Below are 72,089 nucleotides of genomic sequence, written 5' to 3' on the forward strand. Positions count from 1 at the left end.
TTTAGGATCATATAGACCCCAGATCTCTCCATAAGGAGTACCTGTCACTGCCTATTGCTTTCGCAATGGATTTTTACATTCCTTGTGACAGCAATAAAAGTGTTTAAACGTTTTTTTTATTAAATTTTTTAAGTGCCTCCACCCACCTGTGCTTGTGTGCAAAGGGGGTTGCACGTTAACAGTGATTGTACCACACATGTGAGGTATCGCCACAAGCCTCAGATCATAGCCGCTAATTCTAGCACCTGACCACCTGTGTAAAGCTAAAGTGGTAACCTGTAAGGGCCCTTTCACACTCACGTGTCCATGTACGAGCTCCGCTCTTCTCAGCGGGGGATCACTGCGTCAATCCCTACCGAGCAGGCAGATGACAGGTCTGTCTCTGCACACTGTGCAGGGACCGACCTATCAGAGCGCCACTCTCCTCTATGGGGGATCGGATGAAGACAGACAGTAGAGTCTGTTTTCATCCGATCCGCAGACGGATGGAAAAGTAGGGTTTTCCTCTGTCATCAGAAACGGAGCATAGCGAAGACTGATGTCAGCGGATGTACATCCGCTATCCCATAGGGATACATGTATGTCTGTTTTTCATCCGAAAACGGATGGATGAAAAACGGACATACGGTCCGCCCGGGTGAAAGGGGCCTAAAGGCTTTTAAAGCTTCACCTATGAATAGTAAATTTAACTTTGTCGCCGTTGCACGAGTGTGCGCAATTTTAAATATGTTTGGTATCTACTCGGCATAACATAACCCAATTTTTTGGTAAAATATATAAAAGATTATGCATGGTGGTGTGTTTTTTTTTTGCATTACAATTCAAAAAAGTGTATTTTTCCCCAAACATTGCATTTGAAAAACCACTGCGCAAATACCGTGTGGCATAAAAATATTGCAAAGCCCACCATTTTATTCTCTAGGGCCTATGCTTTAAATAAAAGAATATAATGTTTTGGGTTCTAGCTAATTTTTACATGTAGACAAGTGTCAGAGAAAGGCCTGGAGCTCAAATTGTTTAAAATTAAAAGCTTCCTCTGAATTTATTTTTTGACAGCAAGTCCCCATACCACTGACGGAACCCGGCACGGTTTACTGTATGGAGCTGATGCTGCACACAGTTTATACAGTGTTCCCACCGGGTGCATTTGTTAGTAAAGAAAATAGTTCTTTTGGGCCAAACAAACTAAAGTGGGGGTAGGAGTGGAATGGTAGGATGAAGGTCCACTTTTAGTACCTTGATTTACTGACCTGGAACAAGTATAGTGACCATCCAAGTCATATGTCCTTATCTGCATACCTTATTCAGGTCAGCAACTCTTAAGTATTGAAAAGTGTCAATGTGGCAGCCAAGGAACTAGTATTGAAAAGTGTCAATGTGGCAGCCAAGGAACTAGTGTTTTCAGGAGAATTTTTCTTTTAAACATACTGGTACTTGTATGATTGGTTTGTACTGAGTGGATCAGGTTTCTTAAAAAAAAAAGGAGCAGTTGTAAAGGACAAAGGGATTTGGGTCCAAAGAGTGGCAGCTGTGGTCAAGACATTGAGAAATAACTGTTTGATAAAGACCTTTATTTTATAAGTTTAATAAATATACTTTACAAATATCAAAGCTTGCATTCTTACTTGTTTAGTAATACAGTTGAGAGTTTACTGAGTAGAGGAGAGCGACAACCATGATTTAGACTTTAGATACCTACACGCACAACTGTACATCTACATGAATGCTGGTGAGGGAAGGGGCTTTATTCTTTTTACAAGAGCAATTGAGCATTTAATAGTAAAAGCCGACCTTCGTACTTTGTGATCAGCTTGCGTATATTTGCAGGAAGGCATAAACTAGGATCTGTGACACTTGTTCAAAAATGAGGGTGGTGGTTGTCAAAGTTCAAGAATGCTCAGATAGCAATATATTAGTTGTCTACAGTTCCAAACCTTCCTCCTTGTATTTAAATATGAATTCCAAGTATGGATATTTTTACATAATTAATTTGTATGTATGCGCTATACCTGGCCAATCAATAAACCTGGATGTATGTGCCATAACTGGCACATGGAGAAAGCTGGAAATCACTTTAGGTAGGCACCACTAAAGCGTTCTCCACTAGAGTATGGATCCTGCACTGAGCAGCTGTCCTGCTGCTTACTAAACACAGGTTTGTAGCTCAGCACAGGCACCATTCAAAGAATGTTTGTTTTTGCATTTTCTCAATAAATTCAAAGCATTCCCTGGAAGAGGTGGAGATTGTGATGTCATTGTCCCACTTCACCTTGTCCAATCAGAGAATGCTTTGCATTCATTGAGCCGATACAAAGTGATCTTGGAATGGTGCCCAATGCCCAGCAGGCAACCTCCTATGTTCACAATGCAGCAAGCAACTGTTTAGCACGGTACACGTTACCCGGAAGCAAGTGAAGATCATTGGGGTAGATGTGCCTACTACAGTGATTTCTAGCTTCTGTAGAGGGGATCTTCAAACTACGGCCCTCCAGCTGTTGAAAAACGACATATCCCATGAGGCACTGTAAAACTGTGACATTCACAGACATCACTGGACATGATGGAAATTGTAGTACCTGAACAACTGGAGGGCCATAGTTTGGTAACCCCTGTTCTACAGGGACATACCCCCCTAATCCATGTGTCCGGCCCCCTAATCTACATGTAAAGTGCCGGACGCATGAGTTTCAATGGGATTTTTTTTTTTTTTTAAGAAGCACATGATTAGAGCCCGAGTCATGCCTGGAGTCATCTTTACAATGTCCTCACTGGTGAAATTTCCCATGTCCTAACAAGAAGTAAGGGGAAACTTCCCAATGGGCAAACCAAGAGCAATAAAGTACTATCCAAAACAAAATTAACTGTTTTGGCTGGAGCTTTAAAGGAGTAATTTGAGCTATTGAAGTTTACCATAGATACATTAGAATACATTTTCATATTTAATAATGTTATTTATGTTATATTTCAGATATAGCGTTAGTAACATCATTTTATTTATTATATTTACAAAAGTAATGCATGTGAAGAGTATATTCTTTTCTAGGAAAGTGGCAGTGTTTGCCAGTGACTGCCACTTTCCAAGAAAGCCTATTGACAGAGCTGTCTGTAGTCTTACACCAAGCTCAAGCCACAACCCTTCATTTGAGAACATACTTCTAGCTGTATAGTCTCGCAGCTACCTGCCAGTCATTCACAGTTGTTTCACCTACAAGAACCAATGTGGTAAACTTAGATTCTTATAACCTTCAGAGGCGTTTGAGAGCTAATTTTCCACTAGTATCATCCCAGTCCTCAATTCATGTCATCTTCTGTTCTCTGATGTCTGGGTAGACACATGTACAGCCGACTGTCACAGTTATCTCCTTCAAAACATAGATATTTTTTTCTTTCTTGAGATAATGAATTCTCCTTTTAATGGGGACGACATTCATGTCCATCTCTTGGCCTCGACATGTTTTGGAACATTTAACTTCCTGGATCTGGTTGGGAATTCCACCAGGGTTGGAGATGTTGCTGCAGAAACAGTGGAGAATGCAAAGAAGTTATAAAATTGATGGTGAGACTTGGAGATGGTGGAAGTCCAACTATAGAAGACATACAGTACATGCCCCAGGACAGTAAAGTATTGAAAAATAGTAGTCATAGTTGGCAATACTTTAGATGGATAACTGAATATAGTTTGTTGTGCAAACTTTTCTTCAGCAGGCATGATGGCATGCAAATAAATCACTAAGTTACTACAGGGGACATCAAATTTAATTAAAGCAGAGGTCTGTTTATTCAATAGGGGACCTTCCACCCATGTAACATCCCTGTATTTGACCTGTAAAAAAAACCTGCATGAGATCCTGGCAATGTGAGTATTCCAAATCTAGTGAGAAGTAGCTCCAGCTTGGTGCAGGAATCTTCCCCACAAGATTTGGGAACCTCAGAGCTCCCAGGATCTCAGTGGAAGTATTGGGAAGTCACCCTCGTTTAGGTAATGTTTATGGAAGCCAAGTGAAAAGTTTGAATATTTTTTAACTTTTCTCCACAGGTTTTTTTTTTTCTCTACAGGGGAAATGCTGAATGTTTATATTGGAAGGATGACCCACTATTTAAGCAATTGACCCTGGGTTGTTTAACCACTATAATACCAGGCACTTATACACCTTCCTGTCCAGACCAATTTTCAGCTTTCAGCGCTGTTGCACTTTGAATGACAGTTGTGCGGTCATGCTACACTGTACCCAAACTACATTTTTATCATTTTGTTCCCACAAATAGAGCTTTCTTTTGGTGGTATTTGATCAGCTCTGTGATTTTTATTTTCTGCTAAACAGAAACTTTGTAATTAAGTAAGTTTTCTCCTTCACTGATGGGGCTGCACTGACGGGCACTGATAAGGTGGCACTTATGGGCACCGATGAGGTGGCACCAATGAGGTTGCACTGATGAGGTGGCACTGATGGGCAGTAATATGCAGCACTGATAGGCGGCACTAATGGGCACTGATAGGTGGCACTGATATGCAGCACTGATGGGCACTGAAAGGCGGCATGGATGGGCACTGATAGACGGCAGGGATGGGCACTGATAGGTGGCATGGATGGGCACTGATAGGTGGCATGGATGGGCACTGATGTACAGTAATTGATGGTACGGATAGATGCCAATCAGTGCCAAACAATAATGCCTGCCAATCAGTGATGCCCATTGCGGGCACTAATTGGCATCCATTGCGGGCACTGATTGGCATCCCTGCTGGTCTAGGGTGGCATACCTGGTGATGTGTCCCTGGTGGTCCAGTGTGGGCATCCTCGGGGGGCTGCGCTGATAATCAGCACAGATCCCCCCTGTGAGAGAAGCAGGCGATCGGCTTTCCTCTACTCGCATCTGACAGACGTGAGTGAGGAAAAGCCAATCAACGGCTCTTCCTATTTATACTGTGATCAGCTGTGATTGGACACAGTTGATCATGTGGTAAAGAGTCTCCGTCAGAGACTCTTTACCTAGATCGGTGTTGCGGTGTGTCAGACTGACACACCACACCACCGATCGCTGCGATGCGCGCCCCCTACGGGCGTGCGGCGGCTGTTATCCTGCTGGACGTCATATGACACCCAGTCAGGATATTGAAACCACTTTGCCGCCATCATTCTGCTATATGGCGGGCGGCAAGTGGTTAAATACCTTGGTTGTACCACTCTGTGTCTGTGAAGCACAGACAGTGGCCCGTTGTGAATGAAGCCTTCAAACCTCAAGATGTTCCCTCCTGAACTCCAGTCTTCTATACCATTTGCAATGTCCACAATACTATACATAATAGAGAATGCAGGAAAGAAGACATTGGGGGTTATTTACGAAAGGCAAATCCACTTTGCACTACAAGTGCAAAGTGCACTTGAAATTGCACTGAAAGTGCACTTGGAAGTGCAGTCGCTGTAGATCCGAGGGGGACATGCAAGGAAAATAGAAAACAGCATTTTAGCTTGCACGTGATTGGATGATAAAATCAGCAGAGCTTCCCCTCATTTCAGATCTACCCCTCAGTTTTACAGCGACTACACTTCCAAGTGCAATTTCAAGTGCACTTTGCACTTGTAGTTTCCACTTGTAGTGCAAAGTGGATTTGCCTTTCGTAAATAACCTCCACTGTGTCACTGGGTATAATTTCTTACCTTGTTAAAAGCTAGCTAAAGGCTCCTATACAGTAATATAAACGTATCAAATTCAGTAACTATGTCAGGGGCGGCTTGTCCATTAAGGGCACATCACGCCACCCCCCTATATGACTGACTTTGCATGAATCTATCCATGGCCACCGCTGCCACCCCCTATTCAGGCATCCGGCCCCTTTTTGGATGCTGGTCGCTTGAATTACAGCACCTGATTAGAGCCATAGGCTCTAAGAGGCTTCAAAAAAGGTGAACTTGGAGCGCAGAGCATTGCGAAGTCCACCCAGATGTGTTAGAAAAGCAAATTAATATTCGCTTTTCTAACACTGAACCGCCTCTCCACCAATCAGGAAGCGTGGGTCTAATACTTGATTGGCTGAAGGCAGAGGCCTCCCCTATTGGATACCTAGCAGAATGGAAGAAGAGAGAAGGGGAAAGCATGGAGGACACAGGAGCCGTCCCAAAGCTCGCTGCCGTCACCCGCTGCCTGACCTGCCACCAAGATGGGGCAAGTGATGGGCAGATGGCAGGCGGAGGTCTCAGTGGCTGCATTTGATGGGCACAAGTGGCTGCATTTGATGGGGCATAAGTGACTGCATTTGATGGGGCACAAGTGGCTGCATTTGATGGGGCACAAGTGGCTTCATATGATGGGCACACATGGCTGCATTTGATGGGGCACAAGTGGCTGCATATAATGGGCACAAGTGGCTGCATTTAATGGGCACCAAGTGGCTGCATTTGATGGGGCACAAGTGGCTGCATATGATGGGGCATAAGTGACTGCATATGATGGGGCATGTGTGGCTGCATTTGATGGGGCCCAAGTGGCTGCATTTGATGGGGCACAAGTGGCTGCATATGATGGGGCACAAGTGGCTGCATATGATGGGGCACAAGTGGCTGCATATGATGGGGCACAAGTGGCTGCATATGATGGGGGCACAAGTGGCTGCATATGATGGGGGCACAAGTGGCTGCATATAATGGGGGCACAAGTGGCTGCATATGATGGGGCACAAGTGGCTGCATATGATGGGGCACAAGTGGCTGCATATGATGGGGGCACAAGTGGCTGCATATGATGGGGGCACAAGTGGCTGCATATGATGGGGGCACAGTGGCCGCATTTGATGGGCACAGTGAGGCTGCAATTAGTGGGGTTTTTTTTTCAGTACTTTTCAGTTTGTTTTGCGTCCCCCCCAAATAATTTTGAGCACCAGCCACCATGGAACTATGTGATGTAGGACTCTCATAAAATAAACAAAATTCTTCCTTTTCCCTAACTAATGCAAATCATCCTTCATTTGTATCCCACACGATCCCCCTCCCAGACACGGCAGCTCTCATAGCGGGAGGGTATCCGCAACAGAAAGCAGTGGCCAGGTGCTGAATGACAAGTTACAGGCTGCAACATTAACTCAGTCTTCTGTGGTACAAGCATGCACATGAGAGTGATAACTCCAAAATTGGGATCAGTGCAATATTTTTGCTACCATTTCGAAGTACGCTGCATTAGGTGGACTTCACTGGCATGCTCAACATGTATTTGTGGGACTTGGCAGGGGGAATTAGAAGACTAAGCACATTATTTTTAATGAGAGGCCATAGATCTGCTTTAAATTATTCTGTTGTTAGAAAGTTAGCACATTTTGATACCCTGCTCATTGTGCTGGGCCTGGGCCCATTGGTACACAAAGTATTGTGAGAATAAATGTGTATATGGCTATAATGGGGCTCTGTATATCCCAGACCAAAACTCAGTGGACAGAGATGTGAAGACTGAGCAAATTCGTATTTGACATTATTTTCTAAGCAATGCAAGAGCAGGACTTATAACCTGGCATGCATTAAGAAAAAAAACAAAAACGTCATCTATGTATCTTAGGCATTTGCTATATGCTCTGCTCTGGTCTTTTCCCTCTACCGCATTTGCCACTAAAATCAGCATCAGAATTATAGCCAATCAAATTTTACATTGATAAAGGCTGACCTCTACAAAAGTTTGACTGCTCCATATGGATCCTTCTTTTGCTCCTTGCTCTGTATTATTTTTAATAATAAGCCTTTAAAACCATAATTAACCATCTCTCTTAGGGGGATAAACATTCAATACTTACTGGTAGTCAAAGGTGACGATGCCTCTTTCCTTTAAACCTCTAGTGCTGAATACAGATGTGTTGGGATGTAGTGGATTATCTACCCGGACACTGATGCAGTCTTTACATCTCTTCCCCCCTGATTTCTTCTGCTTTTGGTTGGAGGATGTAGCATTTTTCTTCTGATAGGTGAGCAGTACAAGAGTCATAATGAGCATCATCTGAAAAAAAAGCCTTCAGTTAGAAAATTACATAAATCTGTCCCTCTAAGGGCCCATGTATACTAGGAGTGTTGAAATTAGTCATAGCATTGATGCATCGCGATTCAACCACCCACGATGTGGCATCGATGCTACGACTTGCATAATTGATTTTCTGATGAGGTCACCCACGCGCCCCTATATGCCCTTTAGTCTGAACTGAACCGAAAGCAGCCGAAGGAGCCGTGGGCGTTAGCTGTGCCTCTTTCCCACCCCCCGCTGACGTCATCCCCAGCCGCCTGGCGGCTGCTGTAAGACACGTGGAGCGAGTGTCCCCCAACTCCCGATGAGTCATGACCCGGTCCCCAGAGCCTTTCTCCTTGGCTCACCTCACACTGTGCACAGGCTGCCTCCGTCCTCTTTACAACAGGCTGTTGTGGGAGACCCGAGAGGCCAGACGGCCGCATTTGTCCTCTGTCCTCCAGTCCTCCTGTCCTCTTCATAGGCTGCTGCTGCGGGCAGCAGGACACTGACAGTAGTCAGAGAGCAACAGTGAGTGCACTCGAGAGTCGTCATCATCATCATCAGGTACTTACTTTGGGAACCAACCACCATCTTATTGTAGTATAAAGAATGGGCTGTCTCTTGTGGACAGCACAGCGCCATCTTATCTCGTGTGGCTTAAAGAGTGGACTGGGCACGTAAAGGAAAGCACCAAAGTCTTATCATTTGTGACCATGAAAAGTGGAATCATCATAGTGGTGAATCCAATCCTGTCCTTCTTTTTGTGGGATAAAGGGTTGGCTGTGTGGTGCTGGGAACCTACCTACCCCTGTATAGTATACTCCATACATAGTCAGATGAACAGTAGTCTTTGTGCAAGGATCCAAATGCTGTGAGCTGTTATAGATCTCCTACACCACTTTAAGTAAACAGCTGCCAGCAGTGGTAGTCTTTGTGCAAGGATTTGTGAGAGGAACCCATAGGAGGGTAGGTGCAGTGTCTTGTGTAGCTACAAAAGTTGCATATACCTAAGCCTTCTTATATAGATGTGTACTACTTAGACAGTGACACTGACAACAGTACTATTAGTAATAATACAACATATTATATATAATATATCTGATGCACCATTATGTGGACTGCAAATTTGCCAAATTATGAAAACATTAAAGTGATCAATGAGCATGACCATGCCATTTCAACATTATTTATGGTTTATGTATGCCATTCTCTATTGTCTTATTGTCTTAGTGATTGATTAACATCACAACTTAATTGATTTGAAATTGATACCCTTTTTTTGTATGATTTATGGTTTTGCTCATCACTGCCCCACACATGCAGCCATGCATTGCATGTTGTGGGGCAGTAATGAGCAAAACCATAAATCAAAAAAAAAAAGGTTTCAATGAAGTTGTGATGTGAATCAATCACTAAGACAATAAGACATACATAAACCATAATTAATGAAATGGCATACATTGCCGTTTGGGGGGATGTTATGGGGACATTGTCCGGAGTCACTGTCCATCTCTTGTATCATGTCCGCAGTCTCTGACCATCTCTTGTACCATGTCCGCAGTCTCTGACCCTCTCTTGTATCATGTCTGCAGTCTCTGACCCTCTCTTGTATCATGTCCGCAGTCTCTGACCCTCTCTTGTATCATGTCTGCAGTCTCTGACCCTCTCTAGTATCATGTCTGCAGTCTCTGACCCTCTCTTGTATCATGTCTGCAGTCTCTGACCCTCTTGTATCATGTCTGCAGTCTCTAACAGCCTCCTGTAGTAGGTCTGCCGTCCCTGACCATCTCTTGTAACATGTCTGCAGTCTCTAACAATCTCCTGTAGTAGGTCTGCCGTCCCTGACCATCTCTTGTATCATGTCTGCAGTCTCTGACTCTCTCTTGTATTTTGGGGTCAGTCTGGAGCTCCTCTTTAAGTTGTCTGCTGTGTTTATACTTTGCTACATGCAGGGAGTGTTGTCTTTTTTTTTTATAACCACTTCAATACTGGGCACTTTCTCTCCCTTCCTTCCCAGGCCAATTTTCAGCTTTCAGCGCTCTTGCACTTTCAATAAGAATTGCGTGGTCATGCAACACTGTACCCAAATGAAATTTTTATCATTTTGTTCACACAAATAGAGCTTTCTTTCAGTGGTCTTTATTCACAAATCAATTTGTATTTTTTAGCAAAAAAAAAGGAGCGGAAATTTTGAAAAAAAATAATTTTTCTACTTTGTTTTAAAAGAAATCCAATAAAATCGAATTTTATCAAATTTAAGCCAAAATGTATTCTGCTACATGTCTTTGGTAAAAAAAAATCCTGTTAAGTGTATAATAATTGGTTTGTGCGATCACAGACATATATACGCAGATGATCATGTACAGATGTGCACAGATTATCACTGGCATATGTGTGCAGATGATCACTGGGACATATGATTTTAGTGTTACATATGTGGGGGGACAGGTGTTTTTACTGTGTGGGGTCAGTGTTTTGGGGACACTATTTAGGGGACACCGTGTGTTTACATGTGTGAGGACACTGTGCCGGTGATCAGTGTGCAAAAAGCTGTAAAAAACAGCTCATACTCGCTGATCACAGGCTGGCTGCAGCGATCTACTCTCCTCTCCTCACTGACAACTTCCGTGTGAGGAGAGGAGAGCCGATCGCCTAGCAACAAGCTCTCTGTTTACATCACATGATGGCTCTGATTGGACACAGCCATCATGTGATCAGAAGGGCCAATCACAGAGCCCACCTGCTGATCGGAGATGCACCGTGTCCGGGTTACACGAGCGCATCAGCATCGCGCCGCTGCGAGGGCACGCAAGGGTGCGATCCCCCTCCTTCTGAGGGACGTTCCTAAATGTTCACTCAGAAGGAGGAAGTGCCCAGCCGGCCGTATATGTGCAGTGGCCGGGTGGGAAGTGGTTAAGAACAGATAAAATTAAAAAAAGTTCTACTGACTGCTTGAATTTTTATTATTTTTTTGTCACAAGAAAAGACTGCTTGAATTTTTGGGATGAAAACCGTGCGCAGTAATCGTGAAATCGAATCGTGGACAGGATAATCGTAATCAAGTCGAATCGTGAGGCCAGTGAAGATGCGCACCCCTAATGTATACACAATTGATCTAAAGCAGTACCTGCTGCATTTCTTGTGATGTAATGCAGCACACCAGCACACATAACATACTGTATACCCACCTGCCTGCTCAGTCTTCTGCGACATATGAATTTATTGTGCATGCACAGCTTAGCTTACTCCAGGAACAAGAAGAAAATGCTGGCGCCGGCGAGAGACCTAGACTGTTAGGCCCCCCTTCAGAAGTAGTGGATCCGTCTCTCTGCTGATCCCCACTGAGCAGGCGGATGACAGGTCCGTGTCTGCTCTGCTATGCAGAGCGGACACAGACACATACCGCTCTCCTCTATACGGCGGTTGGTTGGAAGTGGACTGCATGTCCGTTTTCATCCGATTGTTATCTGATCCACCGAACAGATGGCAAACGTATTGCCATATTGCCAAGTCTGTTCTTAGCAGATTTCATCGGATTGGATGCCCGGTGGGTGTCAGCACACATGTCCGCCCACATCCACCGCCACATAGAGAACAACTGGTGGTCCGATCGGGTCGGCCTGAAAAACTGACAGGTAGACCTGATCAGTCCGCTGGTATGAAAGGGGCCTTATGGAGGAGCCTTCAGGCCCGATTCACACCTATGCATTTTTAGTGCTTTTTGCATTTTGCAGATTTGCACTACAGTCCATTTAACATGGTTTCCTATGGAACATGTTCTGTAGTGCAAATCTGCAAAATGCAATAAGCACTAAAAATGCATAGGTGTGAATCAGACCTTAGTTACACTTTAAGAAAAGGTTGTATGTTCCACTATGTCCTTGGAATACTAATCCCTGATGGGGAGTGTCTGTGTTCACTCTGCTCAGCTGAAGCTCTTTCAGCATTCTAATGAGAAAAGCTGCAGGTGCAGGGTTTGCAACCCTTTGTGAGCATCTTACAAAATATATAATACGTTTTGCAGTGGGTTCCTAAAATCTGACTTGCTTCCTAGGGCAGACTAGTGGGAAAATCAGAGAGCCAATGACACAAGCAAGAAATTACATTTCAGAGGGGCAACTGTGTACAGAACGCTGCTTGGTTGCCATTTTGCATTGAATTTTACAGAAAATTGCAGTGCTGCAGAAAAGGAAAGGTACTTTTTAATAACATTAAAGCAGTTGTAAAGCATCAAGGTTGTTACCTTAATGCGTTCTATGCATTAAGGTAAAAAATCTTCTGTGCTGCACATGTCCTCCCTTACCCCCCCTTATACTTACCTGAGCCTGATCCCGATCCAGCAATGTGCATGAGAGCAGCGGCTCCCTCGGCTCTGTCCCTCCTCACTGCACAGATAAATAGCAGTGGGAGTCATTGGCAGTGCGAGTCAAATTCTGTGGCGGGGTCGGGCCAACCCACCCTGTTTGTGTCAATGGATGTAGACAAGGCAGCTCGGGAGTGAGCTCGCACGAGTGCCCTCATAGAAAGCTGCTTCATATGGGGGGCACTGATCAAAGAGTAAGAGCCAGGAGTGCCAGCGGTGGAGCCCAGAAGAAGAGGATTGGGGCTGCTCTGTGCAAAACCATTGCACAGAGCAGGTAAGTATAACATGTTTGTTATTTTAAAGGGGAAAAAAAGGAACCTTAAGCCTAAGTTCACATTGCAGTGATTTGGCATGCAATTTGACACTTGAAATCGCATGCCAAATCGGCGGCTATTGCCGGCAATGGCACTGTCCGAATCGGCGCCCCCTGAAGTCGCACTGACATGCGGGTATGAAATAGTGCAAGTATTTCAATCCTGCTGTCAGTGTGAACCTAGGCTTAATGTCATTTAAATTACAATAAAGTTTGTGTAGCAATTAGTTAGTATCCTTTTTAATAGCTTTACTGCCCCCCATTAGAATAAACAAACAATTGGGGTGTCACAGTATATGACCTTGAGGGAAAGTTAATGATACAGTGGGGTTGATTTACTAAAAGTACAGTGCCTTGAAAAAGTTTTCACACCCCTTGAAATTTTCCACATTTTGTCATGTTACAACCAAAAACGTAAATGGATTTTATTGGGATTTTATGTCATAGATCAACACAAAGTGGCACATAATTGTGAATTGGAAGGAAAATGATAAATGATTTTACAAATTTTTTACAAATAAATATGTGAAACTTGTGGCATGCATTTGTATTTATCTCCCTTTACTCTGATACCCCTAACTAAAACTCAGTGGAACCAATTGCCTTCAGAAGTCACCTAATCAGTAAATAGAGTCCACCTGTGTGTAATTTAATCTTAGTATAAATACAGCTGTTCTGTGAAGCTCTTAGAGGTTTGTTAGAGAACCTTAGTAAGCAAACAGCATTATAAAGGCTAAGGAACAAAGCAGACAAGCCAGAGATAAAGTTGTGGAGAAGTTTAACGCAGGGTTAGGTTATAAAAAAAATATCCCAAGCTTTGAACATCTCACGAAGCACTGTTCAATCCATCATCCGAAAATGGAAAGAGGCACAGCTGCAATCCTACCAATACATGGCCATCCACCTAAACTGACAGGCCGGGCAAGGAGAGCATTAATCAGAGAAGCAGCCAAGAGGTCCATGGTAACTCTGGAGGAGCTGCAGAGATCCACAGCTTAGAATCTGTCCACAGGACAACTATTAGTCGTGTACTCCACAAATCTGGCCTTTATGGAAGAGTGGCAAAAAGAAAGCCATTTTTGAAAGAAAGCCATAACAAGTCCCTTTGTAGTTTGCAAGAAGCCATGTGGGGGACACAGCAAGCATGTGGAAGAAGGTGCTCGGATCAGATGAGATCAAAATTGAACTTTTTGGCCTAAAAGCAAAACGCTACGTGTGGCGGAAAACTAACACTGCACATCACCCTGAACACACCATCTCCACCGTGAAACATGGTGGTGGCAGCATCATCTTGTGGGGATGCTTTTCTTCAGCAGTGACAGGGAAGCTGGTCAGAGTTGGTGGGAAGATGGATGGAGCCAAATACAGGGAAATCTTAGAAGAAAACCTGTTGGAGCATGCAAAAGACTTGAGACTGGGGTGGAGGTTCACCTGCCAGCAGGACAACGACCCTAAACATACAGCCAGAGCTACAATGGAATGGTTTAGATCAAAGCATATTCATGTGTTAGCATGGCCCAGTCCAGACCTAAATCCAATTGAGAATCTGTGACAAGACTTGAAAATTGCTATTCACAGACGTTCTCCATCCAATCTGACAGAGCTTGAGCTATTTTGCAAAGAAGAATGGGCAACAATGTCACTCTCTAGATGTGAAAAGCTGGTGGAGACATCCCCAAAAAGACTTGCAGCTGTAATTGCAGTGAAAGGTGGTTCTACAAAGTATTGACTCAGGGGGGGCTCAATACAAATACATTCAACACTTTTCACATATTTTTTTTTTTTTTTAAATTGGAAAACCATTTATAATTTTCCTTTCAATTCACAATTATGTGCCACTTTGTGTTGGTCTACCACATAAAATTCCAAAAAAAAACATTTACGTTTTTGGCATTGTAACATGACAAAATGTGGAAAATTTCAAGGGGTATTAATACTTTTTCAAGGCACTGTGGAGGTTATTTACGAAGGGCAAATCCACTTTGCACTGAAAGTGCACTTGGAAGTGTAGTCGCTCTAAATCTGAGGGGTAGATCTGAAATGAGTGGAAGCTCTGCTGATTTTATTATCCAATCATGTGCAAGCTAAAATGCTGTTTTTTTATTTTCCTTGCATGTCCTCCTCGGATCTACAGCGACTTTACTTCCAAGTGCACTTGCAGTGCAAAGTGGATTTTCCTTTCGTAAATAACCCCCAGTATATAGACTGTACGCTTTGCAAGAACAGTTGCTCCAGAGCTTAGTAAATGAGCAGAAGCGCTGCTGACTTCCATCATCCGATCATGTGCAAGCAAAAATGCGTTTTTTTTTTATTTCCTCGCACGTAATTGGGTATTCTTTGCAAAGTAAGCCGTTACCTCATTTACTAAGCTCTGGAGCAAAACGCTCTTGCAGAGTGCAACTGCACAGGTTATTTGCCTTTAGTAAATCAATCCCATGGCACTGCTGAAAAAGCTCAGCATTGCACACTCTGAGAGGTGTGACAACCTGGAACACAAGAAAACACATAGGGGATTATTTACTTAGGGCAAATCCACTTTGCACTACAAGTGCACTGCAAGTACACTTGGAAGTGAAGTCTCTGTAGAACTGAGGGGGACATGCAAGGAAAATAAAAAACAGCATTTTAGCTTGCACATGATTTGATGATAAAATCAGCAGAGCTTCCCCTCATTTCAGATCTACCCCTCAGATTTATAGCGACTGCACTTCCAAGTGCACTTGTAGTGCAAAGTGGAATTGCCTTTCGTAAATAACCCCCATGGCGTCTTTGGGTAGGTTATCCTCCTTTTGAACTAAAGCTAACGTCCCATGGGTAATTTTATGATTCTATTTTTTTAGGAGATTTCTGGCTGAAGAAAGCATAGCTATTTTCTGTAGAATTACTTACACACAGGAATTTGTAGCTCAGTCAATAAGCAATTATGTTTAAGGAGTGGTTTATGTTGGCGATGAGCTGGCCAATGACAATCGCTCTTCATTCAACTTTGTTTCTGAAGGAGAATGATTTGAAGCAGCAAACACCAATGTAATGATGTAGCTCGGATTTGACATGTACAGTAGCTGTCAAAAAGCTTAGAGCAAGGGACCCTATGGCCTATGGCCTATAGAAAAGCTCGCAATGAGTTAAAAAAAGGCATCAAGAAGGCTAAGCGTAGATATAAACAGCGCATTGAATCTTATTTTGAAATTCAAAATTCTTGTAGCATGTGGAAGGGGATTAAAACAATGGTAGATTTTAAATTTAGGAATACACAGGTTTGTAAAGTGCTCCCTGACACCTTAAACCAATTTTTTGCTCACTTTGAGGGTCAAAATATGAGATGTGAAACCCATAGTAAAGAACTAGCGGAGGACGACCATTTATTGGTATTAAAAATACATGAGGTCAGGTCAAATTTAACCCTTTCATGACTAAGCCTATTTTTGACATTTGGTGTTTACAAGTTAAAATCCGTATTTTTTAAATTTTTTTCCGTATTACTTAGAGCCCCCAAACATTATATATATATATATATATATATATATATATATATATATATATATATATATATTTTTTTTAGCAGAGAATCTAGAGAATAAACTGGCGATTGTTGCAATATTTTATGTCACACGGTATTTGTGCAGCGGTGTTTTAAACGCAACTTTTTGGGAAAAGGGACACTTTCATGATTTAAAAAAAACATAAAACAGTAAAGTTAGCACAATTTTTTCTGTTTAATGTGAAAGATGATGTTACGCCGAGTAAATAGATACCAAACATGTCACGCTTTAGAATTGCACGCACTCGTGGAATGGCGACAAACTACGGTACCTAAAAATCTCCATAGGCGACGCTTTAAATTTTTTTTTTTTACGGTTACCAGGTTAGAGTTACAGAGGAGGTCTAGTGCTAGAATTATTGCTCTCGCTCTGACAATTGCGGCGATACCTCACATGTGTGATTTGAATACCGTTTACATATGCGGGTGCGACTTCCGTATGCGTTTTCTTTGCTGCGCAAGCATATGGCGACGGGGGGTGCTTTAAAAAAATGTTTTTCTTATTTATTTTATTTATTTTTATATTAATAAATTGTGTGTAAGAAAAAAAAAAATTTGATCATTTTTATTGCTGTCACAAGGAATGTAAAAATCCCTTGTGACAGTAATAGGTGGTGACAGATACTCTTTATGGAGGGATCGGGGGTCTAAAAGCCCCCCGATCCCTCCTTTGCACCTCAAAGTATTCAGATCGCCATTTTTGGCGATTCTGAATACTGTATATTTTTTTTAAAACTGGCGCCATTGGCAGCCTAGTAAACGGGAAGTGACGTCATGACCTCGCATCCGTGTTTACAAGCAGGATACTGGAACGAAGCCGCTTACAGCTTCGTTCCAGACTATCACTAGCCGCCGGAGGAGGCGGATTGTTGATCGGGCCTCCCGGTAAGAGCGGCAGGAGGCAGCGGGAGGGGAGGACGTCCCCTCCTGCTCCTCCCTAATAACAGCCGAGCGGCTTTTAGCCGCATCGGTTGTTATCCCTGGAAAGCTGATCGCCGGCTCTAAAAAACAGTACTGGGATGATGCCTACATCTGCGGGCATCATCCCGGTATAACCCCCGAAAGCCGAGTATGCACATTTGCGTACGCTCGGTGGGAAGGAGTTTTAACCACTTGCTTACTGGGCACTTAAACCCCCCTCCTGTCCAGACCAATTTTCAGCTTTTAGAGCTGTCGCACTTTAAATGACAATTGCGCAGTCATACAACACTGTACCCATATGAAATTTTTATCATTTTTTTTCCCCACAAATAGAGCTTTCTTTTGATGGTATTTGATCACCTCTGCGGTTTTTAGTTTTTGTTAAAAAAATTAAAAAAGACAGAATTTAAAAAATATATATATATATATTTTTTATATTTTGTTATAAAATTTTGCAAACAGGTAATTTTTCTCCTTCGTTGATGTACGCTGATGAGGCGGCAGTGATGGGCACTGATGGGTGGCAGTGATAGGCACTGATTGGGCACTGACTGATGGCAGCACTGCTAGGTGGCACTGATTGGCACCACTAGTGGGCATTGATAGGTAGCACTTGTGGGCATTGATAGGTGGCACTTGTGGGCATTGATAGGTGGCACTTGTGGGCATTGATAGGTGGCACTTGTGGGCATTGATAGGTGGCACTGCTGGGCACTGTGGGCACTGGCAGGTGGCAATGACAGATGGCACTTTCAGGCACAGATGAGGCATATGTGCCTCCTTCCTTTTCGGGACCAATGTCCCTTTGACATAAGCCGGTGATCAGCTTTTTTTTCCTCCTCACGCTGTCAGCGTGAGGAGAAAACGAAACCGATCACCGAGCTTTTGTTTACATCATGTGATCAGCTGTCATTGGCTGACAGCTGATCACATGGTAAGGGGCCGGGACTGGCCCCTTACTCGGATCTGTGATCATCCGAGTCTCCGTGACTCGGTGATCACAGCGCGCACACCACACGCCCTGCAGGGTGCGCGCGGTGCGTGTGCACAGGGGAGGACGTCCCATGACGGCCTCCCGGAAATTGAGGTCCGTGCTGTAGCCGTCATTTGGCTATGGCCCGGACCTCAAGTGGTTAAAGGAAGATTGACATCAGAAAGGCAGCAGGACCAGACGGGGTGTCAGGCTGTATACTGAGGGGATGTGCAGACCAGTTAGCAGGTGTTTTAAATCTACTACTATTGTCCCAATACATAAAAAATCAGCGGTATCATGCTTAAATGATTATCGCCCAGTTGCCCTAACTCCTATCATCATGAAATGTTTTGAGAGGCTCGTATTATCACATCTTAAGGCAAGCATTCCTGTTGATCCGCATAAGTATCAGTTTGCCTATCATGCAAATAGATGCACAGATGATGCAATTGCTATTGCATTGCATGCTGCCTTGACACATCTTGAGCACTCAAACACATATGTTAGGATGTTATTCATTGATTTTAGCTCTGCATTTAACACAGTAGTCCCTGACAAATTAGTGAAAAAGTTAAAAGCTTTGGGCCTATGTCCATTGCTGCGCTCATGGATTATGGATTTTCTAACAAACAGGCCACAAATGGTGAGAATAGGAGATCAGATGTCCAACACTATTATTTTGAATACAGGGGTACCACAGGGATGTGTGTTAAGTCCGGCCTTGTTTACATTGTTCACGCACGACTGTACTCCCATACATGCGTCTAACACTATAGTGAAGTTTGCTGATGACACCACTTTAGTGGGACTCATACAAGATAATGATGAGACAGCTTATAGGCAGGAAATTCAACATTTGATTGAGTGGTGTAGAGAAAATGATTTAATACTCAATACGGCAAAAACGAAAGAAATAATTGTGGATTATAGGAGATCAAGAAAGATCAATCATTGCCCGGTTTATATAGGTGGTGAGGAGGTGAAAAGGGTGGACACTATTAAATTTTTGGGAGTGCATATTACAAGGGAGTTGTCATGGTCTCAAAATACTTTTTTTTTAGTGAAAAAAGCACAGCAGAGACTGTTTTTCCTTCGGAGACTGAAGCAGGCTTAAGGCTTCTGGTCAATTTCTATCATTGTACCATTGAGGGTATTCTTCTCCACTGCGCTGTAGTGTGGTATGCCAGCTGCAGGGCGGAGAATAAGAAGTGCCCGTTTCGTGTGGTGAAAACAGCACAGTGGATCACAGGAACAGAGCTACCGAATTTGGACACAGCATATGCCAGCCGATTAAAAAAAGCGGGCAAAAGCTATTAGTATTGATCCAACCCACCCAGGTTACAATGTGTTTGTCCCATTGCCATCAGGGAAAAGATAGAGGACACCAGGGGCGTTGCTAGGTCTACAAAAGATCTGGGGCTAGAGCCCATAGCAATGTAGTAAAGAAAGTCATACGCTTGGGCGGGCATACACACGTATATAATATAAGTGTGTGTGTATATATCCCCAGAGAGCCTCCCCCTTGCATCAGGGTTCCCAGAGAGCCTCCCCCATAAATCAGGGTCCTCAGAGAGCCTCCCCCATGCATCAGGGTCCCCAGAGTGCCTCCCCTCCCCTTGGGGACCCCTGCAGAGACTCGGGGCTATGGGCCTGAGATTTGGGGCTTTAGCCCCAAAAGCCACCCCCTAGCGACGCCCCTGGAGGACACTTAAAACGCACACTAATCGCTTAAAGTGTAGTTTTTTCCCTAGGACCCTTTTGTCCATAATCCCATCAGGTACAGTGTTTTAGGAATTTTATGCGGAATTCTAATATTCTTTTATTTGTTTTACTTTTAAATAGCATTTTATATTTTGATATATTTAAATAGATATGTGGGCATGTGCTAGGAGTATGTATGTGTGGTTTTGTTGAGAAGTGTTTTATTGCTGCTGTACCTGTTGTATGTATACAATGACAATAGAGTATATCTATCTATCTATCTAAAAATCATGGCAACAATTTGACAGCAACTTTAGCAATTGCTTTGCTAGCTAGATGCTGGCTAGTAGCGAAGAATATCTGCTACAAAAAAAAAACCTCCCGCGTAAAATAAGCCTAAGGCTGCATTCACAATTGAGCGTTTTTAATCGTTTTTACTTTTATTTAGCATTTTTGCAGGTGCTTTTGCTTAAGGTGTTTCTTATTTTAATTATTTGGGTAAGAGGGAAGGAGCACTTGGTGTCCCAAAAAAATGCATCTCTTGGTGTAGGGTTCATAAAAACGTTTATTGAAATGGTACAACATGTACATCAGGGCAACGCGTTTCTGGAGAATGGACTACCCCTTCTAGAGAGCTGACATATAAACTTAAAAATGATATACAATTAGTGGCCTCGGTAAGTGTGCCTAGTGGCTTAACCACTTGTCGACCGCTGCGCGCCAATATACGTTGGCACAATGGCAGCGGTGGGCAAATGGGAGTACCTGTACGTCCCCTTTAATTACAGCATGACCGTGCCAGCGGGACTGGCAGACTCGATGTCCGCCGGTCTCCCGGCGATTGTGTCATGGAGCCACAGAACGGGGAAGTGCATTTTCCCGCTCTGCCTTGTGACATGACAGAGATCACTTCTCCCGGCTCATCAGGAGCAGTGATCGCTGTCATGTGAGTGGAAGCCCATCCCCCCCACAGTTAGAATCACTCCCTAGGACACACTTAACCCCTTGATCGCCCCCTAGTGTTTAACACCTTCCCTGCCAGTGTCATTTACACAGTAATCAGTGCATTTTTTATAGCACTGATCAACGTATAAATGACAATGGTCCCAAAATAGTGTCAAAAGTGTCTGATGTGTCCGCCATAATGTTGCAGTCATGATAAAAATTGCAGATCGCCGCCATTACTAATAAAAAAATAATAATAAAAATGCCATAAAACTATCCCCTATTTTGTAGATGCTAGAACTTTTACGCAAACCAATCAAAATACGCTTATTGCGATTTTTTTTTTTACCAAAAATATGTAGAAGAATACATATCAGTCTAAACTGAGGAAAAAAATGAGTTTTTTTATATATTTTTGGGGGATATTTATTATAGCAAAAAGTAAAAAATATTGCTTGCTTTTTTTTCAAAATTGTCGCTCTTTTTTTGTTTATAGCGCAATAAAAAAAACGCAGAGGTGATCAAATACCACCAAAAGAAAGCTCTATTTGTGGGAAAAAAAGGACGTCAATTTTGTTTGGGTGCAACATCGCACGACCGCGCAATTGTCAGTTGAAGCGACGCAGTGCCGAATTGCAAAAAGTGCTCTGGTCAGGAAGGGGGTAAAATCTTCTGGGGCTGAAGCGGTTAAATATATTGAATTATTTTTATCCAGAGGAAAGCTAGTTAATAGAAATGTTTGGTTTGAATGGAGGAGAAGATTTGGATGCCGCACACCGGATGTAGTCAAAAAACTTCACTTTATTGAAAAAATGGGATTATCAAAATAACAAGACTGTCATGCAGAAAGTACAGGTAAGCTGACGCGTTTCGCACTCAGGACTGAGTGCTTACTCATAGCTAACAGATATTAAAAAGACAAACTCTTATATAGCTCAATGGAGTATCACATGATTGCCCAATTAGATGGTCATTGAGTCTCAGCTGGAAGCCAATTTAATGAGGTCTCGGCATCTGCTGGCTATTTGGTGTGTTAACTGATTGAGAAATGTTTTCAAAACCGTGACATGTAAATAGATGACAAAGAATGTGAAAAAAGATGTGTATATGTACATGTGTAGGCAAAAAATATATATGTGTGTATATATATATATAGTGAATCCTATCAATAAACGTGTATATAATAATGAATGTACTTCTATAACGTGTATATATGAAAGGTGATAAGTATCAAAAAAAGAAATAACTATTAGGTGAAAGGAAAAAATGTGTAAAAAATATTTCTCATTAAAAAAAGAGAAAATATATTGATAAAAATATTCAGACAACGTGCAAAGTAAATGTGAAGAGTGAATGTAATAAAACTATATGTGAACAAAATATATAAATATGATGAAACTCTCTATAATATGCCGGTGAAGTGGATGAAGCTCTCTATAATAAGCCGGAATAATACAGGTGAAATATAGAGCAATGTGACCTGAAATAATGCGTGATATGCCCGTGGTTGATAACAAGGTACATATAGGGCCCTATAATAATAAAAATAAACTGTGGGATTCAAAGACATAAAATCACGCTGATAAGGGTTGCCCTGATCTGGTCAAATGGCAGTGATATGATCTAATAGAAATGTTTGTTTGCATTTTTGGTCATTTTTTTGAGTGTTCTCATTGAAGTCTGTTGGGTCCAAAACCACTTCAAGCTCAAAAGTAGCTAATGTACTTTTTCGAGGTTCAAGCACCTTATGCTCAATTGAAAACCATGGGATTTCTGATGTTGAATGTTTTTGTAACTTCCAGCATAGGCTACTTTCACACTGATCCACTGCAAATGCTGCAATTTTACAGTGTTTGCGGTTCGGTTTTTAAAGGACATGTGACTCAAAACCTGCACTAAAGAAGCATTGCCAGTGCTTTTTTGCAAAATTTTCCATTGCTTTCAATGGGAAGATGCGTTTTTGGTTCGGATTGTTTAACTCCCCATACATGCTCCAAAAATGCTGGAAGCAGGATTTTTTTTACTGCAACGGAAGCGCACCTCCCCAGTGTGCACACATTCATTGATGGTGAGCTGTTTTAGATTTCTGCCACACATATTCTTGGTGTTGAGGCCAAATAATTAAATTTTAGTCTCATCTAACCCTCTTAAACGCACCTTGAAGATTCTGAAGCCACATGGAAAATGGTGTGTTATGGGATGAGACTAAAATTTTATTATTTGGCCTCAACACCAAACAATATGTCTGGTGGAAATCCAATAGAGCTCACCATTATGGTTCCCACCTCATCCCTTTAAACCCGAACACATATTAATTACACAGGTTCTGTGGCTGATTAAGGTGGTAATTAAACTCACTTGGTGCCTTATCTGCATTTAATTAGCCTCAGAACCTGTGTAATTCAAAGGTGTTCAGGTTTAAAGGGGTAAGGTGGCAACTCTACTCACCATCCAAATAACAGCATTCCTACAGTAAAGCATGGAGGGGGTAATATCCTGTTATGGGGGGTTTCTCTGCAGCAGGGACTGGGGTACTTGTCAGGATAGAAGGAAAAATGTATGGGGCAAAATTCCACCAAATTCTTGAGGAAAATCTGCTGCCCTCTGCCAGAAAGTTGTCAATGGGAAGAAGGATTACCTTCCAACATGACAATGACCTAAAACACAGCAAAAATGAACACACAGTGATTGAAGTAAAAAAGGTGAATGTCCTTGCATGGCCTAGTCAGAGCCCAGACTTAAACCCCATTGCAAATCTGTGGAATGACTTGAAGACTGCAGTCCACAAACGATCACCAACAAATTTAATTGAACTTGAGCAGTTCTGATAAGAAGAGTGGGCAAATATTGAAAAGCCTGGATGTGCAAAGTTAGTAGAGACAATTTCCTACAGACTAAAGGCTGTAATTAAAGCAAAAGGTGGTCCAACAAAATACTGACATAAGGGGGTGATCCTTTTTCCAACTCAGTGATTCTGTTTTTGAATTTTTATTTATTTTTTTCTGACATGTTGGTGTTATATCTTTCACTTGGTTGTTATAAGTTGCACTAGTAAATACAGCTGGATAAAACAAAATGTGTGTCATCATTTCAGGCTGCAAAGCAACAAAATGTGATTATTTTAAAGGGGGTGATTCTTTTCTATGCCCACTGTATTTGTGAAAAATGTGTACATTTTTATATGGAACTTTTTAATATTTTGCACAAATGAAGTTTACATGATTGTTTTTGTTAAGCATTATATGCTAGCGATTGTATAATTGTATAATTTATAGCACTTTATAGCACTTTATAGCATTTTGCACTCTGTATACAAATTTCATGAATAAAAAAGATCCACTGGAATTACAAGGTATACGTAAACTTTTGAATGGATGCATTTGCATCCAGTATGGAATGAAAATGTTTTATGATTTCTTGTATAACATAGTGTTAGATAGGTGGCTACTGTTACTGTACTGTAATTTATTGAGCATTGTATTTCTGTTTTGTGTATGCTCATTGGACTCTCTCTCTCTGGGTCTTAGTAAATGCTGCTGTATTTATCAAAAGGCCAATTCACTGGTCCTGGCTTCCTTTATAAATTCACTGGCGAATCATTCATTTTATTCACAATAATCCAATAATTCCCTGCAGAACCTGGTACATTTAAGGCTTCATGTACACTTGGCCGTCACTTACTGTCACTCTCGTTTTGCATTTTCTCAGGGCCGGCGGTCAAAACATTCCTATGCTGAACGCAACTCTTCCGTGTTCAGGAGAGGGATGTTGAACCTCACCTAACCGCAGCAGCTCCTAAACTCTGATAAAAGCTTATGTGTACATGGTTATTTACTAAAGGCAAATCCACTTTGCACTGCAAGTGCACTTGAAAGTCTCTTTTGACCATAACACCTTCCAAGTGCACTTGGAAGTAAAGTCGCTGTAGATCCGAGGGGGACATGCAAGGAACATAAAAACAGCATTTTAGCTTGCACATGATTGGATGATAAAATCAGCAGAGCTTCCACTCATTTCAGATCTACCCCTTAGATTTAGAACGACTGCACTTCCAAGTGCACTTTCAGGTGCACGTGGCAGTGCACTTGTAGTGCAAAGTGGATTTGCCCCTCATAAATAACCCCCATAGGCTTTTATGGAGTTGAGTTTAGGAGCTATGGCCAAAAAATGCCAAAAGCTCCTAAACTCAAGTTTGGGAGCTGTCTAGTGTACATGAAGCCTAATAGTGCTCCATCTAAGTCCATATTTGTTGCAAATTCTGTAAATTGCAAAGTAGCCCAGAATCCTGTTTTACGTTTGCCATCATTACGCCGCCTCCACCATCCACAGATTCACATTATAACATGCGTGGCTCATGTCGTAAAAACAATAATGAATGCAAAATGACAGATGTCAAATTCAGCAAACCAATGTGTTTAATTGTGAGCATTTTTCATTAACATGCCCTATCATAATGATGCATCTTTACGTTTCTTGTTTACTGGCACTTTAAGCAAACAGCTTTGTTTTTCGAAAACGAAAAACAGACGTTGGTGTTTGTGGCTTTGACATGACAAGATAGACTACTGAAAAACTGACTCATTGTAAATTTTAATGTAAACCTGAGTAAAAACTATTTGAGGTTCTGGAGTTCTGAAATTACCTTTGAAATGCAGTAGAAAACATCAAAAAGCCAATACACGGGAACTATGAGTAGCAGGTACATGGTGGAGCTGGTGGGTGACTCAGCTCTCCTGAACTGGAAGAGTGACATTGAGTGTGCTATCTCTTTAAATTTACAGTAGAAGGGTCTTTTTTTTAAGTGGCAGCCGAGAAGGGAGAATCTGTTCCAGGGGAACAAAATGGATTTAGGACTGAGTGCTAAGCAGGCATTATGTGGCACATGTTCTAATCAGTCTACTATCATCTGTATGAAAAATAACAGACAGCAATGACATTGGAAACACGGCATATTTAAAAAGAACTTCTCAGGACAGACATATGGCATCTCTAATTGCTGACTTGTTTTTCAAGGTGCTTGGTCCAGGGCTGCCATCCCTACCCTAGCTGAACCAGAATACATACTGTAAATTTATATCAGCCATCCCAATACTTGGCGGCTTGTATGCAGTGACTCTAAGCAGTGACGTATTGATTAGGATGGCAACCCAGACTTTCAAGATACCCATGGCAGATATCAGATTTGTGTCAATATAGACTCCCTCTAAATATTTTTTTTCTCCAAAGTCTCAGGTATAGTGAAAAGCATCTTTTTGTCTTACCTGCAGTAATGGTGCCTTTCGCAGCTGCTTCATTTTCATGTATTGCAGGGACGATGTTAGAGACGGTGTCTTCTAGACGTGTGGCTTTATTAGTAATCCAGCTAAGCCACACCTTTCATGTGGCTTAGTAAGACACCTCATACATGTCATTGGCCACATTCGAGGTCGGGTGCAGTTACACAGCAGCAACATGCATTCTGCAAGTTTGTCATTTTGACCTCAAAAGCTACCACATGAACAGAGTAATCAAGAGACTTGTGAACTTTCATTTCCACTACAACAGAAGGAAAAAAAAATCCAGGTGGTTAACATTTTCCGGTTGATGTACTTGCCCTATATTATGTGAGAATTTCATGAGAAGTAGGTACCTGTCATGCAGTGAGCCAGGCTGAGTACCTGGCATCCTACCTTTGTAATGTCAACTTACGCGTACTCTGGGCATGACTAGGGTATTATACATGGCGCACCATGTCTGCCCAAACCACATTGTAAATCCCAGCCTTCCACAGAAAAAACAGACAACATATTACTTGCAATTTAAAGGGTTAGTTCACTGAAGTGCTACCCCGTGCCTCCGATTAGGATAGGTCCTCTGTTCTTTACCTCGACCTCTTTAAGAACTTCAACACCTTTTGACACACTAGGTTGAGTGTACAAAGCATGCGATATTACAGAAAACAACTAAAAGTAATACTTAGTACCCAGTACAGTAGTAGTACTATATCAAAGAAAACATGCACAGAACCAGTTAATAAAGGCAAACCTGTCACCTAATATGGTTGGTAATGAAGTAAGCATAGAAACAGATTAACAATGGTAATAATGACACAATTTAGCATACAGGGTGATTAGTAATAAGTACTAGGCATACTGTTAGATGATACTTGGCGTTCAGATCAGCATAAACAGTTTTAAGGCCACCTATAGTGTAGTGGTGAACAGTAGTAAAGCTTGATTTACCAAACCCAGGAACTATACTGCAAAGTGCAATAATGGTGACAATGCTAGGCTAGACTGACTGTCCAAAGAAAAAAGGATAGGAGAGAAGGGGAAAAAAGGGGTGTTTTACAGGAGGGGCAGTTCTTTATGCTGTTCTTCTGCCGGCTACCATAGGGGCTCTTTAAGAAGCGTTAGTGCACTTAACAACAGTTTCAATAAACTGGTATGCAATATAGGTGCAGTAAAAATGCAGCAAAAACCAAATGCCTTGTAGCGCTGATGACCTAATTTTGCTGATATGATGGTACGCCTAGGTACGTTTCTCCCAGCCTAAGCACCCCTCCCTGAAGTGGTCACCTATAGTACATGACCCATTATCCTTCCCAATATCCCTTCAAATTGATAGCAGGAGCAGTTTAAGTTGTAGCTGTTACATTAGTTATATTAGAAGCTATAGGACTGTTATATTGTGTATTGTTTAAGCTGGAGTATGCCCAAAGGCTTTTTATTCTGTAATTTCCTATTTTTTTTTCCTCTTCTCTTTTTCTTTTCTTTCCACAAAAACTCACTAAAAAGTATTTTTAAAAAAAATGCATCAAAGATGCGGTATAGATGCAATATAGGTGCACTGTAGGAGTAGTATACCTAATGTCTCACCTCCAGTAACTCATACCCTGTTAGCAGTGTGAACAATGGGCAGTGTCTTCTCACCAGTCCCTGTGGTGCAGTTGTGAACTCTTGCTGTAGAAAAAGGGGCCCCTCAGTCCCTCCATGGTATGCCTCTCGAGATTCAACAGTGGGAAGTAGAGGGTGAGAAGATGCTCAGTTCTCCTTGTGGCAACAGAAGCGATCAATGTGGTCTGTGCTGCGCTGCCTCGTGTATCTCCACTGGTCTGGCCTCTCAGCAGTCTGGTCAGTATGCAGCAGATATGGTTTCTTTAGTTCCCTCAATGGCAAGAGAAAGAACCTAGCTGAGCAGTCTCAGAACTGCTCCTCCTTGCCCCAGTGTATCTTAGGAATTATAGTGCAAAAGGTCCAGAGCTCTGCAATATGGCTTAATTCAAGGACTTCAAATCCCACGATCCTGAGTGTTCTGTATAGGAATCCATTTTCTTTCTATAATTCTTTCTCTCCTTACTAGAAGGGAAAACTGTAGCACAACATCCAGCATAATGGCAGGAAGTAAAAGTAAGCTAATCGTAGAGAGGGAAATGTGTTCTTCTCCATGTTTTCGTAGTCCAGCACCTGGCTACATTACCTTTACCAAAAAACTGTAGATAAAAAAAAAAACAGTGCAGGTTTGACTAAAGTTTAATAATGCCCTTGCCATTTACGTATATCTCGAAGCCTAGCCATAAAACTTCCAGAGGTGGGGTTTCCCCGTCCCGTCTTTTTGCTCATAGCAATGTTTTTCAGCCAGACTTCAGGAGGTATGTAAATGTCCCACACTTACATTATCCAACTGTTTGTTTTTATCTAAAGACGACCCTTACCTGCATAGGCAGCTTTTGGTAAAGGCGAATTAATCCTTTAAATCCCAAATAATATGTTCTGGGGAAGGCTGGGATTTAAAATGTGGTTTGGGAAGACATGTTATTTCCCCTTTTTGGTCCAGGTGAGATAACCCTTTAACGGTTAAAGCAGCTATTTATTACAAACCAGAAAACAAGTCCCTATTTCAGAAGTCTTTGAAGGCACTTTTTACCGGACACAGACTTATATCCATTGGAAAAAATCTTTATGACAGGCTCTCTCCCCCACTGCACCACCATGGAGACAATTAAAAAATGACCTTCAGATACAGATGATAGCACTAATAACAGGAACTGCAACTAGAGCACATTGCAGAAGGGACATCATACCTGAAACAAGTCCCTACCAATTTTACACATCCACTATCACTGCCTTCAAACACCCTATATCATACAAAATCATTGATATCATGTCTTCTTAAAGAAAACAGGGCAGATGTGTGAAAAGATAATGCAATGCTAGTTAAACTTCAAGTGGAAGCAGATTTACTTTCTGTCTTTATGCTCTGTCAGGTTGGACCCTCTGTCATGGTCCCCCATGAGTGAACTGCAGTTGTGAAATGTTGCCCCAGATTTTCAATAAGACTAAACTCTGAGCTTTGGTAAGCCATTTAGGTTGTACTTTTTAAACCATTCCAGTGTAGCTTTGGCTGTGTCTTTAGGGTCATTGCTGAAATAGAAACCTTCATCCAAGGACAGTGCCAGCATAAGGCAGCTTAGGGCACCAGGATAGGGGGGCAGTAAAATCCAAATCCCAGCCACTTGCTGGGGATTTGGATTTTAAATATAACTGTCTGTGAGGGGGTGGCACCCCTGAATACCAGAGCTCCAGAAGGCCAATCCACAGCTGTGTCAATGGAATCAATTCTTGCCAAAGGCAGATGTGAGTAGAGACTAGCGGTTGCTAAGACCTCTAGCAACCGATGATGTACTTTGCAGCTGCGCACAGCAGAAAACCTCTTCTGAGCAGAGCTGCTCCATCAGCTCCACCTCCCAGCTCTGCCCCCCAACTCTGCCCCCCAACTCTGGCTCCCGCTTCTTTCCCCCAGACTGCTCCTGCCGGTCTGCCGGGTAAGGTACGAGAGTCTTCCTATCCCGAGACCACTCAGTAGCATACAAATAACCACAGCATATTCCTGGCTCTTACAGAATACACAGTGCCCAGTGCCTGAGAACTTTAGTGTGTTCTCCTGTCACAGTGCACCCCTCCTGTCACACTGCCCCCCACCTGCCACACTGCCCACCTTCTGTCACACTGTTCCCCACCTGTCACACTGCCCCCTCCTATCACACTGCCCCCCACCTGCCACACTGCCCCCCTCCTGTCACACTGTCCCCCACCTGTCACACTGCCCCCCTCCTATCACACTGCCCCCCACCTGCCACACTGCCCTCCTTCTGTCACACTGTTCCCCACCTGTCACACTGCCCCCTCCTATCACACTGCCCCCCACCTACCACACTGCCCCCCTCCTGTCACACTGTCCCCCACCTGTCACACTGCCCCCTCCTATCACACTGTCCCCCACCAGCCACACTGCCCTCCTCCTATCACACTGCCCCCCCTCCTGTCACACTGTCCGCCACCTGTCACACTGCCCCCTCCTATCACACTGCCCCCCACCTATCACACTGCCCCCTTCCTGTCACACTGCCCCTTCCTGTCACAGTGTACCCTTCATGTCACAATGCACCCCACCTGTCACACTGCCCCCTCCTATCACACTGCCCCCCACCTATCACACTGCCCCCTTCCTGTCACAGTGCACCCTTCATGTCACAGTGCACCCCACCTGTCACACTACCCCATCCTGTCACATTGCCCCCCCACCTGTCACACTGCCCCTCCTGTCACTCTGCCCCCCTCCTGTCACACTGCCCCCCTCCTATCACATCGCCCCCCTCCTGTGACACTGCCCCCCTCCTGTCACACTGCCCCCCTCCTATCACACTGCCTCCTCCTGTCACACTGCCCCCACATGTCACACTGTCCCCCTCCTAACACACTGCCCCCCACCTGTTACACTGCCCCCTCCTGTCACACTGCCCCCTCCTGTCACACTGCCCCCACCTGTCACAGTGCACTCCACCTGTCACACTCCTGCCTCAATGCCCAGATACTACTCTCCTTTCACAATGCCCTCCCAATGTTGACAATTGTATTGTCCCCTTACACTAGGTGTCAGTGGAAAAATACTCCCACACATTGGTGGTTATTGGAGAAAAGTCTCTTTACATTGACCATCAGTGTAGAAGTGACCCCTTACATTAGATGTCAGCGGGAAATTTCCCCCTTTACATTGGTGGTCATTATAGTTGGGAGATCAATCTGCCACTGTTTACTGCTGAAGATCCCCTAGAAGCCTCTGGAGGAACCCTGGTTGAGAAAGCCTGCTCCAGGTGTTTCCCATGAATCACTCCATTGACAACCAGAGTCCATATCAAACAGATGTGTTTGATATGGACTCTGGTTGTTAATGGAGTGATTCATGGGAGACATCTGGATACAGGGCCTGACCACTTTGAGAGCATTAGCATTACTGACTATATATGCAGATTAATACCTATATCTGCTACCTCCTATATGTTCAAGATTTCTGGTCCCATATTCTGAACCCATATATATTATACACGTTACCGCACATCTGGCTGTGGTGGGTTATTCCCATGGGCCAGTAGGCGCTATCCTCATCTGGAGAGTCATGTCAACCTTTTCTTTTATTCTTGTGATGCCTGTAGGAGCTACATATTTTTACTAAAGTTAAGAGTTACATATTATACATACTTGAATGGTCCTGAGGAAGCGGGAGTTAAGCAAAATGCGTCGACCAGACAAAGTTCTCATTGAATATATACTTCTGTGCTCTCACAATATGTACTCTATAATGTATGGTATCAATTCATTGTTGAATGCTATTAGGCATATTTTATCTGTATAAACTTAATAAAAAACCTTTTTAATCTATATGCATTGTGTGATGTGTTCTCAAAGGCATATGTAAAGTTCCATTCCTTTTTACCTGTGCCCTTTCTCTTTTAGTGTCAGATTGCCCACCGCACTCCCACTATAAGTCGCTAATTGCCGCCATTAGTAGTATAAAAAAAAATTCCAGTATATATCCCATAGTTTGTAGATGCTATAACTTTCATGCAAACCAATTAATATACACTTATTGGGATTTTTGTTTACCAAAGACATATAGCAAAATACATTTTGACCTAAATTTATAAACAAGTTAGATTTTTTTAAAAGTTTTTATTGGATATGTTTTGTAGCAGAAAGTAAAAAACATTGTTTTTTTTCAAAATTTTTGGTCACTTTTCGTTTATATTAGTGGTCTCCAAACTACGGCACGGGGGGCAGATGTGGCCCTTTGCTTGCTTTTTTACAGCCTTGGGGTATTATTCCATCCACTGACAGCAATAATTGGGCATGTGTCGCCCCCCTCTGACACCAACAACGGGGCATAATTCCTCCCATTGACACCAATGATGGGCTACTACTCTCACTGACACCAGGCCTTTTTCCTCTTCCACGGGCCTCAGTCTGCCCCCCCCCCCCCCCACACACACACACACGCACACTCACACAGTCTGAAGGAAACTATACTAGCCATTTGGAGACCCCTAGTTTATATATTAATATAAAGAAAAAAAAAGAAAAAAACTTGTGGTGATTAAATACCAGAAAAAGAAAGCTCTATTTGTGTGAAAAAAAATATTTAAAAAGTTTGTTTGCCTACAGTGTTGCATGACCTCTCAATTGTCAGTTAAAGTAATTGTAAATGCTTAGTTTTTTTCCTATAAAAATAATAAACATATTATACTTACCTGCTCTGTTGCAGTGGATTTGCACAGAGCAGCCCCGATCCTCTTCTTCTCAGGTCCCTCTTCTGTGATCCTGGCCCCTCCCTCCTGTTCAGTGCCCCCCACAGCAAGCATCTTGCTATGGGGGCACCCAAGCTGAGCCACAGCTCCCTGTGTCCATTCAGACACGGAGCCCGACGCGGCCCTGCCCCCTCTCTCCCCTGATTGGCTAGCTGACTTTGATTGACAGCAGTGGGAGCCAATGGCACCGCTGCTGTGTCTCAGCCAAACAGGAAGGAGATTCTCAGATGGCTGAGACACTCCTGGACATCGCTGAACAGAGAAGGACCTCAGGTAAGTGTTAGGGGGGCTGCTGCACATGGAATGCGTTAAGATAAAAAACCTTCTGCCTTTACAACCCCTTTAGGGTAGCGCAGTGCCGAATAGCAAAAATATGGCCTGGTCATGTGCAATAAAATCTTCCGCAGCTCAAGTAGTTAACAACACAAAAGTCAACTTTCTTTCATAATACAAGATAGCCTTTTCATATGCATGCTGTATCCCCACAATCCTTTTGACTGGGAAATCCCAACGTGAGTTTTTAGCAGTGATGTTTTCCTTATCAATGCTTTATGGTTATCGCTGTCCTATAGATGGTTTCTCCCATCTCAGCTGTGAAGCTCTGAACGCTCCATCGGTGCTACCATTGGTTGCTTCTGTTGCTAATGTGCATCTTATCTGGTCACTTCTCTAGGCAGAGTTGTGGTTGTAACATATTCTTTTCTATTTAATGATGGGTCTGGTGGTGATCTGGGGTCTTCATATTCTGGAATATATCTTTATAGCCCAATGCTAACAAGCGCTTCTTTTGATCTGTATCCAAGACTTGTGTTGATGGCTGTTTGTTTAGACATGTTCTGGAACCTTCAAAGCTTGGTTTATTATTCTAACATCATGGGACAAATTATAGAACTCTTTTTTTTTTCTTTTTTCTTTCTGAATGACGTTCCTAGTGCCTAGGTAAGAATATTACAAGTTATTATGCTGGACATCATTCAACCCAGAAGAATTAGGGCGCTAGGGGTGGCAGCACCAGAGAAGTGGTGAGTTATGTAGCTGGACCAATGTCACTATATAATAAAATCATACTTAGAGTACAGCTTAAAACTATGTCTGGGGCATACATATTTTTTTTTAAATGTGGTCGCTTTAATAAAATAAGGAGAAAAAGGCATCCAAAGCTATAATAGTTTCTTTTTAATGACTACACTCGACATAATCAGGCATATTCTCTGTCTAACATAAATTATTCTGGATATAGCCACAGCATTAAAGGGGAATTCCAGTTTATAGAGTGTTTCGAAACATTGTGCAATTACCAAAATTACCTTTTAGTGAGCTGTACATTTTTGAGCAAACAAAGCTGTGAGTAGACATAAGATGCATTAGACAACATAGTTAGATTTGTTGTCCTTGTTGAACTTCTGCCGCCTAATATCGTACGACGGATCGTACAACTTTTTTCGCTTAATAGTCGCAAGTAGAAATTGAATAGGTTACTATAGTCATGAAAATTCTCGTATAACAGGAAAAAAAATTGGAAGTGATGTCATGTGTTGTAATGTATTTGTTTTGTATTTTCGGACGACAACTGTACTGACTAAACGAAAATCGTATGATCTGGTATCGTACGAGGAAAATTTTCGTGCTTGTCTGATCGGATAATAATATGCAATGAATTGTCGTGATCGTCTCTCGAAAAGCTCTGCGCTAACGATCTGAGTATCGTACGATCGCGTAGAAAGCGGTATTTTTCATCCGATTTTCGTATCGGGGCATTAGTCTTTCTACAGCAGTAATCACCCACTGACGTAACCTGACTGATTTTCCGATTTTGGGTTGGAGATTATCTGATCACACTTGAACTCACTACTCACATGCAGAAAGGAAGAAGGATTTTTTTTACATCAGATTTTAATCAAAACCGAGACAAACCGCCACACAGGGCAGAAGATAAAAAATATCAAAATATCAATAATACATAATATGTAAACCAGAGAAAAAAGAAAAAATACCCCCCCCCCAAAAAAAAAACAAAACCAATATATTGAGCCCTAAAAGAAAACACGTTTCATTCATTGGGACTATATAGCATTACATTTATATCATATAATTTCTCGGATAATATGTATGTTTTTCATAGGAAATATATCTATTTAGAACTGTTATCCACTCAGAAAGAGTTGGTGGGTGAGGCATGGTCCATTCAAGTGCAATCTGCCTACAAGCTATAAATAAAGCACTAGAAATGGTAAACACCAAATCATGCAATGATTTATATCAGTGAAAATGTCCCTCTGTGGTGCCACATCCAAACTAAATAGGAGAATATCCCCTATGTTGACCTTAAAGGCACTAACATAATTGATAGAAAAAGTATAATTTTTTAACCATGATAAACAAAGTAAAAACAGAATACATTGGAATGGTTACAGTTATTGTGTACAAGATACAGAATCACCACAAAGATTGACTGTGAAATTCTCGTAATTCAGCCGACACATTTCAGAGTATCAATGTCTCTTTCTTCAGGGGTGTTAAAATGTTTGTGCACCCTGTACAACCACTTTTACCAACAGTGACGCCTATATTAAGGCTTATAAAAAGTGCATATACCGCGCTACTAGTGAGCAATGAAAAAATAGTATTCCTATGAGGAAAAGCTGCGACATAAAAAACATGTGATATCCATGCTAAAACAGTGCAAAAAAGAGGGGAGAAAGGTCGCGCTATTTAAAAAAAAAAAAAATCTCCAAAAGAAAATGAAATCAAACTGATATAAAAGTGTTGCAAAACCCAAATAACATAGTCTGAGTAAAAACAATATTAAACTCAATCAAAAACACAATATATAATTGAAAAAAAGTCCACATAAGAAATTCATATTGTGCAAAAATTAATGAAAAAACACTGTGTACAAAGTCCACATGAAGTCCAATTCCAAGGTGAAGAAAGAAAGTGAGGATGGAAAATGAAGGTTTAACTTCCACCACAACCATCGGGCGGAGCGAAGGATAGACCTCTCCTTGGGGTGCACACCAAAAAATAGTGGAGACCCTTACCAGATAAGGTGGACCTCCTATCTATAGCGAGGTCATCAACGCTTACAGATATAGCCCTCTGCGGGGTCACTCATGCGCAGGAGTGACGTCATGTGACTCCGGCCAGTCACATAGTCGGAGTTCGCGGCCCCAGAAGGAAGAGGGGTGAAGATGGACGCTCGCTGCTAGTGGGGACAGCGGTGACATCGCAGGCTTCGGTTTCAGGTAAGTTACACATAATGGGCTACTATGCGATGCATAGTAGCCCATTATGCTTTACCTTTGCAGGGAAATAAAGAGGAAGTAAAACCCATCAGGGTTTACTTCCTCTTTAACCACTTAAGGACCAGCCTTGTTTTGGATTTTAGGTGTTTACATGTTTAAAACAGGTTTTTTTGCTAGAAAATTACTTAGAACCCCCAAACATTATATATGTTTTTTTTTCTAACACCCTAGAGAATAAAATGGCGGTTGTCACAATACTTTTTTTTGCACCGTATTTGTCTTATAAGCGCACTTTTTTTGGAAAAAATTCACTTTTTTGAATAAAAAAATAAGACAACAGTAAATTTAGCCCAATTTTTTTTTATATTGTGAAATTTAATGTTACGCCAAGTAAATTGATACCCAACATGTCACGCTTCAAAATTGCGCCCGCTCGTGGAATGGCGTCAAACTTTTACCCTCAAAAATCTCCATAGGCGACGTTTAAAAAAATTCTACAGGTTGCATGTTTTGCATTACAGAGGAGGTCTAGGGCTAGAATTATTGCTCTCACTCTACCGGTCGCGGCGATACCTCACATGTTTGGGTTGACCACCGTTTTCATATGTGGGCGCTACTTGCGTATGCGTTCGCTTCTGCGCGCAAGCTTGTCGGGACGGGGGGCTTTAAAGTTTTTTTTTATTTCTATTATTTATTTTACATTATTTTATTTTTTTTTACACTCTTTTTAAAAAAAAAAAAAAAAAGTGTCACTTTTATTCCTATTACAAGGAATGTAAACATCCAATAGAAAAAAGCATGACAGGACCTCTTAAATATGAGATCTGGGGTCAAAAAGACCTCAGATCTCATATTTACACTAAAATGCAATAAAAAAAAAAAGAAAAAAAAGTCATTTAAAAAAATTACATTTAAAAAAATATGCCTTTAAGAGGCGTGGGCGGAAGTGACGTTTTGACGTCGCTTCTGCCCAGCAGTGTCACGGAGATGAGTGGGCACCATCTTAGCCTCACTCGTCTCCAGGCACAGGACGGAGATGGATGCGATCGCCTCCGCCGCTACCGACGGCTCCGGTAAGCGGCGGAGGGCACCGGATTACGGCGGGAGGGGGGGGCCCTCTCCCGCCACCGATAAAAGTGATCTCGTGGCGAATCCACTGCAGGGACCACTTTTATCAGAAAGCCGGCCGCCGCACAAAAACGGGGATACCGGGGTTATGGCAGCTAGCTGCTGCCATAACCCCGGTATCCCCCTTCAAAGTTTGGACGTACATCGTCGTGCAGCGTTCCGGAAGTATATATCTACAATATAGTGGTTATATAGCCCTGTAAGTAAGGGTAATAAAAAAAATTAAATTTTTATATTTTTCACATATTTTCTTTCATTTTATTTAATACTTATAAAGTAATAACCTTAATCCTAGTTAGTTTAATAACCCCACCTATTATGCCTTATATTACATTTTTTTTATTACCCTTACTTACAGGGCAACGCCCCCTATTGACTTCAGTATTGTTATGCCGCGTACACACGGTCGGACTTTTCGTCTACAAAAGTCCAACGGACGCTGACGGACTAAAGCTGGCTGGTAATCCGATCGTGTGTGGGCTTCTCCGGACTTTCAACGGACTTTTTTAGCCTCAAATCCGACGGACTTTAGATTTGAAGCATGCTTCAAATCTTTACGTCGTAACTACGACGGACCCCGAAGTCCGCTCGTCTGTATGCTAGTCCGACGGACAAAAAAACGACGCATGCTCATAAGCAAAAACTAAACGGAAGCACTCGGTCTAGTAAAACTAGAGTTCGTATTGTAGGTAGCACATTCATCACGCTGCAAAATCTGTGATCGTTGAATGCAGCGCATTTTATTTCTTCTTTACGAAGGCTCTAAAGAACGAAGGTGTTTTGCTGTTCATATCAGAGTTCTCCCAAACTGATTTCTGGATTCTTTTTCTCTTTGATCTCATGAATGATATAGTATGCATTTTAAAAACAATGTTTCCATACTAATAATACTTTTTCCCCTTTTTTTTTTTTAGGTTTGTAAAGTTACCACAAAGAACCCATTATTATTTTTTTTTTTTATAGTGATTATTTTTTAGTTTTTAGATAAAGTTAACCCAAAGCACCGTTTTTGGTTACGTAAATTTTTTGATTTTCAAGACTTACCACTTGAACATTATTAACATTAGTAATGTATTTTTGGTGTGTTTTTTTTCAAACTCAATGAGATTGTTGTCCCTTGTTAATTTAACATTGTGTGTAAAATCAATGATTTCAAAGAAAAAACATAAAGTCTTTTGCTAAACTCAAAAAAGATCCATTTATTCATGGTCAAAATAAAATAAAGAGGAAGTCAACGCTGGAAAAAGTCGGTGTACCAGAAAATTGGGATCTTGCGGAGTCCATATAAGAGGGAGCACAATCTGGTCCAAGAATCCCAGAGATCAACAGCACCAGCAGATGATCTAGATGTCCCCAGACTGTGGTCCTACAACAGCCTGCGTCTTCTGTCAGACCAGACTGAACCCAGGTCATCATTTTCTTCTCTTCCCTGCAGCCTTTCCTCCACGCTGCCCTGCAGCCTTCCCTGTAGCCTTCTTTTGAGGCTGTGGCTCTGGTGTTTCAGTTGTGGCAGGAGGAGGAGGAGGAGGAGGAGGAGGAGGAGGAGGAGGAGGGGGGGCTGCCTCATGTAGTTGGGTGTTTTGTGTTAGCGTGCCCTGCAGCCCCTTATGGATTGTTTCCCCAAATAGGCGCTCACAAATGAGGCGCTGCTCCCTATTCATCTGAAGAAGCCTGCTGGCTAAGTAGCAGCCATAGGATTCTTCCGCTTCGGGGGGGCTCCTTAAAAAACGGGTGGCCTCTTGCATGAGGCGCAGGGATGCGTCCTGTGTGACCATCCCCTTCCTGGCCCTTTTTTTGGGAAGGTGGAGGGGAGGCACTTGGGATTCGGTCAGGCTCCTACTGGGCCCAGCCACCTCACTTGGCCCAGCCACCTCACTTGGCCCAGCCACCTCACTGGGAGCCGCCACCTCACTGGGAGCAGCCACCTCCTGCCTGACACTGGGCCCAGCCTCCTCCAGGATGATGGTGAATCCGGCCTCCTCCAGGCTGTCCATGGGCCCGGTCTCCTCCTGCCTGCCACTTTCCCCACATTCCTCCTGGATGGACTCATCCTGTGTATAAAAAAAGGACAATAGTTTGAGTATATTTTTTTGGGTTCATCAATGACACACAGTTTGCTTCTCATGAATAGCAAATTCAATGTGAATACTTCTCTTTAATAAAAGAGTCTAATCAGACACCATAATTATTTCAAGCAGGTGCCAAACATATTTAGCCACTACTGTCAATTGATATGTATACACAATTTTGAGTGCCAAATTATTTTAGACAATTATAACATCCAGTTAACATCATTAATATTAGTACAGTAAATATTTGGTAAAATAATTTACCTGACTCCAGATGGTCATATCTGGTTCATCCAGGATGGAAGACCCAGCTTGCTCCTCATCAGCCTCTGCTGGGGTGGAGGGAAGGGTGGAGGGAAGGGTTGAAAGTGATGGCCTGGCTTCATTCTGGTCATCCAGAAAACGGAGTTGATTATAGTACCACAGCCTGGGTACATAAACATCATCTGCTGATGCTCCTGATCTCCTTGATTCCTGGATCTTCTTATGCTCCCTCTTATACATGTTCCTCAAGACCCCAATTTTCTTGAGCAATGTCTCCATTGTTGCTTCCGGGATGGTCGCCTGGACAAAGGCCAGAAGTCTCTCCAGCGTTGACTTCCTCACATGCTTAGCATAATACTGAGGGTGTTTCACCTCCCACAAATTCCTCATCTCTCGATATTTGGAAATAAAAGATGTAAGGAACTCTGGATCCTTAAATAGGGGATTCATTATATCTGGAAAAGATGAAGTCACAAGACAAAAAACACTTTTATTATAGGTTTCGGCTAACCCCTCATCATCTTCTCCCTATGTAGGCCTCATCAATCTATCAAGCCATATAGGCCGCTTGCTACAAAGTCATGACCATAAAAACCAAAAAAAAAAAAAAATATATCTAAAATTACCTTCGTTTTGTAACGTCCAGGTCCACTATCACCTACCACAGAACGTACGTACGACACGTGCGCAAGGCTCTTTATACACTACGCATGTGTGAAACTCCGCCTGCGTCGCCCGCCCCTGACGTTCGAAATTAACTCATGTTCTCCGCCCCCTAATTCGACGCACAGAACGTACGTACGACACGTGCGCAAGGCCCCTCTTTATACACTACGCATGTGTGAAACTCCGCCTGCGTCGCCCGCCCCTGACGTTCGATTTTAACTCATGTTCTCCGCCCATTTTTTGTTACGGCGCGTAGTGGAGTTAAAGAATGGCGGAGACACCTGAAATGTTGACGACCTCAGGTAGTGGAGACAGCCCGGAGGCTGGAACGTCAGCGAAATCTATGAGGCCTAGATTTAAGGCCTCTAATATGAGTTTTAAAGAGATGGTGGAGATGGTGGCCATTCTTCACAAAGACGACTATGATGGCAATTATGGGCCGTACGCACGGCCAAATTTGCGCAAGGCCAAAATAATGGCGAAGGTCGTGGAGACTTTGCAGGCATCTTTTGGGGTCCAGCGCTCCAAAGATCAACTGCGAAAAAGATGGTCTGACCTGAAACTCAGGGAGCCGGATCAATACCGACGTATCCGGAAAGTTCTTAAAAAAAGTAAGTACTTGTCGTGTTTTTCTCTTGTGTTTATTACCTTGTATACTGCTCCATGTGCTTTTCCTTCCTATCCGATTTTTTGTTCATCGTTTTAAACGATCTTTTAATAAACCTCGTTACATATCTATAGATAGATCGATATATATATATCTAGAGATATATCTCTAGATATATATATATATATATATCTAGAGATATATATATATATATATATTTATGGTTGGAGCCCTATGTCCGGTATGTACATGGATACCACTTACAGTAAAGATAGGACTTACCATCGGAAATAGACCTGAAAGTGTGGACTTACCATATGAAATGGACCTGAAAGTGTGCCTTGGTCTAATGGCCGGTATGCCAAAATAAGGGGGCATACCCTGGTTTAAGAAATGATTATTCTGTAAGAGAAATGAATGAAATGAATAGTTTGAGAAATGCTGTGAAATGGGGATGGGAGGGTGGGTATCGCGCACAGGAAACCGACAAGCACCACAGGTGAGCGGGCTGCTTAAGTACCCCCCCGGGCTCCTCCCATAAATTCAGGCCACCATACTGGCCTTCCTACTTATGGTTGGAGCCCTATGTCCGGTATGTACATGGATACCACTTACAGTAAAGATAGGACTTACCATCGGAAATAGACCTGAAAGTGTGGACTTACCATATGAAATGGACCTGAAAGTGTGCCTTGGTCTAATGGCCGGTATGCCAAAATAAGGGGGCAAAAACATTCAGGTAGGGTTATGATTTTATTGATTTTCAATTACTTATTGAGCCAATTTGGAGAATGCCTGTGCCATCTCTGTTTGTGGGTTAGGGATATACCGGGCGAAGCAGGCTGACTTCCACCTGCCCAGTCTTTTAATGATGTGGTCTGGAACTCCGTGGCGAGATGCCGCGGAGGCTGCTCCGATGCGAAAAGAGTGTCCTGAATATTGACTAGGGTTAAGATGAAGATTGCGGAGAAGTATTCTTATGTGTTCCACAAACTGAGAGGCGTTTAAGGGTTTAACTGGGAACGGTAGAAGGGGACTGCTGTCTGGTTGTTCAGGCAGGAGTGACAGGAGCCGGTTGAGTACGGCGACTGGACACCAGCTGTTGTCGGTTTTGTAGAGGTGAATGTTCGCTCCTGAGCCCGTTTGCTGGGTTTTAGAGACCTCGAGGTGCAGGATGAAGTGGTCTTGGTATCTAAGTAAGTGTCGTCTGCATAGTACTGGGTCTGTGGATTTGTTAGAGGTGAATTCTCCAGGGCGCAAGAACCCATAGTACGCTAGATATATCGCTGCTTGTAAGACGATGCTGCGGAGCAGACCGAACGGCGAGGTAGCCAGCATAGTTGACATGTCCCTAAAGATGGGTCCCGTAATGGGCAAGCGCTTAGTGCTGACGACTGGTTGTTGTTTCTGAATTCCCCTTAGAACGGCTCGTATAGCGTGAGATGAGAATAGTGAAGGTTTCGTGGGGTCTTCAAGCGCCATAAAATGTTGAATGCCGGCTAGGTATAGCCGGATGGTGTTGTAGGATAAGGCCAGCTGCGTGTGGCAGTGTGCAGTGAAGGCCAGTACCTGCTTGATACCTGTTGGTCCTTTACGGCAGGACGTGAGGAATTTGTTAAAGGCCTTCCAAGCTGTCTGGTAGGCTTTAAGTGTGTTGTAGGAGAGGGAATGATTTATAAGTTGTGTAGCTCCGTGTAAATGTTGAACTAGTCCAGGGTCAGTTGTGACCAGACAGGGATAGGGGCCGACATCGGATCGGCATCGGGAACCTGCTCGAAAAAGGAGGAATAATTGAAACGTGACAGTGCGTCAGCTGCTGAGTTGTATCTGCCGGGAATAAATGTACAGTGTATATTGAACTGATGTTGTAAAGACAGTTGTACCAACCTGCGCAGGAAGGACATGACTGCTAGGGACTTGGACCTGCCTTTGTTGATGATGTCTGCCGTGGCCTGGTTGTCGGTGCTAAAGACTACAGTTTGTCCTGTCCAGTGGTGGCCCCAGAGTTGTGCGGCTGCCACTATGGGGTAAAGCTCAAAGAGGGCAGATGTTTGGGAAAAGCCGGGTATGATTAGTATCTGTTGAGGCCATGGTCCTGAAAACCAATGATGGCCAAAAATTGCCGCGAAACCTGTGGAGGCTGCGGCGTCCGTAACCACCTGGGGTGAATGGAGCGAAACTATAGGTATGAATAGAGATATGCCATTCCAGGCGGACAAGAATTCCTCCCACATGGATAGGTCCGCTATGGCTGCGGAGTCTAAATTCAAAATCTGATCAGGGTCTTGAGTTTCCGACAGAAATCTGAGTAGGCGTGATACAAATGTGCGGCCTTGTGGAATAATTCGCATAGCGAAGTTGAGCATACCCAGGAGGGACTGCAACTGTTTTTTGGTACAGTCCTTGGTGTGTGTAAACTCGTGAAGGACTGCCCTAATGCGTGTTAGTTTGTCGAGGGGGAGTCTGGCTTGCATTGCGCAGGTATCCAAGGTGACCCCGAGAAAAGTGATGCTATTTGCTGGACCATCGACTTTGTGCTCAGCAATAGGAACATTGAGGTTTCCAAAAATTACCCTAAGTTTGTCGAGATCTCCTGGGGGCTTGCTGGGTGGTTCTATCAGTAGGAAGTCATCTAGATAATGGATGACTTCATGGCATTGACCCTTGTGTAATAGTATCCAACCGAGGGACTGGGCGAACGTGTCGAAGAGCCACGGGCTACTCTTCGAACCGAAGGTGAGCTTTGTAGCAAAATAATATGTTTCCTTCCACTTGATGCCATGCCAGCACCAAAGGGATGGGTGGATGGGCAGGAGCTTGAAGGCATCCGAGATGTCGGCTTTGGAGAGCCAGGCGCCTGTGCCTGCTTTGATGATCGCCTGTATTGCCATGTCCACGGAAGAATATTTTAGGGAAAACTCCTCGGAGGGGATCAGGGAATTGAGACTGGGTATGTGGGAAGAATGAGGCGCAGACAAGTCGTACACCAAACGCAATTTATTTGAAAACTTGCCCTTGACAAGCCCAATAGGGCTGACTCTCCATGTGTTGAAAGGGGGGCAACTGAAAGGGCCTATCACGTAACCTCGATCCACCTCTGCCTGTAAGAGCTGATCTATGGCTTGTTCGTCAATGGCTGCCGAACGAAGATTGGCACATTCGTGGGTAGTGTGGGGTAGTGAAATGAGGCCGGTGTGAAAGCCTGCTGTGAAGCCTTGGATAAGGAAGGTGGCCAGGGAAGGGGTGGGATGTGAAGTGAGATACCATCCTAACCATAAGAGGTTGATCCGGCTTAGTCACGCCTTCTTGTGTTGCTTGACTTCACACAAAATCCTGGGGTGTGCTCTATGACATAAGGTGCAGAGGTGAAGTAGACGGCACTGGCTGAAGTTGCAGGACCCCTGATTAAAGTTATTACAGATGGCTGCCCCTCCCACGGTTCGGACTGGGCGTCCGAGTTTGTCCACCTGAGGCGTTGGTTCAGGGATCGGCTGACCCTGTACTGAACCTGAGGTAGAGGGAAACTCGAAAGGCCGTCTGTTTGCCGTATTGGCGCACCAGGTGGCAGTGTGGGTGGAAGACTGGCAAATCGCACACAGAGGTGAGCGTAAGCCGGCAAAGTGGCGGCAGAAGAGCTCTGTGTCCATGAGACTCCAATCTGTCGTGATCTGGAACTGTATGAGTCTGGCCGCGGCCTTGGCTGAAAAGGAACGGTGGTAGTCGTAAAAGGCAAAACCACCGTACTTGTGGCCTAAGTCTACCACAGTATGGAGATATAAGTCCAGCTCTTCCCGCCTGCTAGGGGTGGCTGAGCACAGGACATCTCTGAGCATGCCAAAGGCCAGTGTAAACTCTGAGACTGTTAACTTGCGGTTCAATCTGGGGTCTTTAGATTTAAGGACCACTGATATGTCGCCCCAGGAGTAGGCTTTATTTTCTGCCAAATCATGCACGGAAATGAGGAGAGAGGCCAGGTTGACGTCCTTGCCGTCCAAGATGTCCTTCCTGATACTGGTTGGGACCAGGTGGGAGGGGTAGACAATGTGGCTTGAGCCTGAGGTACCTGCAGGAAGAGGTGTCAAGCTTTGAGTTGCCGTTGGGTCGGGGACAGCCGTGGCCGGTCGGGCCTCCAGAAGTGCGACCCTGGTTTGGACGTCTGCGACTGAGGTGGATAGAGATGACACCATCGTGTGTAATTGTGAAATGGCCGATGATATTGACTGAAGGGATGCCTGTTGGGTACTGGGTCCTGCTGCTGGTGGGGGAAAGAGGAGTTTGAAAAGCTCGCCTTTCCTTGCTGTGGCGGGGAAGGGGACACCTCTGCGTCTGAGCTCTGCCGTCAGTTTGGGGATAGTCCATCCCCTAAGGGATTGCACGCTGCCGCTTTCTGAGACCGGAGAAGGTGACAGCGGGGCCGCGAGGTCTTCGCTGCCGGTCTGAGACATGGTTGCTCTGGAGAGGATTATCTTGAGCTTTTGTTTCCTGGTTGACTGTAACCTATTAGGGGTGAGATGAATTTCAAGTTTTTCTTTGATCCGCTGAGTCATACTTACCCGACTTATTCTCCCATTCCCCTTTTTTTTTTTTTTTTTTTTTTTTTTACCTGGGGGGATATCGTCCAACCTGGTGCAGGGTGGACCTACTGAACTTTGACTGACCTGAGAAAAACGAAAAGGTGACAATTCGTGAAGGGATTGCTAACTGGTTTTTTGAAGCAACGATTTGTATGACAATGAAATGATTCGAAATGTTTGCCTTGATTATGAATGGACTCCATGACAGAGGTCCGGCCTGGTCGTCATCATTGATTCGACCGAGAACCGGGCTCTGGAGCATGTATTGAAATGAGGCAAGTGAAAACATTGGTGCACCCGGGACGATCTGGTGCTTATTTGATGCATCTGGATTCGAATCGGAGCACCGTATGAAAAGAAATGAGAGAAATGATTATTAGACCGAGGCTTGAATTGGTTGTGCCGTGTTTGCGACTGGCAACCATCCGAGCTCTGGTATAGGTATGAAATGCTGTTTGGTACCAGCAAGGCATTCCGTAAAGAATCGGTGCATGTCAGATGCGACTGGTTCCGGAACGGTGATGCGTTGTGGGAGCGAAATGGTAGTAAGCTGCATGGCAGAGACATGGATCCATCCCCCGATGTCTGCGATTAGCTATGATCCGGACTTTGAAGCATGTATCAGAAATGAGGCCGAGCCCTGGGGTACGCCACAATGAATCGGTGCATTTCCATGCGACTGGATTCATGTGTGAACGTGATACGTGGAAATGAAATGATAACCATGACAGAAGGTACGAATTACTGATAAACGTAACTCTGGAGCATGTATAGAAATGAGGCCAGTCCTGGGGCACGTCGAGACGAATCGGTGCATTGCCATGCGACTGGATTCATGTCGGAACGTGATAGGTGGAAATGAAATGATAACCATGACAGAAGGTACGAATTACTGATAAACGTAACTCTGGAGCATGTATAGAAATGAGGCCAGTCCTGGGGCACGTCGAGACGAATCGGTGCATTGCCATGCGACTGGATTCATGTCGGAACGTGATAGGTGGAAATGAAATGATAACCATGACAGAGGTATGAATGACTGAAAACGTAACTCTGGAGCATGTATAGAAATGAGGCCAATCCTGGGGCACGCCGAGACGAATCGGTGCATTACCATGCGACTGGATTCATGTCGGAACGTGATAGGTGAAAATGAAATGATAACCATGACAGAGATATGAATGACTGAAAACGTAACTCTGGAGCATGTATAGAAATGAGGCCAATCCTGGGGCACGCCGGGACGAATCGGTGCATTACCATGCGACTGGATTCATGTCGGAACGTGATAGGTGAAAAATGAAATGATAACCATGACAGAGGTATGAATGACTGAAAACGTAACTCTGGAGCATGTATAGAAATGAGGCCAGTCCTGGGGCACGCCGAGACGAATCGGTGCATTACCATGCGACTGGATTCATGCCGGAACGTGATACGTGGGAATGAAATGATAACCATGACAGAGGTACTAATGACAGACCATAACGTAACTCTGGAGCATGTATAGAAATGAGGCCAAATAACTGGGGCACACCGGAACGAATCGGTGCATGTTTGATGCGACTGGATTCGAATCGGAGCGCGGTAGGTGACTGAAATGAGAAATGTTTTGAAATGATTTGAAATGTCAGAAATGAGTTCTAGAATGTTTCAGAAATGAGAAATGATTGGTATCGAACTGACTTGATCCGATAACTTGCAAATTGCGACTTGCTATGGCTGTTTACTGATGCATATTTTTAACACCGACATGCTAGAAATGAAGCGACGTCTGCGTCGCGGTGCTGTCGAAATGGTAACATATCGAAAGTACGAGCGATACACATTACAATAGTGAAGTGCGAGTAACGAAATTTGAAAGTACGGTTTAGTGACATGACATGAAACGAAAAATTCGATATACGTTGCAGTTTATGAAAAGCGAGTGAAACGAAATTTTTGAAATTACGGTTTAGTGACCTGATATGAAACGAAAAGTCCGACGGGACCTTACCTGCGACAGCCAAGCCAGCCGCGTGGTACAAACTACGAACGAAAAACGCAGACTTCGAAAGTTTTGAGAACGGTATCGAATCCGGAATTTTGCGAGGCAAGAACTTGCGGACGCTGGTATATCGAATAGTCGGCCTAGTGACGTATATCGCGCACAGGAAACCGACAAGCACCACAGGTGAGCGGGCTGCTTAAGTACCCCCCCGGGCTCCTCCCATAAATTCAGGCCACCATACTGGCCTTCCTACATATATATATATATATATATATATATATATATATATATATATATATACATATACATATACATATACATATACATATATATATATATATATATATACATATATATATATATATATATACATATATATATATATATATATATATATATATATATATATATATATATATATATATATATATATATATATATATATATATATATAACTATATATATATATAACTATAGAGAGAGAGATATATATATATATATATATATATATTGAGAGATATATATAGATATAGATATAGATATAGAGATATAGAGAGAGAGAGAGAGAGAAATATATAGAGAGAGAGAAATATAGAGATAGGTAGATAGATAGATATAGAAATGTAAAACATTCTTTTTGAAGATTTGAAGTTATCTTAATTTTTTGGCTTTACATTTAGTTAGATATTTAGAGATTTTGTTCCAGATATAGAGAGAGATCAAAAGATTATTAACTATATTTTGAGATATTGATATCTATCTATCCGATATGTCTTTCTAATTTTAAATATTGAGGTAAAATAGGAACTCTACACAAACCACTTCATTACAAATGTTGGAAAATTACTATGTACTAAAATATCTGTGTGCTAATTAGATTAATAATTTTTTGTTTCACATAGGGGAAAAATCACTCAGCCAACAACCAGAAGACAGTCCACCCCAAGCAAAACATGATTGGGAAATAAGCCCAAGTCCCATTGAGGATGTGGAGGAAGGAGAGGTGGGTGACATGGGCACCCCACCAGGTGAGTGTCTGACACACCAGCTTACGTTAATCTATGCATGGCTGCCTTTTGTTTAATGTAATTTGTCTACTCTATTTTAGGGGATCTGGTTGTGCTTCATTCAAGCAATAGTGCCACCCCCGAGGATGTGGAGGAATTAGGCTACATGGGCACCCCACCAGGTCAGTGTCTGAGACAACAGCTTGATTTATGGTAAGGTAAACTATGTATGTGTGCATATTTCTAAAGACATTTTTTGGTTTCATTCCACTTTAGGTACAACAACAAGAAGTGACTATTTCACCTCTGAAAGTGCCCAACGGCTAATTGGTCAAATAATGGCCTGGAATAAGGACATCGATGAAATGCGGAATCGGCTGGATCGTATGCAGCAGGAAATGAAGGACATGATTGATGTTTTGGGTCGAATCTAAATGCCCTTTTTTAAACCCCAAAACATCAATCATGTCCTTCATTTCCTGTTTTGCTGACCCCATTCTGGGCCTTCTCTTTTTTTTTTTTGGCAGAACATAAATGGCTGTTTAACCTAATGTAAAAAAGGAGGGCTGTTTCTCGTAAATACCTCAAAAATCCACAAAAAAATAAAACTTGATTTTCAAAAAAACACAAAAAAAAAAAAAAATTGATTTTAAAAAACCAAAAAAATCAAAAACTTGATTTTAAAAAAACAAAAAAATTAAAAAACTTGATGTTAAAAAACCAAAAAAATTAAAAAACTTGATTTTAAAAAACCAAAAAAAAATTAAAAAACTTGATTTTAAAAAACCAAAAAAAATTAAAAAACTTGATTTTAAAAAACCAAAAAAAAATTAAAAAACTTGATTTTAAAAAACCAAAAAAAAATTAAAAAACTTGATTTTAAAAAACCAAAAAAAATTAAAAAACTTGATGTTAAAAAACCAAAAAAATTAAAAAACTTGATTTTAAAAAGCCAAAAAAATTAAAAAACTTGATGTTAAAAAACCAAAAAAATTAAAAAACTTGATTTTAAAAAACCAAAAAAAATTAAAAAACTTGATTTTAAAAAACCAAAAAAAATAATATACAAACTTTATTAAAAAAAAATAATAAAAACAAAAATAACTTGATAAAAAAAAAAAACATAAACAAAAAAATTGCTTTAAAAAAACAAAAAACAAAACAAAACTTGATTTTCCCAAAACAAAAAAATAAGCCTGTTTGTGAAAATCAAAAAGCCAAAAATATTTTTTGTGGATTAGGTATAAATATTTAGATATAATTATATTTTGCTACATTATTAAGATATCATTCTATTTTTGTCTATGAACATTTTATACTAAATGCAGAACTGAATGCATAACAACCATTAATAAAAACATCTCCTTATAGGAATTAAATAAATGTGTGGTTTGTTATTTCAAGGCTCAGTATCATTTTAGTTATAATTGTAAAAAAGTTGTTTACAGTGGCAATGGAGCTTATTTAGACATTTAAAATTACAATACAGTTGGCACTACAACTGCTCGACCATAACCTAGGAGACAGCCCAAAAGAAAGGCAAGCAATAAATATAATGCAAGATTTCATCAATAATTTTTTTATTGTCAAAAATTATATATCCTGGCCCATTGCAATGGCCCCCCTACCCATAAAATAATTAACATATTGCTGTCTAACTTGACGGGCACTTTGGGGGGCCAAGCCAGTACGGACAGTATCCAGGCCTGTAAGGTTGGCTTCTATTTGTCCGGCCTCAGGCCCAACTGTGCCTATATAATTTGGAGAATGCTTATTTAAAAAGTTGTGCAGAATGCAGCACGATAAAATGATAAAATTAAGTTTGTATTCCGCCAAATTAATGGCTGTTTGAAACAGGCGGAACCGGCTGGCCAGAATTCCAAACGCATTCTCAACCACTCTTCTAGCTCTGGCCAGCCGGTAATTAAAAACCCTCCTCTCCGGGGTGAGGGTTCTTTGGGGGAATGGCCTCATGAGGTGCTTGCTGAGAGCAAAGGCTTCATCGGCAATGAAGACAAAGGGGAGTCCTTCCACGTTATCCTCATCAGGTGGCAATCCCAGGCCACCACTCTGGAGACGCTGGCAGAACTCCGTCTGGGCAAATACTCCTCCATCCGACATCCGGCCATTCTTCCCCACGTCCACATATAAAAAATCATAGTGTGCCGACACCACCGCCATTAAAACAATACTGTGGAACCCCTTATAATTAAAATAATATGACCCCGAATGGGGTGGTGGCACAATGTGGACATGTTTCCCATCTATAGCCCCTCCACAATTGGGAAAGTCCCAACGGCTGGCAAAATGGGATGCCACAGTCTGCCATTCCTGTGGCGTTGAAGGAAACTGGGAAATCAAACAAGAAAACCAAAATCAATTAATTTGGAAGCTAACATTGCAAGAAAATTAGACAATTAAAAACATTATTCCCCAGCATCAGTATAACATTCAATAATTTAATTGTTCTGGAATAACTAATATGGAAAGGCACACTTATCAGATTGCTCACCCCCTCTGATGGAACATTGATTACATTTTAGGGGGTTGTGAAATCCCTAAAAAAAATTACTTTTAGGACACGCAGGAATTTAGGGACTAAAAAGGCTACAAGACTGCAGTTGTCGCACTCTGCAGGTGCAGTTGCTAACCAGCTTACAGTAAATGAGGTAATGTAAAAAGGCATTCATGTTGCAAGGAGTACACAATCACATGCAAGGGCAATTAATGAAAACACTTTGAGGCTTGCATATGATTTGATGATGGAAATCAGCAGAGCTTCTGCTCATTTACTAAAGCACTGGAACAAATGCACTTGTAGAGTGCACATGCATTTTGCAAAGTGCAACATATATTTGCTTTAGACAAATCAACACCACAGAACATTCCAGCAAATTTTAACGAGGGTGGGGGTGGGGGGGTTGTGAAATCTAGATAATTGCTCATTAGCAGCACACTATTTGGAGTGAGTTTAGGTGGGGGGGTTGTGAAATCTAGATAATTGCTCATTAGCAGCACACTATTTGGAGTGAGTTTAGGTGGGGGGGGGGGTGGGGGGGTTGTGAAATCTAGATAATTGCTCATTAGCAGCACACTAAATACACTCAAACAAAATACATTCCAAATGAGTAGACTAGGTGGATATGTTCCCATCACTTCATGCTGGGAAGGTTATTGAAGGAAAATATACATGCATGACAAAAAATAACAGGAAAAAATTCCAGCATGTGTGAGGATAAAAAGGGGACATTCACACTATATTGCAATGATGGTAAGTAGTGTTTGAAGCAAGAAATACATCACATTATCAAAGATTACATAAAAGAACATGTGATGCTAATAAAAGAAAAATATCTTACCTTAATATAGTCCTTCTGCAGGACCTGTATGATGGCAGAACAGGTCTCTGGGATAATGATCCCCAGAGCCTGGGGGGAGATGCCTGTCGAGAACTTAAGGTCCTGCAGGCTTCTCCCTGTGGCCAAATACCGCAAGGTAGCGACCAGCCTCTGCTCCGGAGTGATGGCTTGCCTCATGCAGGTATCCTGCCTGCTGATATAGGGGGTCAGCAAAGCCAACAAACGGTCAAAAACGGGGTCCGTCATCCGGAGAAAGTTCCTGAAATCCTCAGGATTATTCTCACGGATCTCACGGAGCAAAGGCATGTGACAGAACTGGTCACGCTGAAGCAACCAATTCTTGGTCCATGAACTCCTCCTCGCCCTGTTCATGGACTGGACTTGGGCTGAAGAATAAACTACAGCACCAAGCACATACAATGCACGAGCTCTACGACGAGTACGTACAGGTAACATGGCTTCAAAACGGTCGGCTGGTCAGAACGCACTAAACAGAACGCACTGAAGAACAGCAAGGCCTGTGAAGAACGACCTGAAAATCAGGAACGAGCGGGCAATAAAACAAAGATTTCTCAATGCCAACTGACCAAACGCACTGAAAAGCAGATACAAACCTCACAAGCACAGACTGAACAACAGTTAAAACGAACTGAAAAATACGAGTCTCACAAGCGCGAATCGTCTCTCACCAAACTTCTACTAACACGAGATAAACACGAGATTAGCAGAAGGAGCCCAAAGGGTGTCGTACGGGCTATTGAACTTCCGTTTTATAGTCTCGTCGGACTTGGTGTACGTCACCGCGTACTAGGCTGTCGTACTTTTGTGTGGTCGTGTGTGTGTAAGTCCGTTCGTAAGAAAGTCTGCCGCAAGTCCGCCGAAGGTACGTCGGAAGTATGTCGGACAGGCTGTCGGACTTTTGTAGACGAAAAGTCCGACCGTGTGTACGCGGCATTAGCTGTCCAATGCTCCCTACGGTAGCCCGGCTTTATTCAAATCCCATTCTGTTTGGTGCAACACCAATGCATGCTGTGAAGACCAATCACTTTAAACAGGCAAATTTCAGAGACACAGTTCCGCCCATGTTCTTTGTTTTTAAATAGCTCTATTGGAATGTTTCACTTGTGATACTACCACAATATACATGAGTCTACATAATACATATTTGATTTAGACATATATATGATACAGTGTTGTTTATTACATATCTTTTCTGACCTCTTGTAAGCACTATATTGTAGATATATGATTGACCTCCTCTTAACACCCCTGAAGAAAGCGACATTCATACTCGTTGGGTGAATTACGAGTATTTCACAGTCAAACTTTGTGGTGATTCTGTACCTTGTACATAATAACTGTAACCATTCCAATGTATTCTTTTTTTACTTTGTTTATCAATTTTTAATAAGTTTACTTTTACTTTAAAGTCCACTTAGGGGGTACTCTCCTTTTGAACACCAATTCATGGTTCATAGAAGAGGAATCAATATGGCCTAACAGGCACGTAAGAGGTTCCACTGAGATATTAGTCCCCAGTAAGCCATTTAAGGTACCTACCACCTCAGCCCAATATCTCTTCACCTTGGGACATCACCACATAAGGTGGATAAGGGATCCTGAAGAATGACCACACCTATTACAATATGGGCTATCTCTCATCCCAATTGTATTTAAAAATTCTATACAACCTATGTAAAATATATACCTGACTCGATCTATGAGAAGGAGAGAGCGAAAAACCCGGTTGTAAGATATCTTCCCAGATGTCATTTGAAATACTGCCTATACAGGGCTGGTGCAAGGATCTTTGACACCCCAGGCAAAACCTTTTGCCGCCCCCTGGCTCTGCCCCTAAATCCACCCCCTTTGCCCGAGCATCAGTGTGACAGGAGCCAGCGCTAAAGGAAGCATGCGGCTGCAGTAGAGAGCACTGATCATAGAAGCGTGCAGGGGATGTTTGCTTCCATTCCATCAGGACATGTCTTCCAGTGCTGTGCCTCTATAATGACACTACAGAGCGGCTACCTGAGTTACATGCAGCAGAGGCATCCTCTGCATCCCCCTAGATATGCACGTTTTATCCCAGCAGCGTCCACTAGAGGTTACAACATTTAATACAGAGGTATTTATAATACAGCACCCTAAACCCTAAAATACATAGACGGAGAGTAGGGAAACCAGCGACCGGGAGCCCTAGGCAGCAATGCACCCTAGACGGCTGCCTAGTTTGCCTAGTGGTAGCACCGGTCCTGTGCCTATATCCCTCTCCCATCGCTCTCTACAGGTTATCGAGAATTTCAACAAGAAGTGGTGTACTAATGCCAAATACGTGGCCATGATCAAACCCACCATACAATGTTGTCAATTAGGGATGAGCTTCGAGTTCGAGTCAAACTCATGTTCGACTCGAACATTGGCTGTTCACAAGTTCGCCGAACAGCGAACAATTTGGGGTGTTCGCGGCAAATTAGAATACCGCGGAACACCCCTTAAAAGTCTATGGGAGAAATCAAAAGTGCTAAGTTTAAAGGCTTATATGCATGGTATTGTCATAAAAAGTGTTTGGGGACCTGGGTCCTGCCCCAGGGGACATGGATCAATGCAAAAAAAAGTTTTAAAAACGGCTGTTTTTTCAGGAGCAGTGATTTTAATAATGCTTAAAGTCAAACAATAAAAGTGTAATATCCCTTTAAATTTCGTAGCTGGGGGGTGTCTATAGTATGCCTGTAAAGGGGTACATGTTTCCCGTGTTTAGAACAGTCCGAGAGCAAAATGAAATTTCAAAGGAAAAAAGCCATTTAAAACTACTTGCGGCTATTAATGAATTGCCGGTCCGACAATACACATAGAAGTTCATTGATAAAAACGGCATGGGAATTCCCCACAGGGGAACCCCGAACCAAAATTAAAAAAAAAAAATGAAGTGGGGGTCCCCCCAAATTCCATACCAGGCCCTTCAGGTCTGGTATGGATATTAAGGGGAACCCCGGCCAAAATTAAAAAAAAAAAAATGACGTGGGGGTCCCCCTAAATTCCATACCAGACCCTTATCCGAGCACACAACCTGGCAGGCCGCAGGAAAAGAGGGGGGGACGAGAGAGCGCCCCCCTCCTGAACTGTACCAGGCCACATGCCCTCAACATTGGGAGGGTGCTTTGGGGTAGCCCCCCAAAACACCTTGTCCCCATGTTGATGAGGACAAGGGCCTCATCCCCACAACCCTGGCCAGTGGTTGTGGGGGTCTGCGGGCGGGGGGCTTATCGGAATCTGGAAGCCCCCTTTAACAAGGGGACCCCCAGATCCCAGCCCCCCTGTGTGAAATGGTAAGGGGGTACAAAAGTACCCCTACCATTTCACTAAAAAACTGTCAAAAATGTTAAAAATGACAAGAGCCAGTTTTTGACAATTCCTTTATTTAAATGCTTCTTCTTTCTTCTATCTTCCTTCATCTTCTTCTTCTTCTTGTTCTTCTGGCTCTTCTGGTTCTTCCTCCGGCGTTCTCGTCCAGCATCTCCTCCGCGGCGTCTTCTATCTTCTTCTCCTTGGGCCGCTCCGCACCCATGGCATGGGGGGAGGCTCCCGCTCTTCTCTTCATCTTCTTCTCTTCTTCATCTTCTTCTTCATCTTTTTCTTTTCTTCTCTTCTTCTCTTCATCTTCTTCTCCGGGCCGCTCCGCATCCATGCTGGCATGGAGGGAGGCTCCCGCTGTGTGACGGCATCTCCTCTTCTGACGGTTCTTAAATAACGGGGGCGGAGCCACCCGGTGACCCCGCCCCCCTCTGACGCACGGGACATGACGGGACTTCCCTGTGGCATTCCCCGTGATGTCACAGGGAAGTCTCGTCAAGTCACCGTGCGCCAGAGGGGGCGGGGTCACTGGGAGGCCCCGCCCCCGTTATTTAAGAACCGTCAGACGAGGAGACGCCGTCACACAGTGGGAGCCTCCCTCCATGCCAGCATGGATGCGGAGCCGCCCGGAGAAGAAGATGAAGAAGAGAAGAAGAGAAGAAGATGAAGAAGAGAAGAAGATGAAGAAGAAGATGAAGAAGAGAAGAAGATGAAGAGAAGAGCGGGAGCCTTCCCCCATGCCATGGGTGCAGAGCGGCCCGAGGAGAAGAAGATAGAAGATGCCGCGGAGGAGATGCTGGACGAGAACACCGTTGGAAGAACCAGAAGAGCCAGAAGAACCAGAAGAAGAAGAATAAGATGAAGGAAGATAGAAGAAAGAAGAAAGAAGAAGCATTTAAATTGTCAAAAACTGTCTCTTGTCATTTTTAACATTTTTGATAGTTTTTTAGTGAAATGGTAGGGGTACCCCCTTACCATTTCACACAGGGGCCGGGGGGGGGGGGATCAGGAGGCCCGCCCGCAGACCCCCACAACCACCGGCCAGGGTTGTGGGGATGAGGCCCTTGTCCTCATCAACATGGGAACAAGGTGTTTTGGGGGGCTACCCCAAAGCACCCTCCCAATGTTGAGGGCATGTGGCCTGGTACGGTTCAGGAGGGGGGGCTCTCTCTCGTCCCCCCCTCTTTTTCTGTGGCCTGCCAGGTTGCGTGCTCGGATAAGGGTCTGGTATGGATTTTTGGGGGGACCCCACGCCGTTTTTTTTTTTTAGCGCGGGGTTCCCCTTAAAATCCATACCAGACCTAAAGGGTCTGGTATGGAATTTAGGGGGAATCCCACGTCATTTTTTTTTTTTTTTATTTTGGCCGGGGTTTCCCTTAATATCCATACCAGACCTGAAGGGCCTGGTATGGAATTTAGGGGGACCCCCACGTCATTTTTTTTTAAATTTTGGTTCCGGGTTCCCCTGTGGGAATTCCCATGCCGTTTTTATCAATGAACTTCTATGTGTATTGTCAGACCAGCAATGCAATAGCCGCGAGTAGTTTTAAATGCTTTTTTCCTTTGAAATGTCATTTTACTGTCAGACTGTTCTAAACACGGGAAACATGCGCCCCTTTACAGGCTTCCTTAGACACCCCCCAGCTACGAAATTTAAAGGGATATTACACTTTTATTGTTTGAATTTAAGCATTATTAAAATCACTGCTCCTGAAAAAAAGTTTTTTTTGCATTGATCCATGTCCCCTGGGGAAGGACCCAGGTCCCCAAACACTTTTTATAACAATAACTTGAATATAAGCCTTTAAAATTAGCACTTTTGATTATTCATGTTCGTGTCCCATAGACTTTAACAGTGTTCGTGTGTTCGAACAAACTTTTTTCCTGTTCGCATGTTCTGGTGCGAACCGAACAGGGGGGTGTTCGGCTCATCCCTATTGTCAATTATATGTATGTGAGAGAAAGAGAATGCATCAAAGGTGCGGTATAGGAGTAGCATGCCTAATGTCTTGCCTCCAGTAACTCAGTCCCTACTAGTAGTGTGAACAATGGGCAGTACCCTCTCACCACTCTGGTCGGTATGCAGCAGATATTCTCTCTTCAGTTCCCTTGGCGCTAGGCTGTGAATACTTATGTACAGTGCCTTGAAAAAGTATTCATAACCCTTGAAATTTTCCACATTTTGTCATGTTACAACCAAAAACGTAAATGTATTTTATTGGGATTTTAAATGATAGACCAACACAAAGTGGCACCTAATTGTGGATTGGAAGGAAAATGATAAATGGTTTTCAACATTTATTTACAAATAATTATGTGAAAAGTGTGCCATGCATTTGTATTCAGCCCCCCGAGTCAATACTTCGTAGAAGAAACACCTTTTGTTTCAATTACAGCTTCAAGTCTTTTTGGTTATGTCTCTACCAGATTTGCACATCTAGAGAGTGACATTTTTGCCCATTCTTCTTTACAAAATAGCTCAAGCTCTGTCAGATTGGATGGAGAGCGTCTGTGAACAGCAATTTTCAAGTCTTGCCACAGATTCTCAATTGGATTCAGGTCTGGACTTTGACTGGGCCATTCTAACACATGAATATGCTTTGATCTAAACCATTCCATTGTAACACTGGCTGTATGTTTAGGATTGTTGTCCTGCTGGAAGGTGAACCTCAAGCCCCATCTCTTGCAGACTCTAACAGGTTTGCTTCTAAGATTGCCCTGTATTTGGCTCCATCCATTTTCCCATCAACTCTGAACAGCTTCCCTGTCCCTGCTAAAGAACAGCATCTCCACAACATATATGTGATAAATTAAATAGTTAAGAAATGTGACTGTATTAAAAAAAAAAACTATAAACAAATAAAATATAAAAAGTGACAAAAAAGATAGAGTCCGTGACTTTAAGAGTGACTTCAGGTACAAACAGTCCTTATTGCAAATAATTCCACCAATAGTGATTGGAGACTTTAGTGAGTGAAAACATCTCGTGAAAAGGATCCACCACCTATGCAGATATATGCTTACCAGAGGTAAGCTTTAATAAAGCTTATGCCAGAAATCCACTCTGTGGGGACACCACCATCGGTCTCAGCATAGAGGGAGGATCGCCCGGAACTCTCCGACAAAAAGGCCAAAAAACTCAGCAATAGGAACCCAGGGAAATAAAAAACACATCCTCCATAGTGTGAATCCGCTTAAACAGTTTATTGAAAAAAGTTAAAGTAGCGCACTTACTAGAAATAACGAATAAAACAGCATGTATAATAAATCAGCCGGCCGGTCTGCATGCACCCGTTCACAGTGGGATAGAAACGATGACGTCAGCGCGTCTGCCTTCCTTGTGAACGGGTGCATGCAGGCCGGCCGGCTGATTTATTATACATGCTGTTTTATTCGTTATTTCTAGTAAGTGCGCTACTTTAACTTTTTTCAATAAACTGTTTAAGCACATAGTGTTTTGCTTTTAGGTAAAAAAGTTCAACTTTGGTCTAATCTGACCAGAGCACCTTCTTCCACCAGTGGCGTTGCAAGGTGGGGGCGGGGGGTGCGGGCCGCACCCGGGTGACACCCGCCAGAGGGGTGACACCCGTGTATAGCAGAACCGCAGCCGCTGACACCGCCCTCTGCCCTGTGCCTCTCATCTCGCTCACTCTGTGTCCCCCGTGGAGCGGACTGAAGCTGCCTCCTCCTCTGTTTACATCCAGTGAGGAGGAGGAGCTCCGAGTGACACACACCTCTGTGTGTATAAGTCCGCGGCCACGCTGTACTGAGGTACTGTACACTCTAAGTAGATTAGTAGATGGACATGTGCGGGGGGGGGTGCTATGGGAGGGGAGAGGGGTGCTTATACTGATGGGGGGTCTGCACTAGGGGGATTCTATACTGATGGGGTCTGCACTAAGGGGGATTCTATACTGATGGGGGCTCTGCACTAAGGGGGATTCTATACTGATGGGGGCTCTGCACTAAGGGGGATTCTATACTGATGGGGTCTGCACTAAGGGGGATTCTATACTGATGGGGGGTCTGCACTAAGAGGGGGTGTCTCTATTGATGGGGGGTCTGCACTAAGGGAGATTCTATACTGATTTGGGGTCTGCACTAGGGGGATTCTATACTGATGGGGGTCTGCACTAAGAGGGGGTGTCTCTATTGATGGGGGGTCTGCATTAAGGGGAGGTTATATACTGATGGGGGTCTGCACTAAGGGGAGGTTATATACTGATGGGGGTCTGCACTAAGGGGGTGATTCTATACTGATGGGGGGTCTGCACTAAGAGGGGGTGTCTATATTGATGGGGGGTCTGCACTAAAGGGGGTGTCTAAACTGTGGGGGTCTGCACTAAGGGGGGATTCTATACTGATGGGGAGGGTCTGCACTAAGGGGGTGGATTCTACCCTGATGGGAGGTCTGCACTGAGTTTGGAGGTCTATACTGATGGGGGGGGGGTGGTGTCTGTACTGATGGGGGGGGGTCTGCACTGAGGGTGGAGGTTTGTTGTTAGTGAGGGTGATCTATACTGAGGGAGGGGGATCTATACTGCAGGATCTGTACTTAGCGAAGAGGGGTCTGTACTGAGGGGGGACTATATTTGGTGGAGGGCGGGGGGGAGGGGGGTGACACCAATTTTTTCAGCACCGGGTGACACCAACCCTAGTGACGCCACTGTCTTCCACATGCTTGCTGTGTCCCCTACATGGCTCCTCGCAAACTGCAAACTGGACTTCTTATGGCTTTCTTTCAACAATGGCTTTCTTCTTGCCACTCTTCCATAAAGGCCAGATTTGTGGAGTGCACGACTAATAGTTGTCCTGTGGACAGATTCTTCCACCTGAGCTGTGGATCTCTGCAGCTCCTCCAGAGTTACCATGGGCCTCTTGGCTGCTTCTCTGATTAATGTTTTCCCTGGCCTGTCAGTTTAGATGGACGGCCATGTCTTGGTAGGTTTGCAGTTGTGCCATACTCTTTCTATTTTCGGATGATGGATTGAACAGTACTCCTTGAGATGTTCAAAGCTTGGGATATTTTTTTATAACCTAACCCTGCTTTAAACTTCTCCACAACTTTATCTCTGACCTGTATGGTGTGTTCCTTGGCCTTCATGATGCTGTTTGTTCACTAAGGTTCTCTAACAATCCTCTGAGGGCTTCACAGAACAGCTGTATTTATACTGAGATTAAATTACACACAAGTGGACTCTATTTACTAATTAGGTGACTTCTGAAGGCAATTGGATACACTAGATTTTAGTTAGGGGTATCAGAGTAAAGGGGGCTGAATACAAATGCACGCCACACTTTTCATATATTTATTTGTAAAGAATGCTGAAAGCCATTTATCATTTTCCTTACATTTCACAATTACAGTATGTGTATGTGCCACTTTGTGTTGGTCTAGCACATAAAAATCCCAATAAAATACATTTAAGTTTTTGGTTGTAACATGTGGAAAATTTTAAGGGGTATGAATACTTTTCAAGGCACTGTGCATGTGATTTTTTTTTCGTTTTTTTATTTTTTAAAAATTTGCAAAGATTTCAAACAAACTTCTTTCACGTTGTCAATATGGGGTATTGTTTGTAGAGAAATAATGAATTTAATCCATTTTGGAATAAGGCTGTAACATAACAAAATGTGGAAAAAGTGAAGTGCTGTGAATACTTTCCGGATGCACTGTACCATGATCCTGAGCATTCTGCATAGGAATCCATAGGATTTTCCTTCTATATTTCTTTCTCTGCAACACAACATCCAGCATAACAGCAGAAAGTGAAAGTAAGCTGATTGTAGAGAGGGAAATGTGTCCTTCTCCATTTTCTGTAGTCCAGCACCTGGCTATATCCCCTTTACTATATCCCCTTTACCAAAAAACTGCTTATGCAGATAAGACGTACCTGTAGATTAAAAAAAAAAAGTGTGCAGTTTTGACGCAACTTTGATTATGCCCTTGCTATAGCTGCAGGTCATTTATGTACCTCCCAAAGCCTGGTCATAAAACCCAGAGATGGCATCCCCCCATCCTGTCTTGTTGCTCGTGGTAATGTCCTAGCAACAAGGCAGGATGGGATAATGACATTTCTAAGAATTTTTCAGCTAGATTTCAGGAAGTATGTGGCCATGATCAAACCCTTCATAGAAGATTGCCCATACAATATTGTCAATTACTGTATATGCATGTGAGAGAAAGAGACAGATGCCAAGACTGCATGCATCAGTTGAAGAAACTGGTAAAACCATTTAAAATTAAGTGTAAATTCCTTAGCTGTACAAAAGACTTCAAAGACCCATTGTGGTATAGCTGGAACAGAGTATGAACAGCTTTCTGCCATCTTTGAAAGCCATGCAGCCATTTCTGGGAACAGGCCATTATACCAAATGGGAGTATACCTGTAACGGAACGTCACACACTCCGCTTGAGTGCTTTCGTCATATACCACTTCCCCCCCAGTCTGAATATAGATATCAGATATTCCAACCACTCACAAGCACAAAACAAGACGATACTTGTTTAGTTGCTGAACATGGACTCCTTTATTAGAACCAAAATACAAATCTTATATACAGTAGAAGAGGAGGTTCCTCCCTCCTGCTCATATTACTCTAACAATACAACTGTAACCAGTAACAGAATTAACAAGAGCTAATTAACTAATCCCTTAAAGCAGCCAATGTAACTCCATGCCCTTCTGAGCATTGTTATGATTAATTGGGATTTCACTACAGGTCAGACTTGTTGTCACCGAGCTTCACACAGTAGATTATACATTATCATAAACATCAACACCAAACTCCTTCATACAATAGCAAGGTTAATTAGCACAAACAAAAATGGGTGAAAGACTCTTAGGAGCTGTGGAAAGCCAGACTAGACTCATTTACATTATAGAAGACAACAGACAGGTGGCTGGAGTTGATTAAATTAGCATCTAACAGTATGTGTCCCAACAGTATGAATCAGTCACTATTTCTAATATGGCATAAACAAGGTTCCCAGAGTCTGTGTGTCTTGGACATGGACCTGAATCTAAAGTAACACCACCTTAAGGGTCCCTAGGCATACAGCACACAAAGAGCACCATTTCCCCAAATGCCAGGGCCCATAATCGGTAGGCAAGAGGCTAGCATTCAGTCCCCTCCAAAAGCCTCTGTCTCAGGTGAGTCTGTCACAATACCTAGTGAAAGAGCATACCCCTAACAGTTTCTTTGCAGTGTCCCATACCTTTCTTATCAAAAGTGGGATAAACTGAGGTGATTGTGACTTCTTACCAACAAGTGTCTCGAGTACACAAAGTGGATGCCTGCCTTGAAATAGAAAAACAAGTAAGCCAAAGGAAGAACTGGAGCAATCCACACAGTACTATCTAACTAGATGCTGCAACTGGGCCGCAAAAAAATATACTGGAAGACTGGGAACATCTAACAATTAAGGTTTGGGAATACCTAAAGCCGTGTACACACGACTGGACTTTTCGACTTCATCGGACCTTCAGCGGACCTTTTCGGTCGAAAATCAGACGGACTTTAGATTTAAAACATGTTTCAAATCTTTCCGACAGATTCAAGTCTGGTCGAAAAATCAGTTCGTCTGTATGCTAGTCCGACGGACGAAAACCGACGCTAGGGCAGATATTGGCTACTGGCTATCAACTTCCTTATTTTAGTCCGGTTGTACGTCATCATGTTCGAATCTGTCGGACTTTGGTGTGATTGTGTGTAGACAAATTCGATTCGACGGAAGTCCGTCTAAAAGTCCGACGGGATTCAGTCCGTTGAAAGTCCAGTCGTGTGTACACGGCATAAGCCTCCTGCATTTTTAGAGTATTGCAATAACTCCAGTAAATTGTGACGATGACAATGAGGCTTGCTGCAAGATCTAGTCAAAATAAGGATACAAGAATAACAGTATTCTCCTTCTTCTTGATAGTATAGTTTAAGATTGAACTGGTGGTACTGGGTCTTCGGTGGTAAACATTAAGAAGTGCGTGCTGGATAGATGACAGTTAGTCTGTTAATTAGCAATTAGAGGAATGAGGATAAGGTCTTGGCTAATAAAATATAAGATATAATTTAGGTAAGAGGTAAAAGATCAATTAGAGGATCATTAGTTAATAGTCTGGTTTGATACCATTGAGTATATTGGAAACATTATACTATGTATTCATGGGTGTCAGTAGGCAAGGTTCCCAGATATCAGGAAATTTGTGGACCTGTGTTTAGGAATTTGAAAATTAAAATTAGGTGGTTCAGTTGGAAGATAAAATAATAAGCTGAGTGAGAATTTTTTTTGTTTCAGTTATTAAAAGGCTCCAGCTAGGACTGGAGAAAATGTTGGGAAACCCCATGTAAAGTCTACAGGTGTCGTCAATGCATTACAAAAACTGATTACAAAAACTCTGGAAGCTGTGCCCCAAAAAGGTGAACAGAAGACAAAGGAGTAGCCATTGGAATTGCCTGCAGACTCCCTGAAGATGACCTTTTTCCCATTATTGATGTACCATGCCTTGTTCTGCACTTTGCCTCTATTTGGGGGTGGCCACTTTAGTAGAGGAATCGTTTTGCTTCTTCATGTTGGAGCTACAGTTCCTGACTGGTGATCTGATGACTAATGGGGCAATATTATAAAAGAAGTTCAGGTTTAAAAAAAAAACAAAACAATTATACTCACCTAGGTGGATTCTGCATCTGTCCCCTGCCAGCTCTGCAGTAAGAACTGAGCGATTAGCATCGCTGATCGCTCAGTTCTCCCTTTCCACTCTGAGCAGAGAGCCGTGACTGTCAGTCAGTGGCTCTCTGCACACCCCTCCAGCGCTCACTTGAGTACTGAGTTGTGGAGGGGGTGGGAGGATCAGTGGGTGGGAGGATCAGTGGGCGGCTCTCTGCTCTCCCCTCCAGCTCTCACTGGAATACTGAACTGTGGAGGGGGCGGTAGTGTCAGTGGGTGGCTCTCTGCTCTCCCCTCCAGCGCTCACTGGAGTACTGAGCTGTGGAGGGGGTGGGAGGATCAGTGGGTAGGAGGATCAATGGGCGGCTCTCTGCTGCCCCCTCCAGCGCACACTGGAGTACTGAGCTGTGGAGGGGGCGGGAGGGTCAGTGGGTGGCTCTCTGCTCTCCTCTCCAGCGCTCACTGGAGTACTGAGCTGTGGAGGGGGTGGGAAGATCAGTGGGTGGAAGGATCAGTGGGCGGCTCTCTGCTCTCCCCTCCAGCGCTCACTGGAGTACTGAGCTGTGGAGGGGGCGGGAGGGTCAGTGGGCGGCTCTCTGCTCTTCCCCCCAGTGCTCACTGTAGTACTGAGCTGTGGGGGGGTGGGAGGATCAGTGGGTGGGAGGATCATTGGGATCAGTACATTAGTGAAGTCTCTGCATTCCTCTGAGCCTATCCTCTGTGTTAAATTGATAGCACTATGCAAATCAATCAAGAATAAAGCTCATACTGCTGCCACTTCCTCTTCTGGTCTAAATACTGCTGGACAAGGGGTAGTAAGCTAATATAATGACAGATTTCAGATACTCATACTGTTTTTACATAGCATTATTTCTCTTAAGATTTCTCTGGTGATCGTTTAATTTCCTAAAGTTCTGAAAACCAGAAGTCATATCTTGTATATCTTATCTATTTATCGCATCTAGCATTCTCCATTGCTTGCAGTTTTTTTTTAGCTAACTTTAGACGACTGGCCGCCTACTTTTTCTCAGAATGAATATTATATGTCTCATGTTTGATTGTGGTCTGCTGAGGAGGCTTCAAATAAAATATTATACTTCGATGTGGCGCTACTAATGTAGCTAATGGTACCATAACTAACTTACCATAAAATACGTATCAAAAATAATATACAGCAAGGAAAGATGCAGGAAAGGTCACGGTAGACAACACTCAAACTACCTAACCTTTTGCCTGGATGTGTATATACATAAAAACTCACTTTATTTTACCCTTATAAAAATAATAGAAGTTATACTATAGTGGTGGGGTTGGGGAATAAGGATTTCACCAAACAGAGCAGTTACCAGTACAAGGTACACTTCTCATTCAATGTAAGTACTGTCCCTTGGGCTGATTAAAAAGAAACAAAAAAAAAAGACTAAACTTAAGCTGTAAAGCAAATCTAAACATAAGAACAAAAATTATGTTATATTACAGCCACGATGCAATCCTTAGATGTGATGGCTGCATTCGTTAACTTCTTTTAGTTTTTTCTCCTTTATTCTCACCTGGTAATCCTGCCAGTAATACACTTCCTGTCCTAGGGTGACAACACTCACTTACCATACTATGGTGGAGCAGCCATGTTACCCTAGGTAGTGTATTGGAAATACCTCCCCTAATTTCCATAATATGGGGCAGAAGGAGATGTTCTGCAGTCCACAGAGATACCTAGGAACAATGTGTAGTACCCTCCTAGTTAGGTGTTAGGCTGTCAGGTAAATTTAGTTCTTTTTGAGCTGCTCTGTAATCAGTGGAGCAGTTACTGATGGCTCTGGACTGATCAGGGTCCCACAGGCTGCAGGTTTGACTGCTTCTCCCTGCCTTCTGGAAGGTTCCAGAACATAGGAGTTTAGCAGGCCAAATCCCTGGGGAGGCATGCCCAGTAGGTAATGGCGGAGCACATAAATAACCTGGGGCTGGAGTAGCCAGGGTCTTGTTCAGGAGGAGAAGTTCCCATCCTGGAGGACTGCTGCCCTCCCAGGCAGCTCAGCTGACATTTACCAGGACAGCCAATGACAGCTGATCACGTGATGTAAACAAAAGATCGGTAATCGCTTTTTTTCTGCTCGCACAGACAGCGTGAGCAGAAAAAAAGGCGATCAGTGTTTTTTGTCAGAGGGACAGCAGTCCCGAAGAGGGTGAGACATCACCCAACTATCTGTGCCCACCAGTGCTACCTGCCAGTGCCACCTGCCAGTGCATACCAGTGCCCACCAGTTCCACCTACCAGTGCCCACCAGTTCCACCTACCAGTGCCCATCATCAGAGACACCTATTAATGTCCTTCAGTGCCACCTATCAATGCCCTTCAGTGCCGCCCATCAGTGCCACCTCTCAGTGCCGCCTATCAGCGCCCACCAGTGCTGCCTTATTAGTGCCCACCAGTGCTACCTATCAGTATCCATCAGTGCTGCCTTATGAGTGCCCATCAGTGCAGCCTATCAGTGCCCATCAATGCAGCCTCATCAGTGCACTATCAGGATAAAAATGACCTGTTTGCAAAATTTTATAACAAACTATAAAACTGTTTTGTTTTTTCAAAATTTTCGTTTTTTTTTTTTTTAGCAAAAAATAAAAAAACCCATCAGTGATTAAATACCACCAAAAGAAAGCTCTATTTGTGTGAAAAAAATTATAAAAATTTAATTTGGGTACAGTGTTGCATGACTGTGCACTTGTCATTCAAAGAGTGACAGCACTGAAAGCTGAAAATTGGTCTGGGTAGGAAGGGGGTTTAAGTGCCCAGTAATCAAGTGGTTAAAGGTGCTGAAACCTCCTCCTGGAATAATAGCTCTCTAGAACATGATATTTAAAACTTCATTTTATTAAGATTACAAATGGTTAAAATTGTGTCTATACAAGTAGAACAAAATTGTTTATGCAGCAAACTCTATATGAAACAAACTTCCCCCTAACCAGAGTACACTAATTCCTCCGTAATCTTATAGGCACACTATTATGAATAACCATAGCATACACCGTTACACATGTGAGGGGAGACGCACAACTCAATGCGTTTCGCCTGTCGGCTTCTTCAGGGGTTCTCTTTGGAGGGGAATGAATGTAGCAGAGTTGCTGTAGAAGAAACAAAATTCATGCAAGTAGTATATAATCACAGATACAAAATTGATACATATCACTATAGTTTTACTTATATATAATAGTTATAAAAACTTACATTTAATCAATATTGACTTTGGAAGGCCCCCCCAAGGGCAACACACATTCCCGACAGTGCATTCTAAGATCGACCAGGTGTGTGTCTATATCGGGTGTGCCTGATGTGTCAGACAAAGAGGTTTGTCCCAAAAGCCAAAAAATGGGTCCAAAACAAAGGGATTGGCAATTATGGCTGATTGGTCACATGTTTGGCCATAAGATACTGAAACAGGGAAAGATAATAGGTAATATACCACTACCACCACTTCAAGCATTAGCCAACCAGTACTATAAGTCATACCTAGGAGAAATCTCCTTTGTTAAAATCCATACATAAAAGAGGTAGGCAGGTCCCAATGGCCGGTTTATATAGCAAAAAGGTCAAATCTGGAATAACATAGAAAAACATACTGCTTGTTTGTATATCCAGAAAGCTATATAACTCATACCATCTAATTCAATTCCAAACAATTCAAAATCCCTTGTTTGTAACGGGGAGAGTGTCAAAACCAGACCGTTCACACTGTTTGTCTAATTCACGCTGGATACCACGGCCATCACAGAGAAAGTACCTCCAAATGAAGACCCACAAGTGCTCACAATCATACCACCCTTAAATAGGGTGGAATTTGTGCCAAAAAGTGCCTCCCTATGACGTCAGGATTCAGCTGAATCAGCTGTGAGCCTGACATTGCCGAATATGCTGATGCGCATGCGCCATCAATTCACGCATGTGCAGTAATGGCGGGATGTGCGGCCGTGGCCAAACAGCGCCCCCAACAAACCAGCCTGAACCCATACATACACATAGATGAGGGAAAAGGCAGTCAGGGCACCGGGGCAAACCGCCCCGTCCCGCCACGAGCTCACAAACCGGACCATTTCTTATATATATATATATATATATATATATATATATATATATATATTCTATCTTGGGGTAATAAAGACATTTTGTGCAAATCCTTAATTGCTGCCATCTAGTGGCCACCATAATATTGTCATGCCAAAAAACCTCTACATGTATATATGGATGATCTACCCAGTATTGCCATCTTGTGTATTAATTACAAATTGCAGGATTTGACGATTATAAATCACTTTATAAAATGTTAGTAGACACAATAATTATGACTCAATACCATATCACCAACATAACTGAAAAAACTCCATAACTATTCATGTACAGTATCTCACAAAAGTGAATACACCCCTTACATTTTTGTAAACATTTTATTATATCTTTTCATGTGACAACACTGAAGAAATGACACGTTGCTACAATGTAAAGTAGTGAGTGTACAGCTTGTATAACAGTGTAAATTTGCTGTCCTCTCATTAATGTCTAAACCGCTGGCAACAAAAGTGAGTACATCCCAAATTGTCAATATTTTGTGTGGCCACCATTATTTTCCAGCACTGCCTTAACCCTTTTGGGCATGGAGTTCACCAGAGCTTCACAGGTTGCCACTGGAGTCCTCTTCCACTCCTCCATGATGACATCACGGAGCTGGTGGATGTTAGAGACCTTGCGCTCCTCCACCTTCCGTTTGAGGATGCCCCACAGATGCTCAATAGGGTTTAGGTCTGGAGACATGCTTGGCCAGTCCACCACCTTTACCCTCAGCTTTTTTAGCAAGGCAGTGATCATCTTGGAGGTGTGTTTGGGGTCGTTATCATGTTGGAATACCGCCCTGTGGCCCAGTCTCAGAAGGGAGGGGATCATGCTCTGCTTCAGTATGTTACAGTACATGTTGGCATTCATGGTTCCCTCAATGAACTGTAGCTCCCCAGTGCCGGCAGCACTCATGCAGCCCCAGACCATGACACTCCCACCACCATGTTTGACTGTAGACAAGACACGCTTGTCTTTGTACTCCTCACCTGGTTGCCGCGACACGCGCTTGACACCATCTGAACCAAATAAGTTTATCTTGGTCTCGTCAGACCACAGGACATGGTTCCAGTAATCCATGTCCTTAGTCTGCTTGTTTTCAGAAAACTGTTTGCAGGCTTTCTTGTGCATCATCTTTAGAAGAGGCTTCCTTCTGGGACGCCAGCCATGCAGACCAATTTGATGTAGTGTGTGGCGTATGGTCTGAGCACTGACATGCTGACCCCCCACCCTTTCAACCTCTGCAGCAATGCTGGCAGCACTCATATGTCTATTTCCCAAAGACAACCTTTGGATATAACGCTGAGCATGTGGACACTCAACTTCTTTGGTCGACCATGGTGAGGCCTGTTCTGAGTGGAACCTGTCCCGCTGTATGGTCGTGGCCACCGTGCTGCAGCTCAGTTTCAGGGTCTTGGCAATCTTTTTATAGCCTGGGCCATCTTTATGTAGAGCAACAATTCTTTTTTTCAGATCCTTTAGAGAGTTCTTTGCCATGATGTGCCATGTTGAACTTCCAGTGACCAGTATGAGAGAGTGAGAGCGATAACACCAAATTTAACACACCTGCTCCCCATTCACACCTGAGACCTTGTAACACTAACCAATCACATGACATTGGGGAGGGAAAATGGCTAATTGGGCCCAATTTGGACAGTTTCACTTAGGGGTGTACTCACTTTTGTTGCCAGCGGTGTAGACAATAATGGGTGTAGCAAAGTGTCATTTCTTGTTGTTCGTGTTGTTACATGAAAAGATATAATAAAAAATATTTACAAAAATTTGAGGGGTGTGCTCACTTTTGTGAGAAACTGTATATCACTAAGACAATAATATCATTGTACAGTACAGATCCCGGGATGCTGCCTAACAGCTTAGTAAAAACTGTGACTGTCCCAGGAAATCCAGGACAGTTTCAAATATGATGCAATGCCAGATTATTATGGGACCCCTGCATTAAGATGGCACTCTACGCGTTTCCTGGCATTACAGCCATTCATCAGGAGTATTATGAAGTAGTATACCGAGAAAAAAAGAACAGGGGTTAATGATAATGCCCTTAGAATAAGGGAGGACAGGGGAATTATGTCCCAACAAGGTGGAGATGGATTGGGATACTTACTAACAGCTTCAAGGCCAAGTCCGGTATCAGCCAAGGAAGACGGGAGTAAAAGCAATGATGTCTCCCCTGGGGTTGAAACGGGGGGAACCCTCCAAGGACGAAGAACAGCGCCCGGAACCCAACGTGGTGGTCAAAGCATGATCCAATAGACTATGTGTACACCAAAAGTGCATGGTGTTCCTAGAAAAATGTGTCAAAAAGGGGATTAGTTAAATGTGTAAAAGTGTAGAAGTAATGGGTCAAAAATGTCTATGTGTTCCCGCAAGGGGACTAAATGAGGGGGTGTATGTGAAATAAAACACAAGTTTATATCTACCAAATCAGGGATGGAGGCCGCCATGTGTTTCATATAGTGCGTGTGTCAGGTCACGTCCATTTACTGTATACCAAATATTTAGGTGGAAGACACCCGTTTCCAGTGACCTGTCACACCTAATACACTTCATCTACCTCTGTTTATATAACAGTGTTCAGCTATTTATTATTAGATTCATTCCCTATTTTCCAATAGATCCCTATGTCATATTTTCCCTATGTATTATCTTCGACCCATTATCCTCTCCAGACCACTTCCCAACCCCTTGTCTGGTTTAGCTTGTGTTTGGGGTTTGGGTATTTTCTCTGCGATGTGCAGCAGCCCATCCCTCCACCCCACCCATAGGTGGGGGTGGGGTTTTGCCTCCTGCTCATCGGCGTCATGCTTCAACGCCGCAACCAGCAGTGTCATTGACGTTGATTTAACGTCTTTTTTATTCCATCCTTGGCCACGCATGAGAGGGGTGGAGACCCACTGCTTATGGCTCCTCCACATGCAGCTGGGAATCTCCTCTCCTGTGTGGACTGGCCAACCAGGCATGACGTTAACGGGGCCCCTCCCTGGGAATGGGAGTATATAGTAGCCTTGAGGCAGCTGGTGGTTCATTTGCTTGATTCAATCATAAGGAAGCACATCTTGATCCCACACACAGGCTATCCTCTTTGTTGGGAGATCAGTCATCCTCTCTTGGTATGTTTTGTTTTTCCTCCCATTACTTGTGTTTTATTTCACATACACCCCCTCATGTAGTCCCCTTGCAGGGACACATAGACATTTTTGCCCCATTACCTCTACACTTTTACACATTTAACTAATCCCCTTTTTGACACATTTTTTCTAGGAACACCATGCACTTTTGGTGTACACATAGTCTATTGGATCATGTTGTGACCACCACGTTGGGCTCCTGGCGCTGTTCTCCGTCCTTGGAGTGTTCCCCCGTTTCAACCCCGGGGGAGACATCATGCCTCTTACCCCCGTCTTCCTTGGCTGATACCGGACTTGGCCTTGAAGCTGTTAATAAGTATCCCAATTCATCTCTACCTTGTTGGGACATAATTTCCCCTGTCCTCCCTTATTCTAAGGGCATTATCATTAACCCCTGTTCTTTCTTTCTCAGTATACTACTTCATAACACTCCTGATGAATGGCTGTAATGCTAGGAAACGCGTAGAGTGCCACTAGATGCCGACAGTTACTTGTTTTTATTACATTCGTCTTTCACTCGATTTATTATACTATGTATATTTGCCATGTCTATTTTTTATTTGTATTGCATGCTATGAGCAGCATATTTAGTGTAAGTCTGGTGACTACCTATCTATTTGATACAAAATACCTGATATGTATTCTAGACTGTAATAAATAAATCATGTACTGTAATTTCATTTTTATGTTGTCATTTTCTCTTAACATGGCGTATCCTCATTTAAAGTCCCACTAAATTCCTCCTTTATATCTGCCTTCTGGAGATCAGGGAAGGATTATTTTCCCCCACTGCAGCAAATTGGATCACGTGTTAGTGGGGTTTTTTGCCCTCCTCTGGATCAACTCTGGTTATAGGATAGTGTATATGGAAGTTTTCTACTTGTTCTTTTTTTCTATTAAGTGAAGTAGATGGCTTTGTGCCTTTTTTCAATCAGACTAGCTATGTAACTTATAACTCTTTGCTGCTGAAAAAGCAGTAGGGGAGAAGATTAATGTGTGGTATGTGGAATTGCTGGGCGGGTACTCACCATAGATATAAATTATAATGTACAGAATGATTATGAAGCTGGTGCAAGGGCAGAGAGTCCTATCTTTTCTGGTCAACGGTTGATATACACAGAGTTTGCTGTTTACTACAACATAACCCAAAGCATTTCCTGCAGAAGCAGATAACTGCCACCGATGGGAAACCTTTTCAACTCACAACAGATCTACTTGAAATCTATACTGGGGTTTTTTTTCTCTAATGTTACAGTAAACATAACTTGCATACCTTTCTTAAAACCGGGAAAACAAACTTGCATTAGAATTTTAAGATAACAAAATTGCCGTTTGTGGAATCTGCTAACACTTATCAATTGCCAGTAAATGTAGATAAGGGTTCTGTTGTGTGCTATTGTTGATTATTGAAATCTTTCACACTCTTGCCCCCCCCGGACACACAAATCTTTTGTCGTGTGTTTCCATGTAGTGAATATACTAAATCACATTTGGAGTGTCAGCTAATTCTTATGAAGAATGTTTCTTAATTTGATAATTTGCCTAAAAGCTGAACCCTGGGCTGG

The 72,089-nt window shown here is 43.0% G+C and overlaps 1 protein-coding gene across 1 annotated transcript; it reads right to left on the reverse strand.

Moving 5' to 3' along the window:
* Positions 1 to 1,556: 1,556 nt before the first annotated feature.
* On the reverse strand, positions 1,557 to 26,097 carry LOC141141363 (interleukin-17F-like). Its single transcript, XM_073629027.1, has 3 exons — positions 25,999 to 26,097; positions 7,778 to 7,977; positions 1,557 to 3,513 (listed from the first exon to the last, which is right to left on the reverse strand). Exons 1-3 carry the CDS (start codon positions 26,035 to 26,037, stop codon positions 3,297 to 3,299), a joined length of 456 nt encoding a protein of 151 aa, XP_073485128.1. The 5' UTR covers positions 26,038 to 26,097; the 3' UTR covers positions 1,557 to 3,296.
* Between the last annotated feature and the right edge of the window lie 45,992 nt (positions 26,098 to 72,089).

Source organism: Aquarana catesbeiana, linkage group LG04 (genome assembly GCF_042186555.1).
Source record: "Aquarana catesbeiana isolate 2022-GZ linkage group LG04, ASM4218655v1, whole genome shotgun sequence".
NCBI classification, from domain to species: Eukaryota; Metazoa; Chordata; class Amphibia; order Anura; family Ranidae; genus Aquarana; species Aquarana catesbeiana.

Coding starts and splice junctions, on each gene's coding strand:
- LOC141141363 (XM_073629027.1), bottom strand. CDS start 26,037: ATGAAAATGAAGCAGCTGCGAAAGGCACCATTACTGCAG. Junction 7,978..25,998: donor GAAAGGCACCATTACTGCAG/GTAAGACAAAAA, acceptor CTTTTTTTTCAG/ATGATGCTCATTATGACTCT. Junction 3,514..7,777: donor ATCGTCACCTTTGACTACCA/GTAAGTATTGAA, acceptor CTGTTTCTGCAG/CAACATCTCCAACCCTGGTG.